The 72,089-nt window shown below is 47.7% G+C and overlaps 1 protein-coding gene across 3 annotated transcripts; it reads right to left on the reverse strand.

The window, feature by feature from the left end:
* Positions 1-11,763: 11,763 nt before the first annotated feature.
* LOC8050408 (AP-1 complex subunit gamma-1) lies at positions 11,764-57,086 on the reverse strand. Of its 3 annotated transcripts, none has more exons than XM_029995444.4 (16): positions 56,984-57,086; positions 53,506-54,083; positions 53,177-53,253; positions 44,168-44,176; positions 42,622-42,717; positions 42,079-42,569; positions 41,968-42,022; positions 41,682-41,909; positions 41,499-41,626; positions 31,447-31,657; positions 28,999-29,101; positions 26,397-26,540; positions 24,519-24,667; positions 20,543-20,638; positions 20,372-20,483; positions 11,764-11,934 (listed from the first exon to the last, which is right to left on the reverse strand). In XM_029995444.4, exons 1-15 carry the CDS (start codon positions 57,010-57,012, stop codon positions 20,382-20,384), a joined length of 2,496 nt encoding a protein of 831 aa, XP_029851304.1. In that variant the 5' UTR covers positions 57,013-57,086; the 3' UTR covers positions 11,764-11,934; positions 20,372-20,381. The 3 variants fall into 3 exon arrangements, with proteins under 3 accessions (XP_029851304.1, XP_029851306.1, XP_029851305.1); XM_029995446.4 differs by lacking the exon at positions 56,984-57,086 and adding an exon at positions 56,596-56,713; XM_029995445.4 differs by lacking the exon at positions 44,168-44,176.
* Positions 57,087-72,089: the final 15,003 nt, after the last annotated feature.

Consider the following 72,089-nt stretch of genomic DNA (forward strand, 5'->3'; position numbering starts at 1 on the left):
TGGCATTTGAGACAGGGGCACAACCGGGGGACAAACGTGCTACAATCGCATACCCTTCCAAGGTCATCGCTTGGGCGACCGCGCGCGCGCCCAAGAAACCTTTTTTTTTTTCTTTTTAGGGGTGGTGGTGGGGCGGGGGGGGGGGGGGGGGGGGGGGAGGGTGGGGAGGGGAGTGGTGTAGGCGCTGATTGTCTTCCTCCTTTGTGGCTTTTGACAGACGCACAACGAGACTGGCAGAACAAGCGCATGATTCATTTCTTTCGATGGAGGCGTTCTGTCTGTGTATGCGAACATGATTTTTTTTCCCCTTTTAGTAGTTAGTTGTTCTTGCCTTGACTCGGGTCCCAGTGGGTGCGTTGTCGTTGTATGCCCACTATATTTTTTTTTTTTAGTTTATGGTAGTTTTTGCGTTCATGGGGTATCAAGGTAGACAAAAAGAAAAAAAAAAATAAAATAGCGCCTCGACAAAAAAAAAAAAAAAAGTTGTTGCGATCAGGAACGTTTTCAAAGCGATTTTAGGAGCCTGCAGTGTTACCACAGGTGCAGGATTGAGAGCGTAACCCACGCACTTGAAGAGAAGGGGAAGCTCTCGTCTTATTGGAACTCTCTTTTATGGGTTTCCACGTCGCGATTGTCCTTCAAAATCAACTGCCATTTATTTCTCGCTCGTGGCTTCCAAGTACTGGAAGCCACGACTCGAGCCACAATACCGGGTGAAACAAGGAGACGGTAGGCTCTTTAAATCGACCGGAAAATTCGGTTTCTTAACCTATCGCGCTACGACTTTGTGCAGCGTTGCCCACAGATGGTGCATTTTTTTTGTAAAATTTGCAAAGAGCGAACTTACCTGAGGAAAAAGTAAAGAAAGAAAAAGGCTTAGCTCCTATGGAATTTCAGCGACGCCACCGGTCTTCAAACAACACGGCGCCGTTTTGCACGGTAGACAAGAGATGGCGCAACGAACGCCGCCAACGTACGCCAACGAATGAGCATATACGGCGCCGAGAGCCAGCGTTTTTAGCAGACGATTTTTTCGAATCAAAAGCGGCGCGCGTTCCGCAAACGGCGACAGTTGCAGAAACAAAAACAGGCGCGGTAACAACAAGCAACTGCAGTTCCTTGTCTGCTATAAACGCCGGTTCTCGGCGTCGTCTGCTCGTTCGTTGGCGGCAGTTGGCGTCGCGACCGCTTGCGCCATCTCTTGCCTACCGTGCGAAACGGCGCCGGGTTGATTGCAGACCGGTGGCGTCGCTGCGTTTCCATAGGAGCTAAGCCTTTTTCTTTCTTTACTTTTTCCTCAGGTAAGTTCGCTCTTTGCAAATTTTACGAAAAAAATGCACCATCTGTGGGCAACGCTGCACAAAGTCGTAGCGCGATAGGTTAAGAAACCGAATTTTCCGGTCGATTTAAAGAGCCTACCGTCTCCTTGTTTCACCCGGTAGTTTTGCGAAATCAAGGTTTCGCTGAAATGGATAACTCTCACGTACAGTTCGACGCGCAATACCTTTGCCGTATTGACTCGCGAGAGATGCCCCCAACACGGCTGAGTATGGCGGTGCTCCAGACCTAACATCTAAATTTTGTTGGCTTACCTGTTACTATTTCGCGCCCATTTTGAGCCATATCAAAATGAAAGCGCATGATAAAATAAAAATGACACTCGTTTTCCGCTCGATGGAAATTTCACGCCAGCTCGCTGTCTTTGCTGGTACCTTGAGCGTTTACCAGCAATGCGGAGAGTTAAAAAAACAAAAAAAAAAACACGTACGATGGCATCCTTTGCACACTGATTACTTCTATAACACTGAGCCACCTCGTATCCTTTTGTTTTTCTTTCGTGCTACTAATTTCTTTGTGGGCGGCATTACGGCTGTTACGACGCTAAGTCTGTCTGCCCTTCGAATTTGAACTTAGGCTCAGATCAGGGACGAACCAGTTTAAATCGGGAAAATATAATTAACACTGTAGCAAAGTAAATCTATCATATCGATCGGAAATACGATTTAGCACATTCCATCTGAACACATATTGTGCACAGCGAATGCAATAGCGAGTCAGCGTGCAAAACGCCACCACACTGAGCTACCATAACATGTCAGCGATTTTTGCATAGCACCGAGCACGGAAAAGAGAAAACAGTTATTCATTCACATAAACGAAGCAAATTTATTTAAAGCCCGGACACTTCGTACGTCCAATCTAGCTAAGGTTATCAAAGACACGACCATGTCATTTGTCGAAACGGATAAAAGACGTTGGCAAAAATGATTAGACTGAATAAGTGAATCTAACGCACGTATTTTACCAACCGACGGTCGCGCGCCTTCAATACTCTTTCCAATTGTCATTGCGCACCTTGGACAGACTTTGGGGAGCAATGCATATTTACATCGCCGCCCGAGGTCTCCATTGAACGTGTAGTGCTGACCCAAATAAAATGCTAACCTGACTCTTAATCGCTCACCGCAAAGGACGATTTCGAACAGGCGGTACTGTAGGTCACTTGAGATAAAAAAAGAAAAACAAGCAATAGAAACGAGCGTCGTAAAAAAGGGGACCGGCATTTTTATTCCTACCTCCGAACAGAAACGAGCGCCACCCACTGCATCACACAGCGCAGAGGCCGGACTCGGCCACCGCGCGACGCGCGTACATACCAAGCGCGCGCGGGGGAAGGAGAAACTTCCTCCGCCGGGAGAACACGGCACATTTCGGGATCTATTTCACGCAGCGGATAACGCGGGCCTTTTCACACCTCGATACTGGCGCCATCTAGAAGTTGCGCGTTCAACCACGTTTCGAGCCGCGCGCCATCTGGTGGCTGAAACGGACGAATAAATAGAGGTACCGCGCCCTCTTAACCTATCGCGCAACGACTTTGTGCAGCGTTGCCCACAGATCGTGCTTTTTTTTTGTGTAAAATTTGCAAAGAGCGAACTTACCTGAGGAAAAAGTAAAGAAAGAAAAAGGCTTAGCTCCTATGGAAACGCAGCGACGCCACCGGTCTGCAAACAACACGACGCCGTTTCGCACGGGAGACAAGAGATGGCGCAAGCGGTCGCGACGCCAACTGCCGCCAACGAACGAGCAGACGACACAGAGAGCCTGCCCTTTAGCAGACAAGGAACTGCAGTTCCTTGCTGTTACCGCACCTGTCTTTTTTGTTTCTGCTGCTGTCGCCGCCTGCGGAACGCGCGCCGCTTTTGAGTCGAAAAGATCGTCTGCTAAAAAGGCCTGCTCTCGGCGCCGTATGCTCGTTCGTTGGCGGCGTTTGGTGCGCCATCTCTTGTCTCCCGTGCGAAACGGTGTCGTGTTGTCTGCAGACCGGTGGCGTCGCTGCGTTTTCATAGGAGCTAAGCCTTTTTCTTTCTTTACTTTTTCCTCAGGTCAGTTCGCTCTTTGCAAATTTTACAAAAAAAAAAAAAAAGCACCATCTGTGGGCAACGCTGCACAAAGTCGTAGGGTCGTAGCGCCATAGGTTCCGGTCGATTTAAAGAGCCTACCGTCTCCTTGTTTCACCCGGTATGCAGGCAAGGAAATGATTCGACTCCGTCTCTAGAGCTGCGTATGTCTGTACCTGTGAGGCGCGAGAGCGAGATGAATGTTGCTCGTCACAACTTCAACCCGGCACCGGCGGCGAAGAGAAACGTCGCAGTGTCGTTTCTCTGTTCTCGGCAGCAAGTGTTGTGCACAAAAAACTTTATTTGATGAAAAAGAAACGCTACACAGGGGTGTCCGGCGCAACTTTATTGTTCGGAAATGAACTAACTAAATCGGATATCATTAACCAGAAGGGTACACTACTAGTACGGCACAAGGAGTTTTAGTTGTTTCCCGTGCTCCGATAACAATACCGCAGTGGACACACGTTGAAGATAATCGAATCGAATAGACTCGCTTGTTTGGTGTGTGCCACCACACGAAATGTGCCTGTACATAACAGCACGTACGGTCTAACGTACGGCATCGATCTCTTGTGGTGATGAAAACATGCGCTTGTATTTCCACGTGCACCAAGCATAATTATAATGCAATTAAATGCAAAGGAGCAAGCGAGCTGGACAAGAATGACGAAAATAATCCCTGGAGAAGGGGAACAAGAGGGACAAAGGACAAACACAAATCTCCAAACACAGCTAGGTGGCTGGTGTGCGACCGAAAAAATCCGCCTTGTCCGGATATCGAACCCGGGACCTCTCCATTACTGGTGGAGCGCTCTACCGAGTTAACCAGCGGTTAGACGTCAGTAGAGCAAACGGGTTTTATCAGCTGCCACCAGTCTAACACCAACAAGGGTGAAGCTTGCAATTTAAGGTTATGATTATAATTCTATTGAATGTAAAGGTGCAAGCGAGCTGGACAAGAATGACGAAAATAATCCCTGGAGAAGGGGAACAAGAGGGACAAAGGACAAACACACATCTCCAACACAGCTAGGTGACTGGTGCGCGTCCTTAAATTGCACTAACCACAAGTCGTTTGTGCCAAAACAAAATTATATTGCATTGTAATTAGCGTTATTTCACGGTTTTGATGTACCTATATAATTAACAGAACTGTCATGCTCGACGATAAACATCCAACATTCCTAACTCGTCCCATCTTTCTAAACGTCCGTGTGTCCTAACACTAGAAACCGGCATTTTAAAGGTTAAAAACTAGACGTTGCGAATATGGGACGCACACTTTCATGCAAAGCTGACGTCAAGTGACTCAGATTGAGAAAAAAAAAGCATATTTACAACAATATTGTTCTCTCTTTTGGTGAAGGCTGAGCAGCCCGTTGCATTCATTTTTGCGCACGAAACGGTGACTCTCAGAGAAAGTAAGAACACAGTGTTAGCGTCTTTATTTCAACAACGTATGTACACGCTTGCAGGCTTGCATTGATGAGGCCTCAAAACTGAAACTCGCGTATTGTGACTGGCACAGTCACAATGGTGTGACTGGCACACCACTTCTGCAAAAGGTTACTGTAAAATTGCCAGTAAACACACAAAAATGGTCCCCGTCATTTCGTCGAAACTCGTTTTGTGGAATTGCATTTCGTGGACAACTTTTCATGGACACACATTTCATCGACATTCGCTGCGCGAATTGCAACCTGATGAAAGATTTCATCACGTGTGTATCACTGGGGTGCGCATAAATCGCGTGTGCGTGGAACAACGAGAAGCCATGGACGTCCCCGTGGTTCATAGGTGCATCTATACAATATCCCGTTAAGGAGCGTAAAGAGTCACGCTCCACGCGTCGAGTGGGATGGCGGAGTGTTCCGTTGAGGTAGTGAAGCATTGGCTGTAATAACCGGTCGGACTGCTGGGCACTGGCGATGTCGATCTTGTTAAGGAGGACTATTGTGTGCAAGTTGCGGTAAGGGTGTTGGGCAGGGTCAGCAGAAAGGGGGCAGCGAGACAGTCCATCCACATCTAAATGTCACTTGCCTGATTCGTATGTCACAGTACAATTGTAGTCTTGCAGCTTTAAACACCAACGTCCGAGGCAGCCCGATGGGTCCTCAAGAGTAGCGAGCCAACAGAGGGCGTGATGGTCCGTGACAATGCGAAAGTGGGCACCGTAAAGATAGGGGCGAAATTTTGAGGTCGCCCAGACCGCAAGACATTCGCGTTTTGTGATTGTATAGTTTCTCTTGGATTTAGTGAGAGTACGGCTGGCGTAAGCGATGATGCACTCTGTGCCGTGAACAGTTTGGGCGAGGGCAGCTCCAGGCGAGGGCAGCTCCAAGGCCGTGACCACTGGCGCCTGGGCGTAACTCGGTGCTGGCACCCGGTAGGAAATGACCAAGCACTGGAACAGACGTTGGAGCCAATTTAAGAGGCTGGAAGGCTTTGACTAGTGTGGGGCCCCATTCAAACTTGGTGTTGTTCCTAAGTAATTCGTTAAGAGGTTGCGCAGTGTGTGTGAAAAACCCGGTATGAACCATTGAAAATATGTACAAAGACCAAGAAACACACAAACGTGTTTCTGGACATTAGGTTGGGGAAAGTCGGATACTGCCTGAATTTTCAAAGGGCCAGGATGGATGCCATCTGCACTGACCAGGTGACAAAGAATCTTAAGTCTCGCTGCAAATACACCCTTCTGTGAATTAAGCTGCAGCATAGCGGTGCTGAAGCAATCCAGAACTTGTGGGAGATGGTGGATCGAATGTAGTGGAGAATACCACAACATAATCTACGTAGCACAAGCATACATTCCAGGCAAGACTATGCAGCAGTGTATCCATAATCAGTTCGAACGCGGCAAGGGCATGCAAAGATCAATGGGCATCACGTTAAAATGATAGAGGCCACTGGGAGTTATGAACGCGGTTTTAGGTTTATCAGCTTGGGCTACTGGAATCTCCCAGTACCCACTGCAAAGGCACATGGAAGAAAAGAAGCAGAACCCTTGAAGTGCATCGAGCGTATCATCCATTCCGGGGTAGGGGATAAACATCCTTCGTGATTACATTATTGAGGTATCTGTACTCTACACAAAATCGCCAATATCCGCCTTGTTTCTTGACCAGGACAACAAAAGAAAACCTGAAACTTGACGATGGCTCAATGACTTTCTTTTGAAGCATATCTGCGACGTGTCGCTGTATAAGTGCACGCTCTGGAAGCAAGACTATAATGTCAACTTACTGGAGAGGCGTCACCGGTGTTGATGGTGTGTTGCACTAGGGTTCGTACGAGGGAAGTCGTGTGGAAGTCAAATTGTTGTACGTCATCAGAAGATGAGTCGAAGCTTGTTTTTGATCAGCATTTAGTGACAGATCGATCATATCTGCGATGCAACTTGTGTGGTCTTTAATGGGAGGCAGGCATGTTGTAATACGGGATGCGTCGTTATACAGCGAGGCCATGTTGTGTACTTCGAACGTCCGTAAAATAGCAGCACAACTTTCACAAGGAAGAATTTGCTGCTGTTGGGAAGCGTTTGCGACGTACATATAAACTTTGTGTTCTCGTACTGTAAAAACGAGCGAGGATGGTTGTATTCAGCGGCGTACTTTCCATTTTCCCGGGGAAGGGGGGGGGGGGGGGTGCTTTTCTGCGCTATTTTTTTTACACCGGAAATTATCAGTAGTTTATTTTAGGGGGTACATTTTACAGCGTATGTATATCGCCATGTGTCCGTCGCTGTGTGCCTTGGGTTAAATAAACATGGTTGCTTTATTTTGTTTACATGCCACATTGCCACTACTAGAAGCTCATTACATGGCACGTAAACAGCGTCTCGGTAAGGATCATGACTCGGGGGGGGGGGGGGGGGGGGGTGTAGGAAGAAACCGAGCCCCAATGGCCGCCCCCCCCCCCCCCCCCCCCCCCCCCCCCCCCCGTACTCTACACCTATGGTTGTATTAGGCCGGAGGTTCCAGAAAAACGCTGATTCGGTTTGCAAAGCCGACTGATAAGGGCCCCAAGGATGTCATCTATTGTGTGCAAAGGAACGGCAGCTGGTTGGTCAGGTAATTCGCCAGGAGCGTCAGAAGTACTTAGGTGCAACTCACGGCTGGCACAGTCAATGAGGGCGTCTGCTGAGGTCAGGAAATCTAATCCTAAAACGGCAAATAAAAAAACATGGCGAGTTCCAGCGACGAACACTGATAAGGTTGAGCATCCCAGTGGCCCACAGATAGCATCACTTCCAAGACGCAAGAAAAGTTTATGCGCAGGGGTCAGACCTGCGTGTAAGCGGCTGCGGACGTCATCAGAGATGCAAGATATTGCAGTGCCCACATTGACTAGGGCAGAAAATTTGTGTCCAGCAATTTTAACATTATGGTCGTAGGTCTGATGGGTGGAGGACTTGCTGCAATGTGAGAGTTTGCAGCCTGACCTCCGGTGTCCTGCAGGCTGCCGCGCTTAGTTTGGCGTACGAGGGAGCAGCAGCATTGTTAAACGGAGAAATTGAGCGACGACGGGCAGGATATGGGAAAGGTGACAGACTACGGCCGTTCCCGGGTAACTGAAAAGGGCAGGTGTCGTCAGAGTTGCAGTATCGAGATTGGGTTGCTGTCCTGCAGCAAGACGTCTCTTGATTGATTTGGCAGCGACAATAGCGAGCGATGTGCCCAGGTGTGCGGCAGTAAAAACATAGCAGCCTGTTGTCTTCCATTCTCCACAGGTCGGATCAGCGTTGTGGTTCATAGAAACGTGGTGTTTGGGGCTCGTGCACATTAAAAGGTGTGTTGTAGCGCTGTTGCGCTGGCTGTATACAGCAGGGAGGCAAACACGTCTGGGACATGGGCGGTGTAGGCGTGTACGAGCACGGAGGACTGGAAAGCGGCACGCAGTTCGTTTTGTACTACTTTCTGGATGGTCCCCATCTTGATGGCTTGACCGGAGGTGTCGTCAGTAATGTAGTGGGCTGAAGTATCATCGTAGCTCTTAGTGGATGATGGTGCGGATCAGTTCCGAGAGGTTCGTTGTGCTGACCGTTTTAGGAGAAACCTCAGGGAGGCGTTTAAAAGGCACCTTTGTGATACGGGACCTCTGCATTTCTTCGTATGTTTGGCATTCTGATATTAGTTGCTGTATGGTGGCGGGGGTTTTCGGGGCTATAATTGAAAAAAGTTCCCGAGACAATCCTTCAAAAAGGTGTCAGATCTTGTCGCTCTCGGTCATCTATTCATCAACGCATCGACAGAGACGAAAGACATCTTTGGTATAGCTTGTGGACAACTCGGATGGTGTTTGGTAGTGGCGGGACAGCTTGTCTTTGGCCTGTTGCTTGCAGCTCTCAGGTTTGTTGAATGCTTTAAAAAAAATGGTCGTGAAACCATCCCAGGAGTTTATGCCGTCCTCATGGTTGTCAAACCACTGGAGCACTGCGTCTTTTGGAAAAAAACACCGCGTTCGCCAGCATGCACAACCCAGTGGTTGTGCATGCTGACGCGGTCGTACTGCTTCAGTCAATCGTTGACATAGGAAAAGCTGCTGAAAATTGAACGGTCCCACTGGCGGTGCTTGACAGGGTTGTGAGGTGGGGGCTGCCGAGATGTGCTGGCTTCCGAGTCCGCAATGGCAATGGTGGGAAACTCCAGAGCTCCAGAGCAGAACTGTGGATAGGAAGGAGCGCAGAGGTAGGGGAAATTACTGACCTCCACCACTCGTAAGATAGTTTAACGTCATTTTACAATGCACAATGAATGACTGTGTTGAGGGTGTTGCACGGGCTGTCCATTCAAATCTGCTGCCTCGGGCGCCGACTCGTCGTCCTTTTCTGCTCCTCGTCCTTTCCTCTCTCAAAATATGTACGGCAATCAATCCAATGATTAGCTCGACAGGCGGCATGCATGAGGCAGATACAGTAGCTCGTCTCGACATAATGTAATAAAATGTTCTCAAACGCAGCTACATGAATTTAGGTGTGCTAGCAGAGAAACGTGCCCAGCGTGCGAGTGCTCCTAAACACTTGTAACTGGAGAGAAGAACTATAGCAGGATGCACCACGCATGAATTCTTGCGGAACGGTCCGACCCTGTCCTTTCCGGGGACTGTGCATTAAAAGGTCACTTTTAAACATTTGATTTTACTTTTTATAATTTACAATGGTCTATCATTATAAAGCGCACCATATTTCTGCATTAATAGACCCAATTCACAAAGCCTACAAGGCTGTTCTTCGTTGGTAACTCCATGTAAAAGGGGGATCGGTGGCCGAGTGATCTAGTGCACACCAGCTCTGAGCACGTGGAGCGAAAGCTCGCGCTGCAGAACGATCCTGGGTTCAATCCCCGCCCCTGCCCGTCTCGATCCGGATGAGCATTGTACCGGCGTGCGGTCGTGTATCACTACTGCGTGGCGCACGTTAAAGACCCCAGGTTAGCGGTTGTACCGCACTGGCTAAATTGCTTGTCTACAGCCGAGACACCAGACGCCCACTGAGGCAGACTAACTTCCAACTGTACAAACATGCACACAACAATTTGCTTTTGCATGTAAAAAAATTCTAATAAAAACCTTACGGCCTGGCAAACTCTGCGTTCCATTTGGCCGATGCATCAACACTCGTTTCATACTTGATGCATGCTTCGTCAAGACGACATGATGAGCCGTCCATATGCGGCGGTGACTACAGTAATGTGTATCGCACGGAAAACGGAATTGCTTGTGAGAGTTTGTTCACAGCTTCTAAGAATCGCAAAGTGCATCAATAAGCACAATACCGGGTGGCAGAGCTTTGCACAACGCCAAAAACCACATAAAGTAAAATCCCACACTCTTTCCAAAACCGGGAAGTGTTTGGCAATGAGGGTAAGAGAAAACCTAATTTGATTCATATTGAATGCCAGCCAAGAAGTTGAAATACCAAAAAGTTTATATCCCAAGTCTGAAAAAGAAAACAGCATAGATAAAAGCCTAACAGGCATGTTCTCTTGCAGGGCACGTGGAACGAAGAGAGAATCGCAGGAATAGAAACAATGTTAACAGTAAAATTTTAGAGAAAACCGAGTGAAGTAGGAAAAAGCAAACCATATGCACTCCATTAAACTCTTTTTTAGATAATTTCCACCAATCTTTGAATGCTTCAAACCTCCTCTTCCTCAATTTTCCCATCATCACCAGCAAAACCCAGCGGTTTTGAAGTGCACAGGGCGAAGCCCCGTGCACTTCAAAACCAAATGTTCTAAGTCTATACGGCGCATAACGTCTCTCTTGAAATTGAGCCCTATACGTCTTGGTCCTCAACACTCCTGCTCTCGCCTTGAAAAGAACTCGCACGTAAATCATCAAACACATTTTCCTTTGGTAGGTCCTTTTTGTGAACTGTACAATGTTAGTCACTTTCTCTCGCATTCTTCCCTTCCACATTTTCCTTTCTGCCTCTTTCACTGAAATAGCCTGCTCAGCCCCCTCACTAGTGTGCAGGTATTGAAATGTCAGCTTTCGGATTCGGCTTGTCCATTTGGTGTTTATATTTTTCATGTATACTTAAACAATTTCCGTGCCCACCGGGTATTATCCATTTCGGTTAACCTTACTTAAAATTTTACCAATAGCCTCTCGGCTCTCAAAGGAGCCCCTGTCCCCCTGCTCGCTTGGCGTGCTCCCAGTGCTAACCTGCCCACATTCCTTTGTCAAATTTTCAATCTGACTGAGCCACTGATCTCATGCACAGTAATTACTACCTAGCTCAGATGTGCCTACTATTGTGCCAAACCAATTTTGAGACCAACCAGAGAAAAATTTAGACTATTACACACAAAAATACTAAAATATTTCGGCTATTTTGTTATACAAATTCAAGAACAAATAATAAAAGAATCGACATAATTGCATAATTGTGGATCATTAGTTCCTGAAACAGAATATTTCCGTAAGAAATCTGCTGCTCACAAAGTCCTTCTTTAGAGCAGAAGGTCCAACACTCACAGGCTCCCCTGCCAATTTGCAAGAACGCCCAAAGCTCCTCGTCAGGCTTACCGTGTCACAGTGGAAGAGAAGAAGGAGTTGCCACCTGCTACAACCGATTCTGTAGCCAGACGGCGCTGCACGCAACAGGTCTACTGGCAAGAAGTGGTTTGCAAGGGGAAGGTGCCACGTTTCCTGCCAACTACAGTGTGTACCATCGGCCGTCCAGGAGCACAAGAGCACGACCCGACACTCGAGTCGGGCTGTCCTAGACAGCAAGGCTGCACAGCCAGCTCTGCCCCAACAGCACTCCAGTGTACGTGAGGCACTCGCTTGCGTATTCCAAGACGGCCCTTCAACTTGCACACAGGGCAGGTGCAATGACCCGAGCACAAAGTGAAGGCTGACCACGTGTGGCTCCACTTTATTCTCTCCAAAGTGTCCCGCAGAGCGTGCCGAAGACAGGGGATCGCCCAGCGAGCCCGCTGGTGTGCCCTCCGCTCTTCCACCTGCCCGCAGGGGCACTCCTGGGGCACTTCTGGGGCACTCCTGGGGCAATCCTCGGGCACTGGGCGGGGGAACACAAGTCAACATCCAAAGAAGCACCCTCGACAGCAGACGCCACTGCTAGTGCCCTCAGCCTGCTGACGACATCCCGACTATTAGCAAAATGCACCCCTTTGACGGTCTTTGCCGTAAAAGGATACACAGTTCAAAGTGCCCGCCGAAACACGACAATGGGTGCACCCCGGGAGGTGCTGCTGTCATGGCAAATTATAAATGTTATATTTGCGATCTAAACGCTTGTCGTAATACACACAAAAAAAAAGCTCAACCAGTATTTATATTATGTCCTTTCTGAAACTTAAGGGTAATCAATACAGGAAAGTACAAAAAAAACACTAAAATAGGCTGTGTTCAAGACAATTGACCTCGTATACCGCAAAATACTTTCACTCAAAATTGCAAAATTGGGTTGATCTAGACATGGGCGCTTGTCCGGTTAAATTGGTAAAAACCAAGATGGTGGCCAGTAAAGGAAGGCAGAGTGAACGAAATCGAAGAAAGTCCCTTCATTTTCTCACAATATCCCCGCCAGTGGTCGCCGCAACGGAGTGAATATTTTCAGCTGATGCCGGCACTTTGGGGGGGGGGGGGGGGGGGGGGGGGGGTGGGCGCTTGACATACATATGGCAGAATTCCAAAGTCTGGGAAATGTTAATAGTGGGCGCTTGTTTGAAGTCGGAGCTTCCGCGGTATTTTACGGTAGGTTCTTAATTAGCTTAAGGAAGATATAAATATTTCGTAAATATTACCAGCATCAACAATATACCACCAGATGACTTAGATTCATATCTACACACTGATCATTTTTTCATGTCCACAGTCCTCATTTTTAGCTCGGACCTAAAAAGCACCCTCCTCTCACCCCAAATAGAATATGGTCCCGCCTAAAAGAGTCTCGTCCACTAAAATGAATCACCGGTAAAACTAATGCATTTAACGAAACATACTACCTTCCTCATGCCACCCCACCTCATGCCATCATCCTCCATCGTTAGCGTCACTGATGCAGCAAAGTTTCATAACCTCCTACAGTAGAACATCGGTGATATGTTTTTCGGGGAACCGCGAGAAAGAAACATATAACGCGGGAAAACAGAGAATGACAAGGCCCATGGAGAGCTAGAGATGAGAGCAAATGTCATAACACAATTTAATTTCACACAAACTTTTGTGGGTGCGGAAACTTAAATACTAGGTTTAAAAAAAAGCTTGTAATCTCTGCCCGGCACTTCGAGTGACTGCTTGACAGTAAGAGTTCCCTTTCAAGCTGCAGCAACCCCTTCTCACTGTCCACGCAGCCGTGAACACTCGCATACCTGTGCAAGGTATCTAATGCCACAATTGCGTCCACAAATGTGGGTGTTGCGTTACCGGTGACTGTGTCCTCAATGTCCATATCCCTTTCAGCACTGATATGCTCAGCGGTGATGACATCCTCGTCAACTGACAGGTATTCCGAGTAGGTGAGGAGGGCTCCTACTTTCTTTGTCTCCATTTCTTGCGCATCATCGGAACCTTCGTTGGCGTTGCCCTCAGCTAGCGCTCATCCTCGCCCCGCACGTTCGAACCCACACTGGCAGGAGCAAGGCTGGACAGTGGCCATCGAGACAGTGTCCCACGCTGTTGCGAAGAAATGCATCGCTCCCAGGATGGTGAGCTTGGTCGGAGTCTAACCTCGTTCTACCATAGTGGGCAATCGCCGAACAATCCACTTCCTATAGAAGTGTTTGACATTCTTTATTATTCCCGCGTTGAGCGGCTGCACGTGGCTCGTCGTATTCGGAAGAAGGTACTGCACCCTTCCTGAGGGATGACCTTTGGGTGGGCAGGGCAGTTGTCGACGAGGATCAGGACTTTCCTGTTCTCCATTTGCGAGTCCAAGTACTGCAGGAAGCCTTTGAAAAAAGCGCAGGTCATCCACACCCGAGCGTCGAGTCGGTAGTGACCTAAGGATATTTTTTAAGTGCCAAACTTCCCCATGACCCACGGCTTCCTCTTCTCCGTCTTGGTGGCAGCACAGGAGTATGGTAAGGTGCTCCTTGCCAATTTTTCCTCCATGACAAGCTTTACTCTTCAAGGTTCAGTGACTTTGAAGGCTGTATATTAAAAAAAAAAGAGGCCCTCATCGGCATTAAAAACGCCCCGGGGGGAGCAGTCGGCGATGACCGGAGGCAGCAAAGATTTAAAATCTTCAACACAAACTGGGTCAATGCTGGCCACTTCGCCGCTTACTGTGCGATACAATATTCTGTGGCACTTCTTAAAGGGCCCATGAAATGAATTTTGGGCCTGGAATAAATCAATTTATATTGGGATTTTATAATAGCACATCGTTCAGTGGGCCAAAAGAAAAAGGTAGAAAGTCAAAAGCCTGACTTTCGGTACGAAAATTTGAAAACACTGCGGACTATTTCGTACCTCCTTCCCTTCGTAAGCTCTCTGCCTTTTCACTGGGATGCATCCGCGGACCCCGCAGCGCGTCACCGGCTCCAAACGCACGTTACACGATGCCAGACCTCACTTATTCCCTTCACCCCTAAGCCGACATTGTGGTGAAAGCTACGCGCTTGCCGGACCTATCAGCTGCCCCCCTTCATCACCTGACTTCATTCTCTGCGCGTGGGTATGCGCGAGAGAGCGAGACCACGTGGCAAAAGTGTGGCTGGCCCAAGGAGCACGTAGCTTCCACAGCACTGTCAGCTTCGGGGTGAACGGAATGGGTAAAGTAACTTTTGTCTGAATTTTGAGCGACGGGCTAATCTTCTAGGGGGAGAATGGATGTGTCCGGATTATACAAACGAAAGTCCGAGCAAGAGGGGACTCCCCCTTTCTGTTTTCTTGAACTGTTTGGTAGAATGCGCGATTTATGAGTTGAGGAGGAAAGCTAAACACAGTGATGTGATTGGCCTAAGCCATTTTGGAGCACCTCTTGGAGCAGCCAAAGCAGTGTTTTGGAGCAACAAAAGTGAGCTTTGGAGCAGCCAGAACAGTGCTTTGGAGCAGCAAACGTGGCTTTTGGAGCAACCAAAACAGTGTTTCGGAGCAGCAAAAATAGCTTTTAAAGCAAAAATTCTTTAAAAAAAATTTTGTTTTCAGTGCTGGACAAACGAAGGGCACTTTGTGCTGAGTTGTGACGGAACTCGCTTTTTAAGTTTTTACTGCTGAGACATCCCACAAGTGTACAGTGTTGCAGGCGTTGCCGAGCGATTCCGAAAAGAACGCTTGCCACCGTTTTACTGGGTCCCGACGTGCCAGATTTTCGTCAAAAGTAAGCAAACGTAAAACAATGAATTGCAAAAGTCCCGACTGGTGCCTCTGTCGTGCATTAATGTTCACATGCACAACGTGAGGGCAACATCAGCAGGCTTGCAGTGGTACGTGCTTCGTCGGGCAAGCGGAGACAACGGCTGCTCAATCGAAATCGGAACAATGCCACTCCACTCTGTCGACAACTGGTTCCCAAAATAGTATGCAAAATGTAACTGTCCAGCACACGACAAAACAACACTCCAGCGGCGCGTGCTTGCCAGACCGGCAGGTGAGGTACAAGCTAAACACACAGGAGGAAAGAACCTGAGCGCATCGATGCAAGACATCGCGAGCCATGGTCAAACATTTCTTGGAGCGCTATGTGGAACGACTGAACTCGAGACAAACAAGCGCGCTTTGCGGGTTCAGCGTGCAGACACTGCCTTCTTTCCTTTAGCTCACTTCTCTTCACCGACTTCCTTTCGTGGCAGATTTTTTACGTACCGGGGTCCCTCTCGAAAGAAAGCCCACCGAGAGAAACCTAGGTAATTATTATTTAGACAAGCGGTTTTTGAATGAAAAGGACACTTCAAGGAAATTTGAAAAACGCCCGTCGTGTTCAGAAATAGGTTAAATATGATCCACAATATCCGTAAATGATAATTGCACGTTAGTATTTTGAGCCTGGTGGCTGTATTTTTCGTTACAAACGGCCCACTCTGACAAGCGCTCGGAGAACAGCCAGCAAAGAGCATGTGACACCCAACACAATCGTGACGTAGTTCGTCTCGGAACGAGCAAAGCTTCGGCGACGCTGATGTCGAGAAGATGTCTTAACGGTTCCAGCCATCAAAGCGGCTGCTTTTGTACGAATTTTGAGTGACGGGTTAATTTTTTATAGTCTTGTAGAGGGACAATAGCGACTTCTGGGAGACACAAAGAATATTCTCGGGAGGAGGGGAGCTCCTCTTTCCCTTTTTTCTCGTGGTGGCCGGAGGCGAGACAGTTATCGTCACTACCTGGCAAGGTTCCTAGACGGGCATTACAAACGAGGCGTTAGCGACAACCACCAGGTGCTCTTTGCTAATCGTTTACTGCATTTTGAAATTCCTTTTCGTGTCTTTTTCAACAAGAGCTTGATGTGTCTGATGTGATAGTGCTCCCTCGCACACGAATAGACCAAGAGATAAGCGATATTTCGTTGTAGTATCCCTTTATAGAGGGGTTTTTGTAGTAGAGTATGATTTAAACAAGGACAGGAATGTCGATGAACAAGTTTAGAAAGCACCTTATCGGCAGAGACGTGGGTACACAACACCCGACGTCGCGCGACCAGCGTTTCAGCTCACAAAGAAACTCTCGTCGCGCAAAAACGTGGTTTTGTTTCACAGCATGACGGCATGTCTGGCGCCCGGCACACTAGCGTCGGAGCGTTCGCACACGCCCACGTCTATCGTTGAAAAGGTTTAAAAAAGACGGGAGACGAGGTTCCCGAGACGTCGAGGCGCGAGACGGCGGCAGAAACCATGCAAGACCGGATGGATGCAGTGTACTTTTTGTCGGGCGCCGTTTGCGCCACCTAGCTCACGCATGCTCAATTACGTTCTTAGTTTAGTTTCGGTTTTGAAAGGCGACCGAAATTGGTCCTTTGGCGCAGGCTTGGCGCAGATTACCCATATTTTGTCAAAATGTAGCAGGATGTAGCAGGGTTAGCCCCTTGGCGCAGTTTGGCGCAATTGGCGCAGCAATCACATCACTGTAAACAGAAAAAAGTTGGAAAAGCGTTTCATGACTCCTTTAAAGCAGTTGATCCACCCGTTGGAACACGCCCGTGATATCCAAAAATTCTGCGATATCTTGCGCGTTTCCTTGCAGGATGCTTCCGTTGATGTTCATGCGAGATGCCCGGGCTTGTTTAGCAGAGTCTGTTCCAACTCGGCGTACTTCGCCGTCCGAGCTTGCTTGAAGCCGGGTGAAATGCAGAAGCTTGCATCTCTATGTTCTTTCATTTGACAACAATGCTGTTCAAACTTCCCTCCCAAGGTCCCTTGCATGTCCATTTTTTTTTTTTTTCGACTGCGATTGCGTTCAACCACCCAGAGAATGTTTAACTTCTCCTGGAAACTCGGTACCTTTTTTTTTCTGCGATGCCATGGCCACAACCGGAAGCCAACTCATGCAAAATGAAACCGGGAGTCGAGAACACGGGTGGAACTCATGAAATGTACCTGGGAGCAGCCACGGGAGCAGCTGAAACAGCTGTTTTGGAGCAGGTTGGGAGCAGCTCAAACTACATCCTGGAGCAGGCTAGGAGCTGCTCAGATCAGTTTTCATTGCACTTCAGCTTGTGTCTTAGCTGAGCACGGGAGCAATTTCAATTGTGCTTAGCAGCAAAGTTGGACATGAGTGGTTAGGAACCTAGGTAGATGGGATAACACTGTAACATATGCGAAAACTTGAAACGTTGCGAGCTTTAATGAAAACCAAAAAGCAAGTACCATACGTTTCTGAAGATAGTGTCCTTGACATTTTCCGAGTGGCTTTCAGCTGTTTAAAATGCAAACCAGCACTGCTTATCGCACAACCCACACATGATCAACATAGTAATTATATCTGCGAACCACGCAACGTGCGCAAGCAACGGACGTGCAGTTGCGTGGAGGAACAGGGCAACAAATTTCGAGTTTATCCTATTGTGCAACTCAATATCAAAGCAGCAGACTGAATAACAGATTTATCGTATTCGAAGCGATAAGCAGGTGCCAGGTTAAAGTACGCCGAGCAGATCTACCACTCGCGTGAGTGCTGCTGGCCGGCAAGGTTTCGGATTGGACCGCGTTTCAGTTCTATCAAATTATGATTTGTCTTGCGGGAATGCAGTTCCAATTTATAAAGATGAAGTACTAAAAGGAATCTTTTGCTCATTTGTTTTCGACTGACTGATGTCCGGATCCCGGGTTGCAGAGCCTCAGGCAATCTGGCACTTAACGACTCAACCTCCCCTCGGCCGACTTGCTTAACCGCGTATGGTTGAAGGATAAAAATCCAGTCGCAGGTGGTGTAGCGCTCAGAATACAACCCCCAAAATTTTTCACGCGCTTCCGACTCGGCATACAGAGGGACAAAAAACGGAACAAAGGATTGCAAGGCCGACCACGCTAAACGCGCTCATTGTAGCCAAATTCCAATCTAGTCGGTAGAAACCGAAACCGAGACAAAATACCATATTTTGCTGCACGTTGTGCAATTTGGTGCATAATGGCTCGAGATATTGGCTGTGGCGCAGTGCCTGCAAAATTGCGCAGGATGGTGCAGACAAATGTATCTGGCGCAAAATGGCAGAAAATGGCGCAGCCGTTCCACCCTGCGAGAACCAAGACCATGGACCCCAACCTAAACCATTGACTGATACAACTGCGGCGCGCAGCATGCAAATGCGCGAGCACGGCACGCAGTGAAAGAGATGGAGATGAACGGCAATTCTAGAAATGCCCCAGGCCCCAAGGTCACGTTTAGTGCAGGGCGGCGGGTCCCGGGCAAGCAAGGGTGCAAAGCAAAAGGAGAAGAGTTACTTCAACAAACTTGTCAATCCCACGGGAAAGAAGAAGAAAAAACAACACCAAACAGCTTCGGTCAGCGCATAGCAGTGGATAAGGCGGTACCAGCGCTGCGCGGGCAGGTGCGCGCGGAGTCAGCAAAAAGAAAGAGAACCATTTTTTTTTCTCGTGCTCACTGCTGGCATGTATCTTTCAAAGTTGTCCTGCCCAAGGAACATTTTCTTTTTCCACGAGGCACGCACACTTATCTGGGATATGGCAATCCAAAAATGAGGAAGACTAACATCTTGGATTCCCATTTGACAAGTGAGTCCTCCCTGTACTCACTGTGTTGCAAGACTTGAAATAGACTCGAAAATTATGTCTGAAAACGCTGATGGATTGGAATGAATTAAAATATTGACGACAAAATATGTTCGCTGAATTTGAACTAGTTTTGTTTTTGCCCTACCATGGATGCCACGGCTGTACACGGCTGGCGGTATGTTGAAATATGTATGTTGACGCTGCTCTGCTCCTCTCAACGGTGCCAATAGCACCAAGACACGGCACGTGCGGCAGACGTGGCGCCACTTTTGCAGCATGCGTTGGTGGTTTTTGGTTGCAAGAACCGGGAAGACAAACGTAATAAGCAGGAAATCAATACACGCATTCCTATGGGAGCTCGGCAGGGCCGGCGGCTTTGAACGTAAAAGCCGGGAAAATGTAAAAACCGGGAATGTATCACCGAGGTTCTACTGTACTAGCCCATTTAAACTGAACATAATACCTTCCGCCGTTTTTATATATTGTTACTCTTCTGTGTCATTATTGTATTGTTTGATGCATTGCCCCCCGCTTATGCAATGTCCTAACTGGGACTTAAATGAAATGATCAACACCAATTGGAATGTAAGGAAAGATTGCTCTGAACAGCGAAATGTCCTAAGAGAATAACCAGAAGCATAAATAATTCCTTTTAGAAATAATTTATAATATTAGTTGCCATGTAAATATCCACACTTTCAGCTAAGCCAGAGCGAAAAACAGACTTTTTTTATGTATTCCACCAGGTGGCACTGCAGATTTGTTATCAAAAAGGGCAGCTAATAAACCGGAGCTGAGAAATGACATACATAAATTTTCAGAAAAATCTATGGCCCCAAGTTTGATGAATTTAAATGAAAGCACCTTCAATCTATCTGCACATCCTAGGCCCATTCTTCCAAAACTGAGTGCAGACATATAATAGAGTGACCTGCATTTCGTGGCATCTCTTTTTGCTTAGGCGTCTTCGCCTCACTTTAGAAAGAATTTGTCACGTCACTCGTAGCCACTGAAACTCGGAGCAACACACGAAAAGCACCGCAACTGACCCTCTTTGGGCTTGCTATGTGCACTTTATACACTGGGGCTACAGTCCATATGGAATACCAAGGTCAAAAGTACAAAAACCAGGCTCCGAGGAAAGCATGGTAGCACTTTGCTCTCGCGCATTCGCTCCCTCAAGATCCAGGCACGTCGTGAACTGACGCATTTAAGGAGAGTTACTTCCAATTAAATGTACACATTTCACACGCAGTCTTCTCCGAAAATTAAGGTCCACAAAAGTAGTCGGCGTAGTTGGGGCGATGCCCTCCCAAAGGGTCTTACCGACAAGGCCTCAGTGCCACAGGGAGTCCGGGAAGTCCTTGAGCTCCGCCTGGTGGTGGACAGGTGCCCCGTGGACGGAATACGACAGCCGGATGCGCATGCGCAGGGGGCTCTGCACAGCGGAGGCGGCTCAGGGCTACGGCCCCCCTCGGTCCCCCCCTTCCATCTCACCTGGCCGTCCGGGCTCGTCACTCGCAGACTTTGGCGCACGCACTGCTGTGCCTCGATCACCGACCCGTCCGGGGGCAGCATTTGCAGCTCAAACGTCTGCAAGAGGGTTCCCCGTCAGCCTGGAGGTCCCCTTAATCTGGGGCGTGGCCTGAGGCACCCCAGCATGCTCGCCGATTGCCGTGGAAACCGCCAATCGTGGGCCGGATGAACAAAAGCCCGCCTACTCCCCCGACTTAAAAAAATTGTAGAGCCCTTCCACCTCACGTGAAGATGGAGGACCAGCGAAGCTGTTATTTTACGGAGTCTAGGACGATGCCTAGAGGACGACGTCTAGGAAGACATCAAGGACGACTTCTAAAACGACCTCGAGGACGCCGCCTAGAGGATGACTTCTAGAACGACCTCTAGGACGACGGCTAGGATGACCTCTAAGACGACTTATAGGAACAAATCGAGGACGTCTAGGACGACCTCAAGGACGACTTCTAGGATGACCTTGAGGACGACACCTGGAGGACAACGGTAAGACGACCTCTCAGGCTACTTCAAGGACGACTTCTAGGACTTTTTTTTTATTTATACTTGCCACAACCAATGGGAAGTTTTCTGTCGAAATCCGCGGACAAATTTTTTCCAAGATCCTTGCGCATAACAGCTTCGCTGTAATAGGTCTTGGCCATCCGTGCCCTTCCGGGATTTGGCACCCATCCTTACTGCACAAAAGTTTGGCCCTTCCCTAAAGGCCCCACGACACTTGGGCGAAGAGGGGCAAGGCATCGAGAGAGAGAGAGAAGGCTTGTGAAAGAGGAAATACTAATGTGCATGTCACAGCCAGAGGCGTCTTCTTAGGGATATATACTGTAAACCACTACATATTTGCGAGCTCAGTATTTCGCGAATTCGGCCAAGCGTGCTTTTCTCAAATATTTTGCAGGCACGAAATTTTGTTGAATGAGGGTGGTACACTCTGTTACCATAGGGCAAAATATTCCAAAATGAAGTCCCTTACAATAAATAGCCCAGCATGTTGCAACTGAATTGTCGCACAGCATTCTATGCATCCCCGTCGTCCAACAGCTATAGAGGGCTCCAATTTCCCCGAGCTGTCCGATTCGCTAAACAAACGGGAGACTGGCACTCTTGATGCGTTTTTGTGGAGTGCTCCACGACGTCACTTCGCCGCACAAGATGCCGACAGAAAACTTGTCCAGACAAAGGGTCCAACCGCTGCCAGCTGAACAATGCTTAGTTGTAAATGTGACTCAATCCCAAAGCCCAAACATCAATAGCATTCCCGGTTTCTTTGTGTATCTTGCTTGAAAACTAATTAGCGAGCTATGTACTATTCAATAGTGGTGTGCCAATGGCTCGGCCATGGGTGTTGCTCTTGCACTGCAACCAAAAACTTGCAACCAAAAACCACTAAGTTTAGCGGGAAAACCGCTAAATTGGCAACACTGGTACTAGAAGTGTAGAATGCGTTCTCAATGAGGCAAACTATTTTCTTTTGCAATAAATGTATTTTTCCTAAGTTTGAACAAGTGATTGTGTCTCACACCAGGTGGCAGTAATTTCCGTGCGAAACGAATAGGGTCTGACATACGAGTAGCTTTACGTTAGTAGGTAAAATGCAACTCTTACAAAAGACGAGTTTAACGACCCTGGACAATCTAGTGAGTAAATAGTTTACGTGATTGTCCAAGAATATCTATAATACTTGAGTTTAAGACGAGGCTGATTTGGAGTAAAATTATTTTTTATTTTTGCGCCAAAAGAGGATTGCTTTGTTTTACTAAGATTGATTTGGAGACCCTTGTCTCGAGTCCAATTCTTTAGCACTGTTAATCTCTCATTTGCACAATTAGATTGTCACCTGTTTTAGCTGAAAATAAAAGACTTGTGTCATTCGCATATATTATGAATTTAGCTCATGAATATGTTAACATTATCATTAATATAAAAGTTAAAAAGCAAAGACCCCAAAATGTTCCCCTGTGACACACCAGAGACAATTGGCTTGGTTGCAGATGAACACCCATTTAAATCAGCATAGTGTTTACGATTAGCCAGATATGACTGAAGCAGCAGAAGTGATATACCCCGAATACTGTAAATATTGAGTTTTCGTACAAATAAGTTACGGTTTACATATTCAAATGTTTTAGTCAAATCAATGAATACGCACAGCGCCACATTTTTTTCATCCAAACTCCGTAAAATAAATTGTTTTTGTACAAGCAATGCAAGTTCTGTGGAAAAATTCTTCCTGAATCGAAACTGAGCACTATTGAGTACATATTTTATGTTTATTTAAAAAATGAAAAAGTCAGATATGAAGAAGTTTTTCTAAACCTCCAAAGAGAAGCCACTTTTGGGGCCAACAAGCGTAATCGCTTCCAACTGAAAATGTATGTGGCAGATTAAATATCCAATTATTACACTTCTCAAGGGCATCTCGTAATGTATGTGGCCCATCCAGGCAGTTTAAAAAAATGACCGCATCTCCACGTGGTAAATGATGTTGATTGGGGCGAAGCTCTGGTGGGTGCTGATGATACTGATTTTGTTCATAGGTAGTGCTGATGGTGCTTTTGAGCTCTCAACTCTGGGTTCGCTAGGCGTTTTTGACGCTCTGCAGCAGCTTCTCGCATTCTGGTCTCCGGAGCAGCTTCCTGTCTGCGTAGACGCTGAGCCGCAGCCGTGCCGAGCTTTTCGTTTGTTTTCATCCACGTCAGAAGGAGAATGTTTGGTATGGAACGTGGTTATATACACATTTGAGCATTTGACCGCAGTGCCCTCTCGCCTATAAACGTTGACCCAATGCTTGCAAAGTTTAACGAGACTATATACGTATTTGACTGCAGCGCCCTCTCCTGTATACACGTTGAGCGGCTACATGCAACGCTTCACCCATGACATCCCCAGCTCTTGAGTTACTACCACATCTCAGAGCCCCCTACTCGTCCCGCAGTCGTGGCCGAGTGGTTAAAGGACACATGCAAAGGAAAAAAAAACATTTTTTTCAGACAGCTTAGATGGAAAAAGGATGTCATAAAACGATTTTACAACGAAGAAAAAAATTTTTAGAGCTATATTTACGGCGCTATACGAATTTGTAGTTGGCGCTCGAGGGAGCCGCCACTGGTCACGTGGTAGGCCCGCGCGCCGACGCACGCTGAGCGTTGTGCGAACGCCGCTTCAACGCGTTTCTCCACGCCGCCGTCGCCGCCGCCGCACAAGTTCGTCTGCTTCGGGGCGCCGCCGCCGTCGTCTGATCGGCGCACAAGTGTATCACGTCTGCTTGCGCTTTTTCTGGAGTTTCCTTTGGGCTCTAAAAGTTACTTATTCATCTTAGTTTTTTGTTATACTTCAAACAAAGGTGAATAAGTTACTTTTAGAGGCCATAGGAAGCTTCCGAAAGAATGCAAGCACCACGTGATAAATAAGGACCAGTCACGTGATAAATACGGACCACTTTTCCGCGGTGCCCGCGGGCGCCAACTACAAATTCGTTTTGCGCCGTAAATATAGCTCTAAAAATTTTTTTTCTTCGTTGCAAAATTGTTTTATGGCGTCCTTTTTCCATCTAAGCCGTTTAAAAAAAAATGTTTTTTTCCTTTGCATGTGTCCTTTAAGGCGATGGACTATAAATCCATTGGGTCTCCACGCACAGGTTTGAATCCTGTCGACTGCGCAAACATTTTTTTCTTTTTTTAAGAAGACAGATGGGACGGCAATCGATGTGAGCATGGACGCCGGACAAGGCTAGACCTTAAGGAGCTTCGCCCCTAAAAATCTTTGTGGATGTGCCCTACCAAAGCAAAGTGAATTTGTATCGCAATATTTGCGACAACCCAATGGAAATATTTGCGACAACCCAATGGAAATCTAGTCCAGCTTACAGCTGGCCAGATGATACGAAACAGTTAAGAGGTTGGCACGTCTGGCCCCAAAGCCCATTTAGTTGCAGACGCACCTTGGGCACGGCCGCCTGGAACAGGAAGTCCGTCATGGGCTCGGCCAGCGAGTTGAGGGCTGTCAGGTGGATGAGCAGCTCGTGGGCCGGCCGCCGCTCAAAGGCAAAGTCCACTCGCAGCCCGTCCCGGTCCAGCACCGTCAGGGGGCCTGCACAGTGTCCGCCACCTGCTCCACTTCTACGTCCTTAAAGATTACTACTCGGTATTCGAATAAACATTCGTCACAGTTTCTGAATTTTTATGCTCTGGATATTCAGTCAAAAAAAAAACTGGAGGGATGATTTCTCGGGGGCAGGCGTTCATACGAGACTTTACGGCATACGCGATTTAATGCATGCAGTATTTCAAATTCATGCGGCCATGCTCAGCGCCTCTGTGCCTAAAAAAATGTAAACGACGAATTCATGTTTCAGCGGTGGCAATCAGTTCATGAACGACAATTCATTGACAGATTGTTTTATTGACACGCTATGTTTCATCGACAGCTCAGATTAGCTTTTTTTCTGTAATAAGCTGCATGAGAGTGTCGCTGCGGAGCGGCGTGTACGGGTCCGTCAGTTGGGTTAACATTTTTGTAATAAGCCGCCGCAGAATGTCGCTGGCGAAGCGGCGTGAACGCAAATGGGAGGATGGCTTAATACAGACCCCAGTGATATACGCATGAGGAAATGTCCCTACAGCATGCAATTTGCGCAACGAGTGTCTATAAAACATTCATGTCAACAAAACGTGTGTCCATAAAACATGCGCCATCAGAAGCTGTCCATGAAGCATAATTCCACGAAATGATAGGGACCCATGTCTCAGTACTTCTGACAAAGCCAGCTATGCATGTCCCACTTTGGAGATCAGACACCCACACGCCGTTGTTGGCTGAGCTGTGGCACTGACGGCACAAAGCAACGCGCCCAAACAAGTGCTTCAGAGGCACTATTACGGGGAACGGAAATAAACACCCAACCTTTATTGCGTGTGGTCCATATTCGTCCAAACCCTGCATATTTCTAAACAACAATAAAAGCATTTACTTTTCCTCGGATCCAAAATGGATGACTTAAAGGAGTTGTGCAAACAATTTTAACATTATAAGAATTTGCATCTTGAACTTTTGACATTGGTTATCTTGTCACAAAGGACAAAAAAAACAGCTTCCTTCAAAATGTTGCGATTCCGCTACATAATCGCGAGGAAGCAAAAAGGCCAAGCCCTATACTTCGCTTCACCTTATGTTGTACCGCAGCGAAGGCTAGAAGCGCGAGCTCATAGCGTTGGCAGCCGCTCTTAAGTCACGAGAGCTTGTGCCGCAGAGATGTGCCCCAGAGCAAGGAGCTCGCGCTTGTAGCTTTTCCTGCGGTACATCATAAGGTGAAACAGAGTATTGTTATATCCTCGTTTCTTACACGCGTGCTTCAAAATGTTTTGTCCGTTTCTTCCAGAAATACGAGTAAAGCAGCATTTGGACCGCTGCTCGAGCGGCGTCGGGTGTTCTTTGTCCCGTGCTCATGACTGGCCCAGAAGGAAGACAACGACCCATGAGGGGCCTCCCACGACACCCAGCGTAGTCCATCTACACCCAAATCTTCACCCATCGCCTCCTTATTCGTGAGAACACAGCTACTCTCTCGCATTTCCAAAAGGAAAACCCACCCGTAAATAGATCCCACCCCCCATTAAAATGTTACCTTCGTACACGCACCGAGTTTGGCGGGTAATTTTACAGTGTGTCCGAGGACCGATGCCACAATATTGGCCAAAAAGACCCGGAGGAGCAAAGAACTGTGTCCGACAGCCAGCCACACAAGGCCTTCCCCGAGAGAGCAAGCTGTCTCCTCTCCAGGGCCGCACCAATCCGAGAGGGTCCCCGTGGAAGCACTCACCGCCGGCCGCAGAGAGAGCGCTTCCGTTAACAGGGCCATCCGAGAGGTCGGCAAGGGAGGCCGGAACAGAGGCTGGAACAGAGGCCGGAACAGAGGCCGGAACAGAGGCCGGCACAGAGGCCGGCACAGAGGCTGGAATAGAGGCTGGAACAGAGCGGGCATCCCAGGTCCATCATACATTACCCTATAAATGAAAATAAACTTGCAAAGCTGCATTACAAATTTTAAAATAATACCCATAGTTTGTTTCTAAACCTGTTTGGGATCCTTCCCATGCTCCAGCAATGTTACGGAGGGCCAGCTATCGCTCACGAGAGGAGACCACGCCACTCCGAAGGGAGACGTGCGGCAAGCATACGCCTTCAATGTTGCAAGGCGCGATGCAGCATCGACACTCTTCCGGTGCCTTTGGCAAGAGGGCGCACCCTCCAATGCCAGTTTCTTACAACTTGCAGTCTCAGCTCACTCGAATCTTGGCAACAATCTTGCACGGAAAACCCACTCGAATGGAAAAGGATAAACTTCATTTCAAATATGTCAACTACATTTTTTTATTTTGTGTGCATTCTAATTAAGTTGCCACTTGTATCCTGGAGCAACGTTCATGAAAAATTTCCCAAGATTTGGCAACAAAAAAGGGAACACTGAAATTAAAGCTTTTTCTATCCTGAATAGTGCAATTAACCAACCAGTGAAACTCATTTACTCTACAACTGACTCTCGGTAATTCAGTCGCTTCATATGAATTTTCGGTCAGTTCGAACCAGGGATGCGGTTCTGGCAATTACACTATGGGAATATATGTGCGTTAATTCCAAGCTTCACATCTAGGACCGGTTATTTCGAAGGATTTTTTTTTCAAGCTCGAGCAGTCCGGCAACACTGGGAGCATGAAAACGCTATCATGCTGACCAAGCTTAAATTGCAACCATGCACACATGATCGCTTTTATCTACAATGCGCACAGTTGGGAAAAAGAGGGAATGAATGTGGCGTGCAATTAAGTGGTCAGGCGGACAAGCCACACCCAAAGCCGTATATTGGGAGAGTCTGGCCAGTGGGTGTGGCAACGAAGGCGCTGGAGAGAAGAAAAGTGAAGGAAAGGGAGGAGAGCGCCGAAGGAGCGAGAGAGGAACAAGGGAGCAATGAGGAGACGACCACCTTTTAACGCAACACGCTGTCGGTGCAGATCACTGTTGAGGCTACGCGTCGTCTGCTGCGAGCTTATTTCTTTTTCGCGTGAACAAAAGCTTGCATTCAAAAGTGAAGAAACTTCATTTATTAACTTTTTAAGCCACCGAGGAATAACACTATAACTTTCTTGCCAGAGCCTGCCAAATGAAAGAAAAGAACCGAAATTCGGATGTCGATCCCATGCATACCACCAGGCCAATGAATGAAAATGGCGTCCCTCCCCCGTCAGCTGGAAGCAGCCGGGAGTTTACGTGCATGCGCTCACGCCTCTCGCTCTGCACTGCAGACCGATTGGCTCACCCGGAAGGGGGGCACTACGTATGGCGAAAGATAGCCGATTGGGTCTGGGGTAGGGGACCAGACGCCAGCCGTTCCTTTGCTTTGGTGCTGTGCAAAAAAGCAGCTCTCTTCAAAACAAGCCGGATTCTGTCCGATCGTCGTAAAGTGGCTGTCATCGACACTGTAGATGCTCCATTATTTGAGATCTTCTTCAAATAAGCCCTGTTTGGACAATGTGGCACCGTGGGGGTATGCACAATACATTGTCCTTTCGGCTATCCTGTGCAGTGAAATATTTTCTAAAGTTAAGACCTTTCTAGATTGACACGGCCGAGTGTATGGCGTTGCACAAAATAAGCATAGAATGAAACAAACATTCCAGTTGCATTTCTTCTGCCGTGCCTGGACTCACCAAAAATTGCTTTCATTTGTTTGTTTTTGTTCCCAAAGATGGTACAATGTTTTTTTTTTTTCAAAAGCCTCAAGAAATTCTATTCATCATAAACCACAGAAAAAAACAAAGTGCAGCAATTGAGCTGCCACGAGGGTTCAGAATTGCGCCTACGCGGGCTGCCACAGCCCATCGACGAGAAAACCCACAGCTCGGCAAAGTCGGGCAACACCGACACTCTCAAAACCAGGGACGCGCGCAATAATTCACTTTGTTCGAGACTGCCACTGGAAAGGTCTATAGGACCGGCAGCTCTCGCCACAGCAATAAACTTTTTGGGAAAACTAGATTCCAATAAAACCGCAGAACATTAATTATGCAACTCAAAAATAAGTGTACAGTTTCAGCTCCCGGAGGCACGTCTCAGGGTAGGATACGTAAAGTAATATTGAAATACGGCGCATGATTTGATCTTAGGAGAAACTAGCAAAAAGGCTTTAAACTTTCTGGAGGTTGCTTTGGAAACAGGGTACATAACTGGTTGACATTGCCTGACCCGAGGGAAGGAATGGGACGAGATTTGCTCGCGGGCTCACTTTACTTTCTGAAAGCAGGTGCAAATGTCCTAGGCCTAGCTGCGTAGCAAAGCCAGCCTCAATGCCACGGGCGGCATGGACCCTTTCAACGGCTCATCAAGACCACGCTCGGCAGGAAATGCCTCCTCCCAAGAGCACTCACCGTCGGGCAGGTCCAGGCCTCCCAGCAGGTCCAGCAGGTCGCCGCCCCCCCCTGGCTCCCGAGTAGGGCCCCCGCCGGCCCCCAGCAGGTCCAGCAAGGCGCTCTGCAGGGTGCCTCCGTGTCAATCCCCGCAAGCAAACGCTTCCATATAGTTAATCTTTTTCCCTTTGTCCACAGCTAGAAGTGCCCATTTCCCTAAGCAATTTTTCCTTTCCACGCAAAACAAAGAAGACACTTAAGACTGCTTACGTGAAGGAATGCAAAAGCATTTCTACGAGCAGCGCGCCGCGTCTACACACAATGCACACGGCGCTCCAACGGTGACATCACGCTCCCCCACTGCGCAGGTGCAGCGCCCCCACCGTCGTCACAGCTTCTGTGACGAAGCGTCTACATTGCTGTGCTTTTCTTTGCATTTTGTTTCTGAGGTACGTCCGCTTTGACCTTGAGCAGCGCGTGCTTGACGCATTTTTATGGCCATCTTTCGGGCACAACGCCGATGCTGCCTTTTCGCGTAATGGGACATATAAGGCTTTCGCCTTAAAACCTGTCGTGCATCCCACCCTCTGTCTCGTGCTTTTCCCTAGCACTAGAAACCTCCGACAAATGGCACCCGTTCCCGATGTCCGTGTCCGTGGGCATCGTCGGCTGCTATTTTCTCCTCGCAAATTTTCAAAAATCACTCATTTTATTTTAGAAATGGTCGGCTCCAGCCTTGAGCACCTGGTCCGGAGCAATCGGATCACTAGTGCGGTCAAGAGCACCGCACGAGACGCGCGAGAGTGTTGGCGCAAAGCAGGAAAGGGAAATAATACAATGTGGAAATGATTGCCAATCATTTCTCGCGAACACCGATACACCAAAAGCTTTGCAACATAATTTGCTCGATACACACGCAGATGCTTGTTGCTGAAAGGACCTGAAGGGGTCATTAACCTTCAACTCGTTTATTTACATCATTTAGACCAAGCCAACACGAAGGTACTTGCGCCCGGTGTTGGAATCCTCGTCCTGCTCGTCTCTCGCTGAGCGTGCCTGTCGCACAAGCCTTTCACCTTCGTTTCTCCTCCAGGAGCCGCCCTATGGTTCCCCCCTTGAAGAGGAACTGGTAGAGACAAGCGTTTCTCTCGGACCCATGGTAAAACTATTCTCGGTTCTTTTAAGTCGCTGTAGGAAGATGGGCGGGTTTGATGCGGTCGAGGGATATAACTTCCTTCCGGCCATTGACTGAAAGGGCAAGTTTTGTAATTATGTTGCAAGACTTCGTATGGTCTGTCGTAGGGGCACTGCAGCGGACGTCTTCTGGTGTAGTTTCGTACAAAAACGTGCGTACAACGGTGGAGATCCGGGCTTACGGAGATATTCTCTCGGTGCAGGTGGTAGTAGGTTCTGGAGGAAGGATTTTAACTGGCTTACATAGTTTTCGCAGTCCACGCAGCAAAGTTCTTCAGCCGTCTAAAAAACAAATGCGTTGGCATTTGTTTTCCACAGCTGCAGCAACTACTTTATGTTGTAGCTGAACGATCAGAGGGTTTTTCACCATCTCAAGGGATCAAAGCACTTGGGAAATCAGTGTAGACTACAGAGCATGGATGCCTATTTTTGATGATGTGGTCTGTGGCCAATATTAAACCATACAGCTGGGCAGTCAAGATAGCTGCACTGGAATTAATCCTCGGCACATATTTAAGTGATGATCCAATCACGGCCCACAGGAGAGTCGGTTTTAATGTGAATGCAGTCCCACGAAGCGAACCGACGCCATCAGCTTTGAAACCACGCCAAACGTCGGCTAAAAGGCACCTAAAATCCCCTTTCCCAATGGAGTGATGTGAAGCTGATTTCTGATGGATTATGCACCCATTGGCTGGCGCACATCATCAAGGAACGAGGCTCCCATTGGCTCTTGTGCGGCATAGTTCCAAAAAAAGCCACAAGGAGCGTCGGCAGCAGAGCCAGAGCCTGTCCGGGCAGACTCCAGAGTGGCCGCAAATATTTTGATAAAATTGCGGGAACCACACGTTCCGACCTTTGGGTCCCAATAACTGTTGCCCGCTCAACGAGCTCATATGTATTGAGACAGCACAAAACAAAGATTTTCACTTTTTTCCGCACACGCACACACTTCCTTCGCATTGGATCGCTCCATGGACTAAAGCAAGTTTGAAATTCCCCGATCCCAGTTTGTGACATTAAGAATTTAGAGCGACCACGTTTTCAGATTGACCTTTACGGTGGGTAAAGGACGGCCCAATCAACTCGTCGGACCTCAATTCCAAATTTGGGCTAAAGGAAGACAAGGCGCAGGATGGACACGCGGCAAGCGACAAAAGCCAAGCTAGCGCCCGCCACTGCGAGGCCATCGGGAAAGGCTGCCAAGCGTCCGACAAGGAGCAACTCCACGTCAACGTCTTACAGTGCCCGACGAGAATGGAGTTTGGCACACACCGGATGGGGGGCGGGGGGCGGGGCGGGAGGCCCCTCGTCGTCCTGGCGGCCCGCCGAACCCGGGGCCCGGGCCTCCATGGGCGGCATGCGTTCCAGCAGGCTGCCCCGCAGCCGGTCGTGGCGGCAGAAGAGCGACGAGAACTCCACCGCCCGCTGCTGCAGCTCCACGTTCAGGCTGCCCCCGAAGGCGTCCACCAGCTTCTTCACCCGCCTGCGGGGAGGGCGCCCTCAGGACCTTGGCCCAACGCCCCTTTTTCGGGCCCTCACGCGGGGCAACAAATTCCAACCCTTCGCCCACCCCATCTAACCGACGCTCCTGGCAGAAAAAAAAAGACGGGGGTTCTGTCTAGGCACATCAAGAGGCATCAAATGAGACTGAGTGTACCTCATCTTTCCACAATCCAAACATAGTTCTAAATGCAAAAACAATAAGTGTAACAAACAACTACTACGGGCAAGCTCCCAACATTACTTGTGTTTGTCCCCCTTGTTCCCCTTCTCTAGGGATTATTATCGTCATTCTTGACCAGCTCGCTTGCACCTTTACATTAATTGCATTATCATCATAACCTTAAAATGCAGGCCGTTCACCAATGTCGGCATTTGTTCTACTGGCGTCTAACTCCTGTTTAGCTCAGTTGGTAGAGTGCTCTACTGGAAATGGAGAGGTCCCTGGTTCGATACCAGAACCAGGCGGATCTTTTCTGTCAGTCGCGCGCCAGCCACCTACTGTAGAATACCGCGCATCCACCCATTCCACATAAAGTGCCTATATCCAAATTTCTAAAATCTGAGAAATTATGCACAGTACATTTATATGTAAAAATGATTATCTCTAAATTTTGATTGGGCGCTTGCCCGGTATTTCACGGTAGCAGTGTTTGCAAACTTTTTTTTTTTTTTTATTTACATAGAGGCCTGCACCACCCTTCGGCATTATAGGACAAGTGAGTACATAAAACATTGAAACACAAACAAACTTGTATAAACGTCAAACACATCCTTCAGCAGCCCATCTATTTCATTCTATTCTACGCAAAAACATCAGTACGGCAGAAGTAGGGTCAGATTTTCTTCTGTTGGCCTGCCCTCCCTGATATGCATAAAGGTCCCTGTACAAACATTTCCCGACCGATTAGAAGGCGATTTAAATATATCATGTAAAAATTTTAACCTGAACATTTTTCAGCATTCAACTAGTGATTCCCGCTTTAAATTATCCTTCATGATATACGGAGGATAATTTCCTTTGTCCCCCTTGTTTCCCTTCTCCAGGGATTATTATCGTAATTCTTGACCAGCTCGCTTGCAACTTTGCATTAATTGCATTATCATCAAAAGGTGGAGCTTTCTAAATGCAGTCGAACCCGGTTATAACGAAGTCGACGCAATTTTGAAATATGTTCGCTACAGCCGTATATTTCAAGCGGATTTTGCCCAAAAAGTCTCGATTTCTTATGTACACTAAACGTCATAGTCCCAAGCAGCATAAAACATAGGCTTTTGTAATAGGTGCTGTTCTGTTTTTGCATATTTGAAGTGCAAAGGAGCCACAATAAAGCCACATTTCGCTTCATTGCAATAGAGTTATGAATGCCTGTTGCAACACGCCTGAAAGCGCGCTTCTCCTTCTGAAAGCTCATGCACTGTGGGAGAGTGAACACTCAATGAGGAACCTCAGATGTGCACAATGTGTGCGCACACCTTGGCGCGACTGGACAGCATGTCGTGAATACGGTAGGTAGGTATGATATAGGCTTTCAACAATCCGCAAAAAATAAGAGAAAAGGAAAAAGAAAGTATGATCGGAGGAAGCTCAACATCCTTTAATGCTTCAGGCGGTAAAATATGAAATGGGAAGCGACTTGGCACAAGCTCTTTCTGCGTGCATGTCCGGCGGTAGTAAGCCATGAGCCGATCACTGGAAATGCGTTTTTGCGTACCTTAATTCTTCAGAAAGACAGAGAATGTGATTCCTCCATTCTCAGGTGCGTTTGAAAAATCTTTTTTTTTTCCCCCCCTTTAGGATGGCGCTGTAACGCAACAGAAACGTGTGTAGAATCTCGATATCCGGAGCACGCTTGCAAGAGATTCAAAGAGGCACAAGATCGAAGCGCACACTGTCTTGGCAATGAGAGTCTTGCTTCAACAATAGAGCTAAGCAACAACAACTTCTGCACGTCCTCTGCCTGGCGCCATCTGCCTCACGACGTCTGCTCACGCTCGGCGTCTTGCCCAGCCATATCAAGTGAGACTCAATCATTGAGGCAAAAACAAACAAAATTCTTTAGAGCGAGTTCTTGCGAAAGAAATTAGCTTTCAAGGTTCAACTGTGCACGGCGTGTCGAAGCTGCCTTTACAATTTGCTCTTCAATTGCGTCCAATTGCAGAAAGAGGCCGCATCCAACAGAGGTGCCAACGAAGTGTGCTCAGAGCGCATCAACTGCTGCCAACTTCGTAGCAGTAACGTGGCTTAAAGGGGTAGTGTAGCGGCCGCGTAGCCTCCACCGTGCATTGGGAGCAACTGGCGCTTGGAGGGCGGTGACGTCACCATGTAGGGGGCGCTCCACTTCTTAGCACCGCGACGTCCCCGGCTCTGTGCGCAGCCGAGCAGTGCCAGGAGCTCGCTGTCGGGTGCTTTGCGACGCGACAACGGCGCTTCACATTTTTTTATAAATACCTTAATAAATTTTACAATTTAGGTCCAATAAATGGACGATGACGGGGCTTGTATTGGTGCGGAATAAATATCCGAGCACCACCGCAAAAAACTAAATTCCAAACGCGTGCCCTGTGGTAAAAATAAACACGTGTTTATTTCTATCATTTTCGCTCGACAGCAGTTGCTACAGAGCAAAGTTGGAAATGCCTGGATGATAGCTGCTCCTTTCGCTATGCCCGCGCTCGCGCGATCAGATTCTTTCGTAATTGCGGACTATTCAAAATGGGTTTGGTTCAGATGGCACGTGCGACGGAACACAAGGTTTTATATTTTGATCACCTACACAAATAAAAATATCTCTACTCTATGTCTTCATCACTTGATACAGTGATTGAGAAGTTGTTTGAAGGTGGCCAAGAGATATGAATTCTACAGTCCCAAAATGAGATATGTGAAATTCTTTATCCCCGTCTGTCCTGCTTTGCGTCGTTGTGCCTTTGGGCTTGCTCGCTCCATTATTGGGTCACAATATTCAACAGAAACTAGCACAAAAAAAAAAAATTGCTTTTTGAGGCCCATGGGAAAGTTTCCTTTAAAAAATTGTGGAAGGTTTCTCACTGACTCCATAGGCAACGTAGATAATTATTTTAAAATACGTGATAAGAAAATTTATTTCTCTTTGCTATTTTCTAGCGTTGTTATTGGTTTTTCGTGCAAAAAGGATAACTGTTTTTTTACAGCTACCATACGAAAGTTCTTTATGTTCCTTTGCTTTCATCTCTGTTAGTGAGGGGTCTGACACCTAGTACTCTAGACCATTCCATTTAGCGCTCTCTGGGCGGCACCATTTTGTTCGACAGCAGCGCCACCTCCATACATCCGGGATATTCAGCGGGTTCGGCGGGGTAAAACGAGAGAGAGGGCACGCGCCCGACTCCGCTAGCAGACGACAAACCGGGAGGTTGCCATTTTCCATCTTTGGGCTGTATCGGCGGGCTGTACGGAACATTGAACTCTCGCTCGTGGCTGCCGTTATGAAGTGGTTCGCGTTCTTAGAATAATTATGGCTACTCCAAAATCAGCCTAGAGCTCTCTGTTGTTCTACTTCGGTAAATGATCAACTGACATATCTTTTTTTCGTTACTTAAATAGCAGTTGAGTCAGCCGGCAACACTACTCTCAACTACTGCGTGTATTGCGGCCGGAGAGCACATTTTTATTCATTATTTAAGACATCCACTCATGGTCGCTAAAGGCCTACACCAGTACAAACTTTGTATAGTAAAAAAGGTACAGCCACCGGATTCACTTTTCGCCGGAGAGGCCGGCCAGTCTGACACAGTTTTCCCAATTTTTTTTATATTTGCACGCAGATAACAGCGCAATTGGTCTCTGTTAGTCTTTTTTATCTAGCATAGTAACACACGATAACTGGCCTACCAAAATCTGCGCATCTGCGCTTGAAATTTCCAAAAATGACGTGATTTTAAACAGAGTTTGTACGCCAGCCGGATGCTAGGTACAGCCCACTCGGCGGAGCAGACGACATTCGGGCGAGAGCATTTTTTTCTCTTTTTACCCTCTCTGCTATGACCCTTATGGAACGGTCTATAGGTAATGTATTTTTTGCTTGTCTAGAGCCTCTCAGATAGTAGTACCGATAGGACATACACGAAGCCATAAATAACCCCAAAACAGGCGTCAAACAGTCAATCAACCGGGGATTGTTGTATCTATACCAATTTAGTTCCAGAAGACATGCCCGCAGTCACAAACTTTGGCGTTCGTCCACAGGTTATGCATTTTTAAAATAACTCAAGTGTGGCCGAAACTCACGTTGTGGGATTTCTTATCAGAAATGTTTGCCAAAATGTTGTTATTGTCAAACCGCCATGCTCGGTTTCATTTTACGATGTAGTGCGATGGACGCTACATGCTACATGCATTCCTCCGCGCAACCAGAAGGACGCGCGACACCCTCCGAGCCATGAGTTGAGTCCGGTGGTTTGTAGTGTGCTTTGCGGTCCATCCTAAGGTGAAACAAAGTACTGTAAACGACTATATTTTCGAGAGGACCTAATTTTCGCGAATTTAGTGAATCGCCTACAATTCGCAGAAAATGGGTCCCGCGAACAATTGCGGTAAAATGTTAACACATTAAAATCTATACAGAGATCCCACCGCATCGCGAAAATGAGAGCCCGCGAATTCTTCCAAACCATCAGCTTTGACCTAAATCGCAAAATATTGAGCCCGCGAAAAAGAAGTCGTTTACAGTATGCAACAGATCAGCCACCATGTAAGTGTTTTCGGTTTCGATTCGGGTTTCGGTAATCGAAAAATAAAAATAGAAGCTTTGTTTGGGTTACGGGTACTAAACGAAATTCGCTATATGATGGTTTTCGCCCGAGATCTACGAATCTTTGCTGTGTTTCAAGCAACTCGTTTTCTTGCAAGATTATTGGTCGTAGTTTTTTGCAGTCAAAACTAGCAAGCAAGTGTCTCTTACTTTATTGCACCGCTTTATTTTACCTAAATACTTTGTTAATTTGATCTTAGTTGAAGCTAACAGTTAAGCCTCTGTACGTACCCCACAATATATGCATTTTATTATTTTACTTTGTTCATTTTATCTGGTGATGTGCATCTGTGCGTATCTTTAGTTTTTTAATCATCATATTACAGTAATAAGCAACAATTATGCATAAGTTTTTAAGATATTATTACCTTAATAAATACAATTCACATAATAAATAAGTGCAATTTCTGAAATTTCACAATTCCTCCATCACTTTTTTTCTTTTTTTTTTTTGTGGTACGATGCAAGGGGCAACAGAGGCTGCATGCGGAGCCAGTTGACAAACTAATTGCATTAACAAGACTGTAATCACTGTTCAGAAATGTAATGCCAAGGACATATGAAAAAAAAGTAGGTGGTGCATTCATTGTCACACGTCGCCAAAAAGACTTCACAGAGGGAGTAATCAGCACGGAACCAGATTATAGAAGTGGTACACCTACATTTGTCACAAGAACCAATTGGCAATGAAGACCTAACTAGCGCCCGTTGACACGCCAGAAGAATAAACGTGCGAAACCATCCGTCACGCGTCCCACTGAGGGACTCGAGCCGCCGTCTCATCTGGTCCGCACGCGTTAAGGTGCTTAGGTAGCACCGACGTCAAATTGAAACTTGCGTAAGGGTCACCATCACGGCTTCCACTCACGATCACGGGCAATCAACAGAATAGCGACATCTGCAGTTGAAAAGCGCACACACAAAGCGACGACGCTCGCAGCAGCGTCGGCCGCTGCGAATCCGTCGCAGCGACAGGAGCACTGCATGCACAAGCGCCGCCACGCGGCCGTCTTCCAGCGTGCCGTCACTCGAGTTTCGTTCGTTAAGCGCGAGACGCACACCCGTAAAACCTGTTATAACTCCACTGCACCCTACGATGAACAGCAGCGGATGAGCCATTCCAATGCCGTGCGAGTGTCAAGTGACCGTCGGGAGAGACGCAGCCATGCGCAGGGTGCTTAGTCACGTGATTTGTAAGCTGCGCACCTTCCCCGAGACGGCTCCTAAGGTCCGCTGCGGAACATCGTAATTGGTGCCACAATTGGCAGATGGAAATATATTTGAATAAAACTGTATTTATGACCATAAGCAATAAAAGACAACAGCCTCTTGGAACAAGTCTGCGGGTACAAATACCTCGGCTTCAACATAAGTCCAAATTTGCTTTGGGACTCGCACATTGACTCCGCAACTAATAAAGCTTGAAACAAACTGAGTTTCCTTAAACGAGGTTTAAAATATGGATCTCCTGTCACTAAATTACTAGCCTACAGAACCTTAATACATCCTACGCTCAAGTACGCCAACGTCGGCTGGTTCCCCCACACAGTCTCCAACATCAATAAGGTAGAAAGAGTTCCAAGAATGGCAGCGAGGTTTATTTGCAATAAATATAGTAGGCACGTCTCTCCCTCTGAACTTTGCAGGCAACTGGGTGTCTCGTCTCTAGAAAAAAGAGCAAAAATGGCTAGACTTAAACTTCTATACCAATTAGCCAACAATAATTTTAACCTACCAAAAGAAAATTATCTTATCCACAAAAGCAAACGATTAACACGCTACAACTATGGCAAACTTTATGAGGAAGATGTCGCTCATAATAACCGCTTTAGATTCTCTTTTTTTTCCCCGAACCATTAACGAATGGAACCACCTGCCTCAAAATGTTGTTCATTTTTCTTCTATTGAAATCTTTCTCAATTACTTAGATGCCCACATTTCATCATAAACTAATACTTTATGCTGTTCTTAAAAGTGCAATGTACTATCTATTGAAGTTATTTACTAATCTTTAATTTTTGACTTCTATATTTGCGTTGAAAATTGACCCGCAAATTGTGCATTGAATATTGTTTTTGCTTGTAAGATTTCAAACTGTACCACCCTACAACAACCCCGAATAGGGTTAGTAGTATTGGAAAATAAATAAATAAAATTAAGTGATGTTGAGCAAACAAGTAACCTTACGTAAAAATCTTCATACATGCACACTTTAATGGAACGGAATAAAAATATTTTGTTTGTTGTAAGCTCAGAAAAACCACGAAGGGCAAGGGGAGATTTTTGGTTTCTAGGCTAGGGGGCGCAAGCTACTTTATATGCCGCCATTAGCATACATTCATCCATCCATCTGGTAGAGGGATAGCCGGAACTGTGCAGAGCTAAACGGAACCTGTCAGCCACTGTAGTAGCAGGCTCGCCGTCGTCATCGCTCTAGCTGGCAGACCCTACGAGCCAACACGGGATGTTGCAACGAGTGATGTCACAATCCAACACCCTCGTCGCAAGATGGCTATTGCGTGACGTGCAACGCGGCCAAGCTGAACTTCCTGAGCACGGAGTTGCACAATTTTTCCTGGAGAAAGTCGCTCAGCGCTGGAGCGCACCGCGAGAGAAGTCAGCAAACACGTTTTATTTACTCTTGGGATTCTGGAAGGCTATTTTCTAGTAAATTTCGCAAAACATAATCTCGGCACTTCGAGGTTTTCTGTTGTTGTATATGCAGCGCCACCTCCACTTTGTTCGTTAGACAGGGGATAAAATTACACCAAAAGTGTAGCAGCAGGAGCATGCAACTAACATTTGTTCGTTATATCCAATGTTTCACTGTACCCGGGTTCGTTATAAGCGAGCTTGATCGTATTGCCGTCCAATTTCACCCCATTTAGAAAAGCCAGTGGCGTTTTTATATTAATAACACAACTACAATAATGGTTAAGCATATCTTTTTTTTATATTCGAAAAATGCATTCAAAGATGCTCGTTTTGATACGTCTTGGCACCTTTTCATATAAAGTAGTTTGTTGGTAAATAACTTTTGAATGTCTCCCTAAAACGTGTTTATGCGAAGTGCTTCGTAGCTTTATTTTGCATAGAAATCTTTTATTGTAATGTTTTATTATTCTTTGTATATGTTGTAAACTTTATGAAATATGGAGGAAAAATTATTCCTATGTGCATGTTTTAATGTGAAATTGACGGCTGTGCAAAAGTACCAGAGTCTTGGCAATCTCCACGCCTCGAAATTTCATATCTCCGGAAGAACGTTAGCTACAGCGTTCATACATAGCTGAATGCTCCTCCCAAGAACATGGCTTTCACATATATGTTTTCACATAAATACAAAAAATATGACCCAGACCATAATTGTACAATCTGACGAGGAAACACTCAGTTGCACTATACAGGGTTGTGTTTTTTAGGCTTTACATGTTCAAACAAATTGTGAAAGCTACACTAATGCAGTCTCTTAAGGAGTTATATGGCCAGGGGGGCATAATATAGGGGGCTAATCGTCGCATTAAGTCTGATAATTAACAAAGACACTACCCGAAAAAAAAAAAAAATTCTGCAAAAAAAAGTTGATCTTGAAGAATGACATATTTACATCCACCAACATCTAGAGAGTATTCCCAGAAAGATTACTCTGCATACTTAATTTTTTATAAATTATTTTCTCTCCACCGAAGCTAAAGAAAAGGCATGGTTGGGAGCACTTTGAACACATTTTTCTCCGTTCCACTTTTGGTATAAATTCCATTTTAGTCAATCTATCATTTGATAATGGCAATATAGGGAAGGCTCGTTCTTCACTTTTCCTGACTGAAATTTAATAAGGAATGCGACTATGGAATTTCCTTGCTACTTTACGGATGTCGCTTATAAAAAATGCTGACATTTTGTCGAAGACAGAGAACACCAAAACATTGACCAATTTTGCAGAAAAAAAAAATTTATAGAAATAAATTACTTTTACATAAACATTTTCATAGCCGCACCCCCTAGGCATTCTGCTACATATCCAGCAAAAACCTTTTTTTGAATATAGTGATAGTTTTCCGATAGACTAACTGAACAATGTAGGCGTGTTGCTGATAGAAGCTACTCTAATTTCCTTCCCATGTAACCAACAGACTCGAAATTTTGTTATACACCCTCTAGCATGACCAGCAGCCTACCCTGTAAATTTCATTAATTTTAAGCCAAGGGCTCAAAAGTTGACCCTCCCAGGGGGTGTGTCCCTTTAACTAAATTTGTTAATTAGCCATTTAGTCAAAATAAAGATATGGTTTCAATTAGACACTGGATGAGCATCAGATAAGACCACCCAATGAGCAACTTTTAGAAAGACTCAAAGCACGTGGGCATGCTAAAGTTACCACCTGTGCAAAAGGTGCAAAGCTGACGGTGCAAATGGCAAGATTATCACGCCCGTTTGTACACCCTTGCCACTAATAGAAATCCCACAGGCTCGACCACACCGAAAAAGACCAGGGAATGACACCAAGTGTGCTTTGTGCAGCACAATTTAACGGCTCGTTTCTTTTTGTTATTCATTTATTTTATTATTTACCTTCAAAACCTGCCGCTCTCGGCAGCAGACCTTGATATATAAATGTGCGGAACCATCCCAGCGTGCCAGTTTTTGTAATGCTCGTTCGTGACCGTTTTCTAAAAAAAAGACCCATAAAACACAGGGCATGCCTCACACTGCTGCCGCCACTGCCAACAGGGTGGTGCAAGCTGCCGCCCTATGCAGTGATGCTCGTTCGCACACAATAGTTATTCCAGCTCGGAAGCTGAGGTTTGCTGTGACGGGTGGTCAATTCTAACACAAGGTGTTTATTGCATCAACAAGTTTCTTTGCCCGGAATGTGCAGGATCAGCTCCCGTGCATTCATTTCTTCTTTCTCGAATATCGGCATTTTCCGGTAGTTTGCAACCTTTCTGGTTCCAACTTTGGAGCAATTCTGGCTCTTGGGCGAGCGCAGAGACCCGGGCAGAAAGGCCGCAAAAGCGAGAGTGACTCACGGGGCCGACGAGGCGAGGCGCACGCTGAGCTTCATGAGCGAGGTCAGGGCGTACTCCTTGGTGACCAGCTGCACCTGGTTGTTACTCAGCATCTTCTGGTACAGGTCCAGCACCTCGTCCTCCGTCACCTGCGACAGGGCAAGCGTCCGACAGAACGGCCCCGCACATCGAGAGGAGGCTCACCGTGCAGGGCTCCCAGTCCTCCTGGCCGGGGGGCGGGCTCTGGCTCAGGAGGTCGGCGTACTCGCCCAAGCACCAGGCCGCCACCTGGGCCAGGGGCTGGGTGGCGGCCCAGTCCGCCAGGGCCAGCTGGCGCCACAGCTGCTGGGCCGTGTAAGCGTGCAGGGCCTCCGTGTCCGAGATGAGCTGGATCAGGCTGCCCACCACGTCGTCCCGCACGTAGTTGCCTGCCTGCACCGCCCCACTGCCCTGAGCAGGCCGCCCCAAGAGGGCCCTGGTGGGCACTCACCGTCCTCAGCACCCGGATCATTGTGTCGATGTGCCACCGCTTGGTTGGAGCATACCTGCACACAAAGCGTGTTTTGGGGAGTTCCTCGGGCGGGGGGGGTTAGGGACGCACATTTCGGCCGCAATGAACAGGTTGGAGGAGCAGAGAGCCTTGAACTCTGGGTCTGCCTTCTCCAGGAACACCAGCAGCTCCTTGGTCATGGCCCGGATGTTGTGCGTGTTGATGAGTGCAAAGCACAGCTCCAGGGCCCTCCTGCGGATGGACACGTCGGGGTCCTTGAGGCAGTCCACGATGGTGTTGCGGTGGCGCTGCACCGCCGTGTAGTCGGCGTGCACCGTGCGCAGCAGCGTGTTGAGCGCCACGTAGCGGATGTTCTTGTCCGTGTTGAGCAGGAAGCGGCCCAGAATGTTGACTCCCAGCACTCGGAGCCCGCTCTCTGACCGTATGTCCATGATGGAGAGCACCGACTCGTACAGGATGGCGTTGCCCACGTTCTTGCTCGTCTCCGTGTTGGTCGCCACTTGGGCCAGGATGTCGTTCATTGCTTCGCTCGCGTCCGGGTCGTTACGCCCTAGCAGCCGCAGCAGCCTCAGGATCTTCACCTGTGAGGGGCCAGGCGTGAGGGCCGTCCCTCCGGGAGGCCGCCCCACCCACCTGCAGGAAGGGGTCGCTCACGCCGCACACGTCGTGCTCCGGGGAGTAGCCCGCCATGATCAGGTTCTTGAGGATGCGCACCAGGTTGGGCACCAGCTGCGCACACAAGCCACCCGTGGGGAAACTCCATCACCCTCCTCCCGCCCCCCCCACTCCCCGGGCCGTCCTCTCGGCTCCCAAGCGCTGCACCAGCTAGCTCCGACCAGGTTCGGTTGGCAGGCTTCCGGTCGTTATTGCTTACTGCTCTAAAAGTATCCATTAGTGTCGAAAGAATGACCACCCGAGTGTAAATAATAGGCCATTTCAGACCAGAGAGGAAAACCGAGCAGCTAACAATTCCTCCCTTCGAGCTCCAAGAGGTCTCATACGAGCAAAAGACTTTCCACATGTATTCCTCGTGCCACGAGCAGAATATCTGGGGACAAAAGGAAGACCTCCCTCCTACGGATAAGGTTGGCATAGACTGAATGCCTTTCCACTTGCATTATGTAGAGGGAGGCTGAGCTCTGATCAGAATGAATGGGTACCTATTCACTGTGGGAATGCAAACACAGGCTCGCGCGTTCATACGAGTCTTGTTTTCCACTTCTTGAGTCTCCCATCCAGCGCAGTGGCAATAGGTTCGATACTGTCAGACTGCATTTAGGATTGGGTTCTTTCTGATCAAATATCAGTGCTTTTGTGCCCTCCAAAGTAAGTGCTACACTCTTCACACTTTCCACCCCAGCCCTAGCATACACATAGCATACATAACACACATATTAAGATCAGAGTGATCAACAAGTATGGCAAGTATCATCTGGGGAGACACTTCTAAGAACACCACCATCTAATAAACAAGTTGTGTGGCAGGATAAACCCACCGCGAGTGTGGCAAAAAGTCTCGGACGGCTCGTGAAACCTTCATTTTCGCCCAGGCCGTTTCACTGAGAAGAAACAATTTGCCTAAAAGGAGTGGCTAAAAGCCTGTGGTAAGCAATCGCAAGTGTATCAACTAGCATTATTTCATTTTTCGAGTAGCCGTTTCATTTTCTAAGATAATCCGGCCCCATTAACCAAGCGCCAGATTAGCGAAAGCCAGCGCGGGGCAGATTAACGTTTTGGCATTGGGCAGGGACCCAATCCGACCAGAGAGCCAGCCGAACGCCGGTCAGGCGTCCAATCTCCGTCTAGGCAAGCTAGGAAACCCCCCTGGATGCACACCCACCGACAGGAGAGCACCGTCCGAACCCAGCACGCAGCCCTCTCTCCAAGCGACGAGCGCTCCCGAGCAGCGGCCACCCACCACGGGAAAACCTTGCGGGTCGGCTGCCACTGCTCTGGAGTGCTCCCTCGACAAGCTTCCCGCGCAACACGGACCATCGAGCGACCGGCACCCCAAAGGCCCGGGGAGTGGGCCCGGAGACGCCCGCGGGCGCTCGTCCCCCTGCCGGGGCCTCCCCAAACCGGGATCCCTTGGACGAGGGACGGGCGGGCACCGCGTGGCGCCTCCCGCGAGGGCAAGGGGCAGGCAGGCGGCATGCCGAGCAGTGGAAGCAGGCAGTACCTCGTCGGACTGGCGCCGTCCAACGACAGCCGGGGGGGAGAGAGAGAGAGAGAGACAGCATCAAGACCCAGGCTGCCTCCTCCGGTTGGCCCCTGGCAGCGGTGGTCCCCGCTTCCAAAGAGCCCTTGGCCACATTGGCCGCAACGTAACCCCCGGTGTTTGCGTCCATTCTCTCCACTCCGCGAGTGCAACTACATCATCTTTTAGAACCCTAATCTCCTCCGTCAAAAGAGCAGTTTATATATTTTGACATCCCCTGTCAAAATACGAGCTTCGCCAACTTTGCTTCGAGCGTCTTCTGCGCACCATCCAACGATTCTTACAAAATGGCCTTCGGCGTGGCACCAACGACGAGAGTCGACACCGGAGCAGAGTCACTGCCAAATACTCTCGATTGGCGAGTGAAAAGTGGTCACCCCTCCAGCTCGGCCGCTTTGGGACGCTTCTTGCCCGGGCGTCCTCGGACGGAGTCTCCAAGCGTGCTCGGGACGTAGCCGCCGCGCTCCTTCTCAGTGCCCGGCCTCCCAAACACAAGAGAGCCAAGGCACCGTCGGTTTGTGTCCTCGCTCACAATGGACGCACACGCCACTACATATGTTTCACAAGCTTTTCTGGCTAGCGGAAAGTGTGCTTTGAGAGCCCTCAACGAGCTACCAAAGCTGCACCAAACCATCCGGGGATGGAGCACACTGCAGCTCAATGCCACCCAGACACGAGCGGGCTTTGTGGAACACAACTCGACGGGTCCCTGGGAGGCCTCGCCACCTCGCTCTTAGAGATGCAGCCCCACCCACCTTGCTTCACTTCATCAAATAAATACATTTGACAACAAAATTTCAGTTTATTACGGACATGGGCTTGTTATATAGAGATCTTTGAAGCCAGTCGAAATACCCACACCCTGAGACAAGTGTTCAATTTCAAATGAAACCACCCTAGAGCTATTCGTCCTTTGCAAATAAACTATCAAACGCGATAGTTTCATATTTAGCATTTGTTTCGGTGCGACCTTGTTTGAAGGAAAAGAAACTAGGGTTAATGCGAGCTGGAGCACAATCGTGCTGAAAAAACCCAGAAAGGGGAAAAAGACGACACCCTTTTTCTAAGTATGACTGACATATTGATTAACTGGATTTTATTGGCACAAAAGCATCCAAGGTTATAGAGCGTCAAAATTTTCAACTATTTCAAGAAACGGCTTTTAGAGAAGAAAGAGGGCTCTAGTGGCTAGTGATAGGATAAAAGGATAATCTTTATATAAATAATGTAGATGAAAAAGTTAATGTTGCAATGGAAGTTTAAAGTCGGCGTAAATGTCCGGTGCTTTCTAGGAATTTAAGAACATGTATGAAAGGTTCATCTCCAAGCAGAAGAGCAAGGTGTAAAGGCATGTGTGCCGAGTAAAACTGGGCGAAGTGGAATTGGCAGCATCTGTGATATGCGGGACACTCAAGAAGTATATGCACCACAGATAATGGTTCTGAACAGTGATCACACGTGGGTGGATGCTCTCGGCGAAGCAGATCTGGAAAAAACGGTCCACAACGGGCATTCGCCCACTCCTCATTGGCTTCGCAGCATGGAGTTTGTCGTTGGCTCGGAAGGCCCATTCCTCTTGACACTCACACCCAATGCTTTCTTTATGGTTGCTTTGTAGTCTTGATAGGGTATGTCGTGAATCTACATTCTTTAAAGGAGACGCGGCACGATCAGCACCTTCATTGCCAGGTACACCCATGTGGCACCCAGCAAAAGATGCAATTTATTTTTCACAGCTGCAGCAACCACTTTATATTGCAGCTGAGTGATTAGAGGGTTTTACGCTATATCGAGTGATCAGAGCACTTAGTGAATCAGTGTAGACTACAGAGCATGGATACCTCTTTTTGAAGATGTGGTCTGATAGCTGCACTGGAATTAATCCTTGGCGCACATTTAAGTGATGATCCGACCCCGGAAGAGCCGACGGAAGATTCAGTTTTTGTGCCACCAGCATAAAGGCTGGATCTTGAAGCTGAAAAAATTCCCGTTTTAAGACTTCCAGTGTTTTCCTTAGTGTACTCAGTGAGTGTCTATGATGAGCAAACTATGCTCTCAAGGTGTTCCCAAAAGCTGAGCAACAGGTGGGTTGGTCTGAAGGCTAGCCGAGACAGCGGCGGTGTCTTGTTCCGCAATACTTTGGAAGGTTTGTTTGTTCCCTTGACTAGTAGTACTCAACACAGACGTTGCGATACTTATCTCAAGGGAATACATAGGACAGCTCGCCTCCAGGGATATTTCCTTAGCTTCAGCATAGACACAGGGGATGTACGAAACGCACCGGTGGCAAGTCATGCGTGACAGAATTTTCAGTGTTGATGCCCTCATTGATCCGTAATACAGGCGTAACCGTACAATCCACCTATAGATTCTTAGCAGGCACAAACCATCCGAACCCCCAATCATGTGGGAGACAGCTATCAGAATATGAAGGGATTTATGGCATTTTAGTTTTCAGAAAGAGCTTAGATTTAAATTTAAGCCCTAGAAACTTATACTCTTTTTTTTATCTCAACTGGTACATTGTATATGGTTAACAAAGTCATTGGCAACACATCACATTTTCGTGAGAAACAAAGAAGCAGTTTGCTCGGTGGAGAACTTAACCCCTTAAGTGCCTTGGACGAGCCGAGCTCGTCGGCCACTTTCTGGCTAAAAATGCCGTGGACGAGCTTAGCTCGTCCAGTGGTTTTTTCAATAGCCCTATTTGCCAACTAAAACGAGTGCTGCCATCTATGATCAGCGCCGCAATACTACTCGGACGAGTAGTATTGCGGCGCTGATCATAGATGGCAGGCAGCACTCGTTTTAGTTGGCAAATATTTTTTTCGCCTCAGCTGATTTTTGCGAAATAAACTTTTCAAATTTAATGTGTAATACTAGAGGAATAACAACTTGAAATAAAAGAAATCTGGCACTTTTAGGTTACTTTTAGAAAAAAAAAATGTTGGCACTTAAAGGGCAACTCCGCTTCTTTTCCAGTAGTGCAAAACTATACAGTTCTCTTTGATATCATCTACAAAACCCCCATGGCAAATATTACGACGGAATTCCGCCTAGAAGTTCATTAAAATCGCTGTCAAAGTTTGACAAGCACGAATCCGCTGGTTTTGGATGAGACGTGCGGGCCAGACAACACTGCCCGGCTGCATTTCCGCTTCCTCCAAATTCCTTCTCCCGGCACGTCCGCGACGTCATCAAGCATGTACAGCTTCTTTTTTTTTTTTTCAATTTTGTTTTCTTTCCCGGGGAGAGCACGGGTGGCGCCAGCGCCGTGAACGACGTGAGTGACGCGCTCGGCCGGCCCGGCGCTCGACTATTGATACTACTGATAAGCCGATCGCCTCGTTGAGCGTGGCTTCTGTTACATCGCATACTTTTGAACACCAAGTAAAAGGAGGAGAGGGAAGCTGCTTTTGTAAGAATTTTGAGTGACAGGTTAATCTTCTATAATCTTCTGGGAGGAGAATAGCGACGCCTGTGCTAATCCAGGAGGCACAAAGGAGGATCCTGATAAGAGGGGAGCTCCTTCTTCCCCTTGTATAACACGTGGGTGTACATGCTTAGTGATGCCGAATATACAATGTTGTCCGGCTTTGCCACCGTTTCGGTTTGTGATCATGGCTAGAGTAAAATTACGCGAAAAATATTTCATTTTTCGCGTAACAAAGGATTGGGGATTGTTTTTGAGTGCTTCAAAAAGCAAAATCGGCCACTATCTCAAAATTTTTGAAATTAAGCGGAGTTGCCCTTTAAAGGGGTACTTCGGCGATTTTTGAGCTACCTCAACTAACTATATTTTCTGACTCCCCGGCCTTTACCCTTTCCGGTATGCTATTTAGTATCGCGAAATCCGTAATAGTTATTGCAAAATCGGCAAATGAAAATGATTCAAAAACCAACATTCAAATATACCCACACTTTTCAGTGAAGTGACATCAGTGGAAGGCAAGCTTGCCAGTCGAGCGAGCAGTCTAAAAAATAGAATATGCCAATCATTTGTTCCGTGCTGGAGCGCGAAAAAAGTCAAATTTGGGGGTTTTACGTGCCAAACCAATGACGGGCATCTGGCACGCCCCAGCGGAGGACTGAGGATTAATTTGGACCACCTGGGGATCTTTGACGTGCAACCGAAAGCTCGGTTACACGGCGCCTTCTCCGCTATAAGCCTCCGTCATATTGCGGGCACCTCGGTCGGGATTCGAACCCGCCACCTGGGGATCCGTAGGCCGGCGCTCTCGCCTCGGAGCCACCGAGGCGGCTGTGCTGGAGCGCGGGAAGCTTTCATTTGACACCATGAAACTGCTTCGAATCAGTTGGGAACAAATTCTACAGTCCAAAGTGAACCCCTGCACTTCCACTGGCGTCACTTTTCCGTTGTTGCCAGTACAGAATTTCAGTTTGAAAAACACGGTGAGGACCAAAATTGTAAATTCAATAACTTCGTGAAAAAAAAAAAAAAAAAATTATTTTGACCTAATATATGGGATACTATTTTGGCGATGTTGCTTGGCGAGTTTAGCAAAATTTCAAGCAAATCGGGGACCATGAAGAAATCGCCGGAGTACCCCTTTAAGGGGTTAAAATGGATATTGTTGGCCTACCTTGTCACATTAATAGTTGGTTGGAACACGGCGCTCGCAGATTGAATCGTTACATGAGAAAACAGATCTGAAAGCATCTACATACAGCAAATAGTGGACTGATGGTGGTATAGCACGCACGAGAGAATTGGTTTTTATAATATAGGGTAACATTTGGGCCCTGCGGAACACCATTTTCCAGCACAAACCACCGCGAGTGTGGAGACCCCAGCCTTACCCGGAAAGTGTCTACCTAAATGGCTTTCAATGGCATGGAACATGTAGCCCTAAATACCAATGTCAATCAAGTCACTCAAACGTCCATGCTGCCAAGCATTACCATATGCTTTCCCGATTGAAAAACACCAAGAGGCAGTATTGTCTAATCAAACCAATGGATCCTGTGTCAAGTGGAATGAGCGGAAACCGCACTGGTATTTATCCAGGATGCAATGATTTTCCAGGTGCCCATCAACCGCCTATTAATCATTTTTTCGAGGGTTCTACAAAAACAGCTTGGCAACGCTATTTGCCTGTAACTACCGTAGTAGCACAATCTAGGTTCCTTCCTGGTTTAAGCATAGGGATGATTGTAGCCATTATCCATACTGATGGGAAATGTCCCTCGTCCCATATTCTGCTGAAGAGGGATATAACCAGATTGAGTGCAGATGGGCGCAGATTATTCAGCATGTAGTAGCGGACAATCAGGCCCAGCTGGAATTCTCCCATAGTCACGGGTATTCTCCCATAGACAAGGAGATTTAGAAACCCTCTTGCTAGAATTCTTTCTTAAAGGGATACATGAACGAAATTTGAAATATACCCGTCGTGTTTACAAATGGGCTGAATATGATCCACAATATCCGTAAATGACAACCACAAGTTTGTATATTGAGCCTGATGCCTGTATTTTTCGTTACAAACAGCACACTCTGGGAAACGCTCGGAGAGCAGCCAGTGGAGAGCACGTAACATTCGCCGCAATCGCGACGTAGTTTGTCTCGGGACCTTACGTACAGACGCAGCAGACGCCCTGCGATCTATCCCAGCCAATCCCGCTCTGTGGACGTAGCCCGTGATATGAATTCCGCGCGTTGCTGTGCCCCCTCTTCCAAGGTGACGTGACATTCACACGGCCTTGGATAGGCTCCGATGGCTCGTAGCATCCGCTGAGAGCAGCCGAAGCACACTAGCGATCGGGCCACGGCAAGTAATCCAAAAGCTGCCTTTGTACGAATTTTATGTGACGGGTTAATCTTCTATAATCTTGTAGGGGGACAATAGCGACATCTGGGACACACAAAAGAGAGTCTCGGGGAGAAAGGGGCTCCTCCTTCAGCTTTTCTCAAGTCGTGGTTGGAGGCGAGACAGTTATTGTCACCACCCGTCAAGGCTCCTAGACGGGCATTACAAACGAGGCGTTAGCGACATCCACCAGGTGCTCTTTGCTAATCGTTTAATTAGTTTTAAAATTCCTTTTCGCGTCTTTTCAACGAGCGATTAGTGATAATAATGATGATGATAATGGTGATAATAATGATAATGCTCCCTTGAACCCGAATACACAAAGAAAAAGTGTTGAAATTTCGTTGCAGTATCCCTTTAAATGTAAGGCATAAAATAGGCATCTAAACTAATTATGCACGCAGGTCACCGGGACATTGCAGCATAAAAAGCCTTCTCGTGCCTGCTGTTATAGAGAAATTTTGCCGGGTGTTACTCAACGTGTGCACCATCCCGTTGGGAAGGACACAACCGGCCATGCATGCAGTGCCACAACAATGTCGGGGGCATTGTTCTGGCACTGCATGGACGGGTCTTGCTGGCTCTGCTGCAGAGCGCTCACGTCCAGACTGCCTATGTGCCACACACGCTCCCGGTCAGGTAGCCAGATCTACAAGACGTCTGAGCACACATGCGGAAGGCACGGCGCCGTCCCCTCACTGCTGCGGGACCTTCCACATCTCCCAGATGTCCCCACTGGCTTCGATCCATTTCGGGTACAGCCCAAAGTATTCCAGGTTCATAATGGCGATACCCCAGACTCGGGTAGAAAAGCAAAGTTTGCCCTCTTTTATGCGGCTCTACACATTGATACCTCACTTCGTGTTCACCGACACAACTTATTGTCTAAGGAAGCCAACACTTGGACTGGCACTGTGAATGACAACCCCTCCCACCCGACACGCAGGCTGCCTTCAGAATCCCACCGTACAATTTGGTCGTCTTGAGCGAGTCAGATCGCGCAAAGTTTGGCCTCCCTCGCACACTTCTTTCTGCCAGGATTTTTCGTCAGTGCCACACTTGACAAATAAACTGGGAAAAAAAAAAAAATGTGCGACCGAAGTTGCCAATGTCTGGCACGAGCTCCCTCCTCAAAAGAACACCTCCGGTGCAAGATTGCGCATTCCCACCGGGGCCGTCCCCTTGAGCTTCGCGCCGAGCGTAGCCCACTTTCGCCCGCGTGAAATTTTTTGCGAGCCACGTGTGCCAACTGTACTGTAAAATACTGCAGAAGCGCCCACTTGGTTCGAGGGCCAACTAATAACATGTTTCAAACTTGGAAATTCTGCAAATTATACGTTAAGCGCCCGATTTGACCGAACAAGCGCCCATGTCTAGATTAACCCAGTTTTCAGTGAAAGTGGGACGGGCACTACCCTGGTATTTTAGGGTAATTACTAATCACCAAACCAAGCTGCAATAATCAGCCATATCCGAGAGCTTGGTTCACACATTTGGATTCGAGTCTGCGTCACAGCTGCCACCACTGACACTGGCGTCATCCATCGGCTAGCCTGCTTCTGTTATTACACTGGTGCATTTCCTCCAAACAATTCTTTGATATGTACAGGCAGGCTGGTGCATCTTCGACATCTTGGCAATCCGGGACGACAAAAGACCGTTGTGTCCCTCTTTTCGTCCATGGGTTTCCAACATCTTCAGTGCCCTTCAAACCATTCTTACAATGTTATAAACAGCAATTTGGATCACAACCCAAACAGCACAAAAGCTTCATACTGCAGTGCCATTTCCAAAACGGCATCCGCACCACATCGCAGTGGAATGCAAGAGGTCATCTCACTCCAAGGCAAAGATGCAAACCAGCCATTCCTTCTTCCACGTAATGTCCAGTTCCTTCAGGGGCAAACTTGGTAATACGCGGATCTGCTGAGGGTCCCAGGGTTTGGGCTCTAAGCAGACTAATTGAGACGAAGGAATCGCAGACAGAACCCCGGAGAGAAGCAGAGAACAAAGGAGGCACCCATCGACGACAACAAAGATAACCGCCAGACTCCTCCAAGTGCTGTTTGCATTGTTAGGAAATGGGGATATAGGAGAGAGTCAACTGTGTATGCGCTCTCGGCGCTGAAGACGCCACCCTGACTGACGTGTTAATGCTGGACTCCATGGAGCGAAGAGGCCATAAATGAGCCACCAAAATTGTCTGGCGCCATTTGCTCTATGCACAGAGTTAGGACAGAGGCTGGTGCTGTGCACAAAGCAAACATGCTGTCGGGCAAAGTCTGTGAGTTGTCTGCTGCATGTTCGCTCACACATGCAGCCGGTTTATCGAGAGCTCTCAACTCGAAGGGCTCCCAGAAAGGACAAAGCTCGCAGGAGGTGGGGCAAACACATGGGGCAAACTCGCGACATATCAAGAACCCCAAGGTCACACTCCGAGCAGAGTTCTCCTGCCTTTCGGCTGACAACCAACATGCCACAGACCTCCAAGGAAGGTTTGCAGGTGGCACACAATCCTGCTTCAAAGTTTCCTGCACTCCCTTGCACTGGTCAAGTCTCTTTGGACGGGTCTTGCACCTGTCGCACCGTTTACACTCCAAACTCAAACTCAGCTACTTGGTACTTCTCTGCACGGGTGCAGGCTGATACAGGTCCATCCAACCAATCCAGTCACGGACACGCGAGGGGAACCTGCTCTCGGTGGTTCTGAGCATGCATTATGAAAGTGGCTTTGAATGTGCTCCAAAATCCCCCTGGGAACCCCAGTGCTCAGATGTGCATGCACGTTTCCAACCACCAAAGGGAAGGGGGTGGCACTTTCAAAGCGGAGCTAATGAAAACCAAACATTTTTTCGGCATTGCGTATAAGTTTGATCAAAACAAACAGGAGCCCAGAAAGAGAATTTTTATAACCACCGAAACACCAAAAATGTGTCGATTAAGAGGGAAAATTTAGATTAATTTTCAAAATCGTGAATGCAAAACATTTGTACAAGTGCGGCAAATCACAAAAAAAAAAAAAAAAAAAAAAGAGGAAAGAGAAATGTGGCTTTTTGAGAGCAACGTGCGGGTTTGTTTTGGGTGCACGAGTGGATGTGGAGCCAAAGTGGCATTAATCTGGCTCGAAGGGGAAACCCACCTTTTTGAAGTGCTGCAGCGTGTCAGGGCTCCGCTCGCACATCTCCGTGATGAGGATCACCCCCGTGATGAGCACCCCTGCGAGGGAGAGTCACTGCTCACTCGCCAAGCACCAGGGACCAACTCGTGTCGGCCACGGGTGAGCAGTGCGCCACAAGCGGGCTGCAACAGCCAAGCTTTTGCCGACCCGTGACTAGAGGAAGCGCAGGAACGCAGTCAAAAGAAAACATAATACTCCAACCGACCGCACCCCGACAGAACAAAACTGGAAGTACGTCAAGGACGCACTTTAGTCCGGCAGTTAGGGTCTCCCACATTGGGTGGCCTCACCGTGGTTCTTCTCCGTGAGCAGGGACCGGGTGGCCGGGATGAACATCTCCATGAGCTCGGGCACCTTGCGGATGATGCGGAAGGCGCCCAGGGCCGCCTTCTTGCGCACGTAGGCATTGGAGGTTTTGAGGAGGCGTTCCACCTCGCCCGCCAGGTCCCGGCTCATCTCGGGCGAGCAGATCGAGCCCAGGGCGCACAGGGCCAGGCCTACCACAAACTGGGTAGGCGAGCCCAGGTCGTTCTTGAGCGAGTTGGTGATGAGCAGGTGCACATCCTGGCGCTCGTCCAGCAGCAGCATGGCCCCCAGGTAGCCGATGCGCTTGTCCGTAAACCGTCCCGAGGCAATCAGCTTGAGGCACTCGAGCTGCCCGAAGTGGGCCGGGTAGCCCAGCATGTGAATGTAGAGCAGCTTGGCCACATTGCGGCAGCGCCACGTGTTGTCCTCCTCCCGGAAGGTCGACCGGATGTAGGCGCACTCCTTCTGCACCACCGCCCGCTCGTCCGCCGCCGTGCGCGCCGCCCGGATCTGCCGGATCAGGTCCCGCAGGCGCATGGGCGTCGGCATGCCCGTCGTCAGCCTGCACATGCTCCCCCTTTGACGCCTCCTTTGTACACCGCATTTAAGCACCACAGCAGTCTCCTATTAAGTCCGTTCGCAACGGTCGGCACAGCAACCCACAGTCTACTGTATCGACGCACGCACAAACGCCGCAATAGTCCTTCCATTCACCAGCCTGCACCGGTGCAGACAACTGCAGGGTTAATCTCAGATAGGCTGCACTCGTCAATGGAATACCTCGGTGTGCACCGAGTGCAGCTTAAGAGCCCAGTGAAGTTCCAAATGGCGTCTGCTAAAGTCAACGAAGCAACGCTAGCTTTAAACTCTAAGAAAATGGATTTTAATCTCTGCCCCGAGCTAGTACTAGGCCTCGTTGGAAACGTCACGGGTTTTCCGGGAGGTTGCTTCCCACTCTCGGAGTTGTCCCCCCAGCCGGCTTTGGCTAGCCTTCACTTCAGCAAACGCCATTTGGAATATGGCATCTGCCGCTGCAACTTGAGACACTGCATTTGTGCGTGCATCTATTCAATGGATGCTTCATTGCCACGATGGCACCAACCAGAGCAGAAAAAATTCATTGTGTGGAAAGGGAGACAGCGGTGTGGTAAAATCAGCTGCATGCTTGGGCCGTTTCTCTGTGCTTTTCCATGGGCAGAATGTGGCCAAAATGAGTTTGAAATGAGGACCTAATGCAGATGGCAGATTTTCTCCAGTGCCTAAACTGACTGAGCCTTACATGCAATTTGGCCAAAGTTTTTGCCCAATTTGGTGTGGCAACCAGAGTGTGCGCACAAACGCTGACCAAAAATACAACAGAAACAAAAGCACAAGTAAAGAAAAACGGCTTATTGAGACGGAGAAACAGATTGCAATGGCAAAGGGGGAACGCCGCTCCCAGGAGCCTCAGAAGGTGCACTTGAGAAATTACTGTCAGCTAGAACTATTTTGCCAATTTCACCTTCCGTAAAACACCTTTCTTCTGCAGTACACCTAACAGCAAGGTAACTACGCTCAAGTTTAAGTCGAAACAAAAACTAATATTGCTTAGGGAACATGATAGGATGATATCCAGCATATGCATCGAAATGACAAGGCAATTTCTAGGAAAGTTCGAACTGGAATGTGACTGTCAACTGGTGCTAAAGATATACTGGCTTTACATTTCTAGTTTTTGTGTAGCCTGTGCCCGAGCTGACGACTCGAGCTGTTTGTCGGATGCGCACGACCGCTCAATTTTGTGGGAAATCGTGCAGTAGAGATCCGTACAACTTAGCTCATGTCCAGTGGCCGAATAGTGTCATTGTCGCCAAAGTCACAAGCCAATAAGGGCCGATTACTGCCGCTCCCGAGTTTCAGTTTCGACTGCCCAACCAACTGTTTTAACTGCCCAAAGAAAACTTTGAATACACAATACTAGGAAAAGAAAAGCATGCTGTGCAGTTTCTAGAAAATAGGGCATTAAAGCCAGAACATGCGCTAAATTGAATGCATCTCCCATTCAGCCGGCCCGACTCAACTAAACTGCTCCCCTTGTCCGGAAGTGATGCCCCAAATGGGCCGCTGGAATGGCAAATCATTCCAACGACCAATTGCAAAGCTCTAACCTAGCCAAGGCTGCAGATCCTGGTCCCTTGGAGGGCGTTTCCGTCCAGTAAGACGACCTGGCTGCAGAGGGAGGGCAAACACCCGGAGTCTACCCAGTCCCCGCAACCATAACATTACAAGTACCCAAGGCAGTCCTAGGCGAGGGACTCCTACCGACACCAGCTCGGGGATTCCTCGCAGCTCGAAGGATAAGCCACACCAGTAGGAGCTCAGTTTGGTTCACCTTGAAGCTGACAGCAAAGACTGTGCTGCCAGAGTATATTGCAAAGCCATCTCATACTGTTTCCTTTGCTGTCCTGCCAGCTTAAGGTTGAAACGGGTACAGGTAGTATTCACTGGTGGCCATAGATATGTGCATTGCTGTTGAGTGCGTGCCGGTAGCAAGCCCTCGCCGGGTTCGCTTTGCATCATCGACACTGTGTGCCTTGTGGATTGCGTCGAGGTCGCGTCAGCCGCCAATGTGGCGACTGCTGAGCGGTGGCGATCGGTTCATCGAACGACGCTACAACGACAGTTTTTTTTTTTTTTTTTTTTTTTTTCCCTAGAGCTACGGGTGGGTCAGGTGGTTTAACATTTTTGTAACGCGTCACCCCAGACTCGCCGCAAAGCGGCGTGAACGGGTGGGCCGGCTAGGTTAACACGCGCCCCAGTGATACACGCGCGATGAAATGTCCGTGTACAATTTGTGTAAGTGTCGCTGAAACGTTGGTGTCGACGAAACGATAGGCACCCGCTGCTAAACGCCTCCCCCATGCATTTTGCGGCAACGATTTTGTTTTCCCTGGCCAGAACAGGTGGGAAGGCATGTTGTGATGCCGTCACCTCCAAGCCACGTATAACTTGAGCCCCAGCTTGTGCCCAGACATGAACAGCTCCCGTAGGAGCCCAAAGAGCCAAGAGGAGCCTTCGCTCGCTTGAGCACTCACGTCTTTCCACGCCTAAAACCCTGTCGAAGCGCCCCCAAAACGGTGTCCCAGATTATTCGGAAGAGCGGCCCCCTGCTGCCCAAGCGACGGACAGCAGACGACGGGAGGACGGGAGATCCTCCTCAGCAGCCGGTAGCATTGGCCGCCAAGTTTCGGAACCGCTGCCAGCGTACGGCTACGCCTAACCAGGGTCCAAGCAGCCGAAGATGGCGCCGGCCTGTGTGACGGCCTATCGACCGGCGACTGTTTGCCACCCGTTCAGAACAGCCTGCTCACGCCGGAGAAAAAACAAAGCCCGCCTTTACGCGCACCTCCTCTTATTCGGACAACCATCCGTGAAACACGAAAATTCGTCTGAAAAGTGACTTTGCAGAGCTGCGGACGTTACCTGGAAAAAAGGGCCGCCTGGAGGTCCATTGTGCTGCCATCTGGTGAAACAAAACACTTTTCGGCTGTGTTCCAAAATTTACTCGATCCGACTCCGAGTAAAGGTTTTGTACTGTGGCGTTTCAAAACTTACTCGCGCTTACTCGATGACGTCAGAACTAGCGCCCCCAGCGCCCCAGAAGCGGGTTGTCTACTCCGGAGTAAACACTCGCGCTACCCTCCTCGATCGGTGGGTAACGTCGGATCAAATCGAGTAAATGTGTCACGTGATCTGTTCGCCGTCTGCTCGTCGTCTGCTTTCTGCGCCCACAGCCGTCAAAGCTCGTTTGCTCCGTTGAGTTTGGTGGCAGACGTTCGAAATGACAGAGAATGAGGTGCAGCCATTTCCGTGAGGTTATCGCGAATTGCTGATTTTAATGCACGCACCACGTCAATATAGTGCACCTTCCGTTGGAAGGTATACCTGTTGTAACGCAGTAGATGATGTGGAAGTATTTTTTTTTTCTCAAAGAGTGTGCGTAATAAAAAGATAACATTTGTAAAACAGTGAAGGCTTCGAATATTTCATGTAAATGACCAGTCAACAATCCCACCCCATCCCCTTCCCCAAGAAATATAGTGGTTTGGAAGTTATCTTTGTGATTGTGTAATCATATTCGGGTGAGTGAACGCAACTATATCACTGTTTCGAAAGACCCCTGCGTTGTACCGCAACACCGTGTGAAGCAAAATCGGTGTTAATTATGATGCGCGGAACGCACCTTTAGGGAACCTGGACTAGACTTACAGCGATTCTGCCGATTGATAAAAACAGATTTTGGATGTCTAACTGAAAGGAGTAAGTAATTTTGATCTCAATATACCAAAAGGAGGAAGGTGAGCAAAAGGAGCTGGTGGAGCCACCTCAGAAAACACAGCATCGTCACTGACAAAAAAAAAAAAAAAAAAAAAAACTTCGAGTGCTTTCTAAATAACGGTTGAGATCATGGATGAAGAAAGAATAAAACAATTAAAACAGGGACATGTTTTAATTGTGTTTGCGTTGTCATCCCCTTTTTGATGACACAAAAATCCTGGGGGGACATGACAGCAGATTCGGCAGGGAAATCATAGAATCATTCGCGATGACCACAGCAAAAAACAACGTGTCTAACCCTTCCCTCCTGCTGACGAAAACTGAGGTTGAATTTTTAAAATCCGAGATAACCCTACCACCCTGACTTGCACTTCGCGTTTCTTTTCTTTCCTTTCCTTCTCTCCCCCTTTCTGCTCGCTGTTTGAAAGTTTACTCGTCTGTTGTTAGTTGAAAGATGTGGTTGTGTTGTCCCTGTTTTAATTGTTTTATTCTTTCTTCATCCATGGCCAAAACCAACACGCTCTTCTCCCAAGCAACGGTTGAGAGTCAGCGTTTTAGTACATGCTTGTAAATATATCAGCTTGAACTTTATAATAATACTTGAATACGAAGAAAGAAAGGACAGGAGAGGACAAACAGCTGACTACCATAGATGCTTTAGTGCAAACTTCTTACTTGCGCGTTTCCTTCTTCATTCAGAGGCCAAAGTAAAGCACTATCAACTTAATTATTAAATAAATAAACCTAATGTACTAATAAAGATTACTACTGATAGTTTTTACAAAATTATACAAAAAAAATTAACACTTTTTCTTTTTTTTTTTTAACTAAACCGTCACAAGCTTCTGCTGTTGTTGTTCGGGGCGTGACATTTTGTAGGTATTGTCTTTCTTTTTTGTGAACGGTGATAGATGGGGTGCTGACGCAACCTTCCGCGTGTTCCTCGATAGCGAGCGCCTCGAGCATCTCACGTGCATGAGGATTGTTGTTACTGGCCAGAATGGTTGCCGTGTTATCAACGACAGAGCCCGCGAGCGTGCAGCTCTCTGAAGGGAACAGCGGCAGGACATGCCAGTGCAGTGCAGCTTTTAAAGGTACATTGACGGGGTATTTATGCTCGCCGAGGTTTTTAGTTATACGTGACATATGAGAGCCCAACTAACCAGAACACAATTTGCGGCTTGAAATTCGGTTTCTTTTCGCAACAATCCTCATGCACGCGAGATGCTCGAGGCGCTCGCTATCGAGCAAAAGAGATCGTCTGCTATTTTCCGCCATCGCTGCTTTCTTTTTGCCGTAGCCCAAGACGAAGTCAATCCGCGTAGTATCCAGGTGATTGTCCCGGCCGTTCCATCGTTCCATCGAGTCATGCATCGAGCGCATCGAGTAGCGGATCGTTTACTCGCGGTGTCACGTGGTATTACCCGCTGACGTAGGAGACAGGTTACTCGGGTGAGATTTGGAACATAACCCAGGTGATAATTAGGGATGTCGCAAATCGGTCGAGGTCACTATCGAGGTCGACCAGGCTCGACTTTTTCGAACTTCTCGTGAAACGTTCGACACAGGTTCGACTCAGAGATTCGACTGCTATGCGCATGCGCGACAGGCTGGCCAGTTGGCTTCGGATTGGATGGTGATGGCTCAGCGATAAATTAAGGGCCGCACTGATTGTTTATTTTAGTTATTAGAGTACAAAAAAAAAAAGTTATTAACTTCTTCCGTGATTAGAATTAGTTTCTGTTAATTGCAACTGTTCATAAAATTTAAATAACTCTTTGTGTAACCTAGACATGCTTGTTGCAAGGTCTGGTCACACTGTCCACAAAGTCCAACACAAAGTCGAACCAGTCGAATCTGGTTAAAAGTAGGGGTGTCGCGAACTTTTGTCGAACCAGATTTTTGGTCGAACTTTCGGGGTTCGACTGGGTCGAACCGGTTCGACGAACCTTCGAACTTTTCACCGGATTCGACCGGTTCGACAGTGTGGCCAGACCTTGATACAAGCATGTCTAGGTTTGGAGAATTTCTTTTTTTTATGCAAAGAGTTATTTTATTGTGTGAACAGCTGCAATTAAAAGAAACTAATTCTATTCACTGAAGAAGTTAATAACTTAAATTTAAGTACTGTATTGACTGAAATAGCCGATCAGCACTGCACTTAATTCATCTCTTAGCCATTACCATCCAATCCGAAGCCAACTGGCCAGCCTGTCGCGCATGCGCACACGAGTCGAACCTCAATACAAGGTTCGACGAACTTTCCACTAAAAGTTCGAAAAAGTCGAACCTGGTCGAACTCGAACCGCGGCCGGTTCGCGACACCCCTAGTTAAAAGGTCGAAGGTTCGTCGAACCCAAGGATCGAACCCATAGAGTTATATGTTATTATAATGTACGCTAGAAGTTCAACTGGCGCTAGTGTCTATGCGACTTCCAGGAGGCAAATTGAAGCAGACGGCAACCAGTCTACTTTTGTGGTGCTCGTGTGCATTCCTATGTATGGAAAACGCGCGTGAAATTTGTCTCTTCGCCGGAAAATAATATGAATAACTTTTATTATTTCGGTTATTTGTACCGGACAGTATGTACATTTATTAATATTGTAAAAGTGTAATTGCTTTAATTACAGCATTTTACTTTACCACTGAACGATGTTCAGCTTCGCTATATTTCAGGCCCAAACCTATATGTTCCATGGCAGGGGGGCTATGTTGCACGTTTTGGACTCCCAGGAGACTAGGGAGAAGGAAGTGACGTCAACAACGCTCTTTGGATGTTGATTGGTGGAGTCGCTGATGATGCGTTGCGTGGTGCTGCTAGATACGTTCATTCACACCTACGTCACTTACTTCTCCCTAGTCGCCTGGGAGTCCAAAACGTGCAACGTAGCCCCCAGGTATGTAAAAACGAGCGACGATTCTAAGCAAACTAACGATCGAAAAGAATGTAGAAAAGAACCGTAAAAATAGACGCCTGCACCGTAGCAATATAAACTTTTCCTCAAAAGTGTAATTCACAGGTCGGTTTTTTTCTTGTAAAATTGCAAAGCGTAGCTCTCTTTCTGTAAAAAATAAGGCCAAGAAACTTGCCAGGGTCTACGATGGGCAGGAACGCAGACGACAGGGGTTCACTAGCGGGGTGTGTTTGGCGTTCGTATTGATAGATGGCGCTACCTTCTTATCGCGACATCTCGCGACCACCGTGGTTTATTAAAATGAATATGATCTTTTTGAAATGCACCTTCTGTTAAAAAATAAATGCGAACATTAAAAGCAAAACTTACAGTAAAAAACGCGTCTGCATAACGGCGGCGCTTTTGCTGCCAACGGATGTCGTCTGCGTGTCGTCTGCTATTTTTCGCTGGTCGCCGGCACCTTCAGACGATGCTCCCGACGCCATCTATCAATATGATCGCCAAACACACCCCGCTACTGGACTTGGTCGTCTGGGTAGCCGCCCGCCGTAGACCCTGGCAAGTTTCTTGGCCCTATTTTTTACTAAAAGAGATCTACGCTTTGTAATTTTACAAGAAAAAAACGACCTGTGAAATACACCTTTGACAAAAAGTTTAGATGGCTACGTGCAGGCGTCGATTTTTACGGTCCATTTTAGATCGAGCCTGGTGACTTGAACCACCCTATATATTGCTAATATGCCCGTCCTGTCACTCTATGAAAATGACTCCGTCGTGCAATACGATCAGTTAAAAAACATTTGCATGTAAGAAATAAAGTATGTGGACTACGAAAGGTGTGCCTTTTTATTATTTCCTATGTTGGGCAGTTTTTATTGGGCACCTGTTATCTGACTTCTCCCTATGCAGTTGATGATTTGAACCCAGAACATGCATCTTTGCACATATTCGTGAGCAGAAGGAATAAAGCAGTACTCATTTATTGCAAATCGGACTATATTACGTGGCTTTCCATTTATTTTGATCGCCTGCATGCACAAGGAGTTACTTATTCAGTGTTACTGCATAGTTCTTGCCGTTTCTTTTGGTTTTCCACACGTCCTTCGTTCATTTGACACGTATATCCCCCATGCTGAAAAGCGCCAACATCGTGTTCGCGTTAACAGTGTCCGACAGTGCACATAAATACATGTACAAAGCGGAGCACCGTCTTTCATGACTCGAATTTCAAATAAAAACGCCGTAACCGACCAATTATTTCGTCTGTGTGACTGAGAAATGTTCCAATGTGCCTAGTACGTACGAAATATTCGTGATATTTGCTCTTATAATCGAGTGCAGCGAGAAAATGTACTCGCTTTTTCCCGTAGAAATTCATTACCGGAAGTCAATTTCCAACTGGTTACTATCTGCTTTAATTTGCAGCAGCACACTAGCGCCACCTGAACCTCTGGCGTACGTGGTCGCACCCCGAAAGTTCGACCTAAAAATCTGGTCGACAAAAGTTTGTGACACCCCTAGTGATAATCCCCGCCATTCCAAAATCGAGTCGCGGGATTTGAAACACAGCCTTCGATGCACCGGTCTTCCTGGCTAGTAGAAACTTCACCACAGGCCCAACAACCCCCCCCCCCCCCCATTTTTTTTGTTTTTTTTCAATTTTTGCTAGACGATATATTATGGTGCCAGAAGTCTACCCAATAACTATTTTGCTGCAGTGTCACATATATATTTAATAAAGTAAGAAAACGTTACTGCTTGAAACTGGACTGGGCAGGAAGAAGGAATATAAAGGAGAGTTGCTGGAAGTCACGTGGCTATACACCCAACTGCATCTTTTTTTTTTTTTCCGGTCTTGCGAAGCAGACGAAAAATGCACACATCAAACGATGCACGGAAAATGCAAAAGCCAAACTCTTCGAGCTTGACATTTGCGCAGTTTTCAACCTCTTACCAAATTGTGTTCGTAAGGCGAGCAATCTCTTCAGCCAGGAGAAAAGGTTGCCAGCTCGAAGGTGTCTACGTGCGAATCTTGGCGGTCGGGCGCGTCGTACAGGATAAATCTCAGTTGTTTTGATCGGTAAAAGATTTCTCTTTCGAAGCTTGACAGATTCACCAGTACCGCGAACAGTTCTGAAGTAGATGTCTCACGCCCGTCGTCCGCCACCATCACTTAATCCACTTCGTCAGATCCATATATACAGAAAGTTTGGCCATTCATCGGGAAGTATAGGAGGTGAATGAGGTGATGCCATTGTCCGAAAGTGAACTGGGCGTGTTCCAGGGAGTTTTCACAAATTCAAATGTGGCCAACCAGAAGACGGTGAGCACGACTTAGACCGGCCAGTTCTCGATGAGCGGTTTTCGGGCGGAAAGAAAGGCAATTTCGAGCCGCAAATTACGTTTTGGGTAGTTGGGCTCTCATATGTCACGTACAAATAAAATTACACCATCTTCCCGAGGGGAACCATGGGGTAATGCGGAGCATCGCAGATCGTTATTAATGGTGTTATTAACGGTGTTAGTAACGTTGTTAGTAACGTTGTTAACTTGCGTGTTATTACGTTTGTTTGTGGGGTGGTGCTGACGCTTGCTTGCGCCAACCCACTAACTGACGGGACTGTTGCTTCCATCACACTTCATCAGAAGAATGGAGTGAAGTAGAGTCAACAGCGGTGAACTGAATGCGCGCAGCGCGCTACCGCTGCTTATATTCACACTTGAAGGAGAGGAGACTAGAGGAGGAGAGTTGCGCATGTGCGCGCGGTGTGAGTAGAAGCGAACGCACGCGAAGTGCACGCAGCTGGTAGAGAGAGAGAGCGGAGAGAGTAACGCGCAGCTGTTGGAGAGAGGGAAGGAGGAGAGTTGCGCTTGCGTAGTGTGAGTGCGGACTACGACGCCGCGGGACATAGACCCGAACAAGAGATGCTCCGCATCTAAAAACCTTGGTGAGCATAAATGCCGTCAGTGTCCCAGGTAGCATCGACATTTCACTGCATGACACAATCCCTAGACAAGCGTTGGCGGAAAGGACGCCTGCGTTTGTTGTTATTCAGAATCCACGTGCTCCGAACTATGCAGCGCTCTCCGATTGGTTATTCGTTTTGCTGAAGCTGCTGTCGCCATAGCAACGACCAGCTCTAGCGTGCGAGAACTGCGCTTTCCTCCTCTCTTAAGAACGCGCTCGTGAATAGCGATTTCTCCACTTCTTGCGATGTGCATAACTTAGGACCTTCTTAGCCAAGTTGTCATAGCCTAAAAAGCTGTTGGTGAATCTGGCCTCTGGAATGCCTGGTCAAAGGCGACAGAATGGCCTCTGCTCTTTCCCCTTCCTTCTCGCTTTCTTGCCATATTTCTCCGCGAAGCCAGTAAAGCGTCACCACCAGCCCGGACATGGCGCCTGGGGCGCGTCTCGGACCAGTGTGCTTAGCGTCCTATCCCGCCCATATATCAAAAGTGGTCCCCAAGTGGCAACAACCGACATTGCAGAAGCCGGAGTGTCGTCGGATGTGGTAGAAATGCAGGTGAAAAGCAGGAGAAAATGCGAGTGTCGCTGTCGTCCCAACTTGTGGCTACTGGAGCTCCCATGGACTGCCACACTGGAGAGCGACCTGCTGCAGAACAAGAGTCTGCCAGCACTGCTGCTGGGACGCAACCAGGATCACAGTCAGCGACAACAGGCGGAAATTGAGGGACCACTTTTTGGGATGCAGTAAACACGCCAGTCAGAGATGCAGGCACCATAGCCCGGGAAACCGGGCGACAGTCAACTAGAGGAGGGGTAGCGAGATCAGGCGCCGACACGCACCATTGCTGTGAAGTGTCAAGCGTGGAAAGGTCCCGGATGTACGCGGCGGCGCTGCGGTAACATGGACTGGATGATCCAAACATTCTGAGGGCATTCGGCGAGCACGTTTGACTTTGTGGTTTGGCAGCGCTAGCAGCGCCAACTGGCTCCCGTTCCGATCTTTCCCGTGTATTTTGTCATTTATGTCCAATGAAGTACAATGCTCGAACGACGAAGACACCTGTAGCGCAGCAAATGCACTGCAAAGCATGCGCTACTACAGCCTATGCTTCAGTGGTGCCCTCTCGTGCCGTCGACATCAAGTGTGGCAGCCATGAGCGCTTGCCGAGCTCACTAGCCAACATTCAGTAGGGAAACCCAACGTTAAAATCTGGGTCGCTGGCGTGCACCGAGACCAAGCTAAATTAAAGCCCCTTGATAAAGGCGCTTTTTACAAGTACCGCCAACCATTGTTGTGGAACCGCGCGAGACACGTGCCACGAGCGGGTGCTCCGCCGCCATTCGCTTCCTAGGGCCGCTCATTTCAGTGCTGCGCCGCCATTCGCTTCCAAGGGCCGCTCGAGACGCGGGTCTCGTGCACTCGCGCATTTGACGCTACTTGCACGACAAACGCAAACATATCGAGGGGCTTTAAGCTAAATACGATAACAGCGCCACCCTTTAGCGACGAGTTGAAACATGAAAGTTGCCTTATTCGCGACTCCAGCGACCTGTAGGGGACGCCACTATCGGGCAACTATGGCGGTCAAACCCAGGTCGTGCCGTGCCATGTGCTAGCTTAACGCACAACGCTGGGGCACCAGCAAGTAAGCATTGGACTCAAAATTGGGTCCCCAGAGTTTTATCTTCCACGCTTCGAACCTGCGGCAATGTGTTGGGGTGAGCGAACTTCCAGAGGCTTGACTTTCTTCGAGGAAAGGACTGCCCACTGTCCTTCCACGGTGCTGATGAACGTTGATAAACGCAGAATGTCTGGCTCACGTGGTTACATAGGTCGCGTGCAGAGCAACCTGGGTCACAAGGCGATACTACGGTTACGACAGTCGCCGGTAGAACTGTTCTGTCGCGCAAACCACCGACAACTTGCAATCACGAAAACCAGAAGAGTCTAGCAGAAATCGCGAAGGGACCTGTTCTGGCCAGCTCGGTGTTTTCCCGCTAGGCATCGCTCGTTTTGCTGGGGTCGCAAATATGGCTACTGCTAGAGTCACTGAATGTTCCCAAAGTATTGAAACTCCCAGGCTCGAGGTGCCAAGATGGTGGCTCAATCTTTTTTCTTTAGTGTGGTCACCTTGAACTTTCAGAAAGCATGTTTTTGCATAAAAACAAACAGAATGAACTCCTTGAAGGAACTTCAAAGAGTTTATTCTGAACAGGCGTGTGACGTTTTCTAAAATCTCTAGTTTACAAGGTTTTGTGGCACAATTAATATCGTTTTTATACAACCATGTCTCACCGGTGATTTCAGGTAGCACGTCGCGACCTGGGCGCATCCTAACCTCAGTAGTAATTCGCGGCACGTCCACTTAGGAGACGCAAAGCCCCTTCATGTTTTAAAAATAGCTCAAGGTGCGCCGATGCACGAGGCACATGCAGCCCTTAGGAAGATCATGGCGGCACAGCGCAGCACCGAGCTAGATTTCAGACGCCGCGTCCTTCCCAGAAGTGGCGTGCAGCACGTGTCTCGAGCATTTCGACAACTATGAATGCCGCCACTTTTCCCAGGATAGAAGGGGCTTTTGGGAGATGGGGGTTGGCATCCCTGGAAACCCCTTCCACTGTATATGTTTGAGTGCCAAAATGGCCGAGTAAAGCCAAAATAGAACAGTCACAGCAGACGCTATCAGAATTAATTGGGGGGCTAGTTGGTTGAACATCTAGACGGTGGATTTGAGAGCGCAAAAGACTGAGAAGAGAAGGAGGGGACAGGACAGGGCGCTCTGTCCTGTCCCCTCCTTCTCTTCTCAGTCTTTTGCGCTTTCAAATCCACCGTCCAGACGCTATCGCATGCGTTTCTCCCGAACCAATACAAGCAGCCGTGCTATTCCTTAAGTGGCCGCTGCGGGAGAAATGGCGGCATTGCGATCGCCATTAGCTCGGTTCTCGAGCACAGATCAATGCCACTTTTCCAGAGCAGGCTCTACGGCAGTTTTCCAACTGAATTGTTCTAGTAACGCTTTCACTATACTCCGTTTCACCTTAAGTTGTACCGCAGCGAAGGTTGAAGCGCAAGCTCATAGCTTTGGCAGCTGCCCTGAATGCTAGAGTGCGTGTGCCGCCGAGATGTGCCCTAGAGCAAGGATCTCGAGTTAGTAGCCTTTCCTGCGGTACATAATAAGGTGAAGTAGAGTGTAGCCTTCCTCTAGTTCACTTTACCCCAGCCCCTGGGAGCTTTGGCTGGCTTGACCTGGCTTGGCTGGGATGACAAGGCAGGCCAAGTATTCGTGAACTCAACCCAAATTTCTCCCGACTAGGGATGTCGCGAACCACCCTAGGTTCGATTTCGAAAGGTTTCGATATTTGCGAAGCGAACTAAGGTTCGATTCCGAAAAATTTCGATATTTTCGTACCGACCGAGGTTCGATTTCGAAAAATTCGCAACTTTTGACCACAGCGGAGTTTCGAATTCGAAAATTTCGAAGCTTTCACGGTTTCTAAAATTTCGAATTCGATTATTCGAATATTTTTTTACTTCAAGTTCGATAAATTCGAAGATTTCGAAATTCTTTGTTAAAAAAATTCGAAAACTTCGAACGCTTCGAATTTTTATAGACATGAAGTTCGAACAATTCGAAGATTTCGAATTTCTTTTTGCATAAAGTTCGAAAAGTTCGAAGGTTTCGATTCTCTTTTAAAGCTAAATTAAAAAAAAAAAAAAAAAAACTTTGAAGATTTTGAATTCCTTTCTAGTCCAAGTTTTCAAAGTTCGAAGTCCGATTTTCAAGTTTTTCCTCAGTTTCAGTTTCAAATAACGTTTTCACGACTCACTTGTTTTCACAAAATCAAGTTTAGAAAAGTTAAAGTGTGATATCTAGATTCTGCGAAGTTGGTCAGGCAATTAAATGAGACGACGAGTGTCCCGGATGCGCAGGAATATTTGCCAGTGCAGAATTGTGACCGCCACCTCCGGGGGGGGGGGGGGGGGGGGGGGGTCTTTAACCTGCATCACGCAGTAGTGATTGCACGAACACACTGTTTTACGAGACTCATCCAGTTCGAAACGGCCAGGGGCGAGCAGGAGGTTGAGGCTCAGAAGAACCTTGAAGCGACCTGGCAAACTAGCTCGCCACCCCTTGCACGCTGGTAGTAATCCGATCCGGTGAAGTTTATAATTGTCCTGGAGGTTTATTTTCTGGGACGGAGGAATCGCCTCGCAAAAAGCACAAAAGCCGACACAACTCGAGGTCGAGGAGCGTTCTACCATACAAGTGGCGTCGGAAGAGGAAAAACGGGGGGAAAGAGGGTAGCGAGGGGGGGGGGGCTTCATTCTCCTTCTTCCCCTTGCAGGTATTTTGGACTGTTAAAGAAAACAATACGGGGAAAGAGGGCGTGGTCGAGCTTATTTTAATCTGAAATTATTTATGCATATGTATAGCTACTGTCGCTCTTCACTGCATAAAATGTTGCGTAGATGGTCATTGTTAGAAACTCGTTGTCAGAAGGCACTGCTCGTCACATGCTTAGTGGTTCGGAAGTTCAAAGCTGTCTTTTCGACCTAAACACATGTGCCGATAGTAACAAAAAAAAAAAAAAAAAAAAGAATAAATGCGGGATTAAAAAGCAGGAGAAAAAAAAAAACTATCAAGAATTCGTCGGAAGTGTTCTATTCTTGCATATTCAGAGGTTCAGAACTTCGAAACAAGTTTCTTTTACCTAAGTGTGTACAGGCTAAAAGAAACACGTCCCAGAAACGTGAAGCGAAAAAAAAAAAAAAGTTTTCTTTTAATGACGTGCTGAACTTGAACACTATAAGAAATCTTCTCCCATGAGTTAATTTATTCCTTAACCTGAAAAAACAATAAATATATTATTTTGTATTCTGCAGATGGCAATGATGTGTATGTCTGTGGTGTTGATTTAAATGCGATACCTCAAACAACTTAGACGAAAATAAATATCAAGTTTAGGTCATAATTGCATGCAGATACATGTTTGGACATTTCTTCGAAACTCACGTTGAATAACAATAATCACATCTTAAGACGGCACTTACCTAGGCTATACATAGATCATTCTTAAAAAAAAAAGTATAATATATCTACCATAAATAGCTCCGGCTGCAGCGTGCTTCAAATTTGGCACGAACGATAATCGTCAAAAACCCGTCGTCCTTCCTCGCCCCTTCGGAGATTTATTTCTTTAAACCTAAGTATGCCAGAACATTGAAATAAACGACATTGTCTTTCGTAAGGAACGCAGCACCGCGTGTAAAAGTTCGAGAAAAAAAAATTACGAATGTACCCCACTACTTGAAATCAAATGAAACCGTCCGCCGGTAATTCGAAGTTCGACGAACGTCGAACTTTTACCCTAAAAGTTCGAAGTTCGTCAAACTTCTGACTTTTCAGAATTCGAACGTTCGAAACTTTTCGAATTCTCTTGATAAATAAGTTCGAAAGTTCGAAATTCATCGAATTTTTTTGTCAGTCAAGTTCGAAAGTTCGACAAGCATCGAACCTTCCAGCGCAATAAGTTCGAAAGTTCGAAAAAGATCGAATTTGTTAGCGTAATAAGTTCGACGGTTCGAAAAGCGTCGAACTTCTTAGCTTAACAAGTTCGAAAATTCGACCTCCGTCGAATTTTACGATATAGACAATTCGAAAAATCGAAATCTTTCGAACCTTTCGAACCGCTTGATTCGATCATCGAAACTTCGATTCGAAAAAAGTTCGCGGCATCCCTACTCCCGACACAAGCAATCGTGGCCCGACGATGTCTGGTTTTACCTTTTGATGGCAGCTTCCACGTCCTCGGACGAACTGAACAGCAGAAAACACATGAAAACTCTTCTTCACTCCTTTGCCGGCTCTTTTGGTGCAGCCTCAGTCACGGCATTTTGACGAGAAGGCAGAGTCCAATTTCTTCCAAAACAATACAAAAACGTCCGTCCCACATGGGGACTTCCGCCCACACCCCGACCGGAAGTGCGCCCGAAGTGCCACCACCGTGGCACGCCGTAACAGAGTTGAGTTGGTGTATATCATGGAGGTAGAACAAGAGGAGGCAACATAGCGGCATAAACCAGCCAAATGAGAAAATCCCAAGTGAGCTGGAAGTAGGTGTCGCAGTCGGTGAGAACGCCCCCAAGGGTGCCCAAATCCGTCCAATAGCGTCTTGATTTTGGTCATCGTTGGGAGGGTGTCCTTCCAAACCGGAGGTCTCCCCTGGCTTCATCTCTGGTGGCGTCGTGTCGCCTCCAGAAGCTTCCTACCTCCATAGTGTATATACAGGTGCCCAGCAGATGCCCAATGCAGCCAATAGAGCACCATGTTTTCTTTTTGGAATACGGTATCCATATAATCATTGTAATGACATTAAAATGTTTGGTGTGGCACGGCTTAAGATTTATGCAATTCATCATTGGAATGACATTCATTCATGATGTTAAAGCAATTAATGCAAAAGTGCAGCAAGCTAGACAAGAATAACAATAATAATCCTTGTTGTGTTTGTCCCTTGCCCACTTGTTCTCCCTCTCCAGGAATTATTGTTACTCTTGTCCAGATTGCTGCACCTTTGGATTAATTGCTTCAACATCATAACTTCGAAATGCGGGCCGTTCAGCCTTGTTGGTGTTAGACTGGTGGTAGCTGTTAAAACCCGTTTGCTCTACCGACGTACACCTCCTGGTTAGTTCAGTTGGTAGAGCGTTCCACTGGAAATGGCGAGGTCCCCGATTCAATACCAGGACCAGGCAGATTTTTTCGGTCACGCACCAGTCACTTAGCTGTGTCTGGAGACTTGGATTTGTCCCCAGGGATTAGTATTGTTATTCATTCATAATGAAATTTTAAAATGAAAAGAATGACATTACCGCATGACATCAATATTAGCCCGACACACAACTCTAAAAGCCCCCAAAATCTACGACAGCAATGCAGGATGCGGACTAAATTGGCTCGAAAGTCGGAGACCAACAGATATCTCGGTTCCAAGAAAGTCCCATAGGCTCACAGCAAAATGCACTCAGTCTCATCATGTTCACTGATTACCAGCTGAACGTTAGGAAAAGCGACGAAGAGAGAAAGAAACACTGCTGGACTATCAACCCTTTTAGTAAACTTCCTTTCCCTTAACCCAATCTTAAAAGGGTAGCTTCTTCTTCTGCCTGGATTCTGGGTACTCAAGTACCCTCCTCGTATCGGTATGTGAAAAGCTTTGTAGGCAAGTACGTCAAAATCCCGAGAAGAAAAAAACAACGCAAAAGAAGCCCCCAACGCCTTTCGCAGTGGTCCCGTATGTTCACGGCATTACTCATCGGTTAAAAAAGATCGCCGGCCAACAAGGCATCCACGTTGTGTGCTCCGCCCCCAACAAGGCTTACGCCATGTGCCGTACGGTGAACCGGAAAACCGCCCAGAACGGGACGACGACCTACAGCACTGCGCACTGAACACCCTACGCCCCATGCGAAAAAGGAGTTGTTTACAAGATCCCTATGTCATGTGGCAAAAGCTACATAGGACAAACAGGGAGGTGCATCAACGACCGCACCAGAGAACATGCAGCCTCTGTGACCGCACTAACGTCGGCGGGCCACCTTTCGGCACATTGTCGGGCCTGCAAATGTGCTCCTGATTTCACAAGCGTTACCGTCTTAGCAAAACACCGAAAGCAGCTTGGAAGGGAGCTCCTTGAGGCGTTGGCCATTGAGGAGGGGGAGGGAGAATGTGTGAGTGTTGCATCCATTGCGCTCTTGCCCAAAGAAAAAATGTATCTGAGGAGAGCGGCACCTCGGATGAACCAAGTTGGGACCTTGTGACTCCAAGATCCGACCGAGTAAAACGAGGGTGATACCACCGGAAGTATAAAAGACAAAAAGAAGGAAATTTTTCAAGATCCGAAAGTCGAAGAAGAGAAAAACTCCAAGGATCGTGAGGAGAAAAAGGAAGTTTCTGTCAAAGCTCTGACTGAAGAAGCTACCCTTTTAGGATGGGGAAAGTCGAAGAGGAGGAGAACTCCACGGTTCATGAGGAGAAAAAGGAAGTTTATGTCTAAGCTCTGACTGAAGAAGAAGAAGCTACCCTTTTAAGATTGGGTTGAGGAAAAGGAAGTTTATTAAAAGGGTTGATAGTCCAGCAGTGTGTTTCTTTCTCTCTTCGTCGCTTTTCCTAACGTTCAACTGGTAATCGGTAAGCATGGATAACCAACTGGCTCAGCTACAGGCCATCACTACTCATCATGTTCATTGAACTGAAGCTGGGAGAGAAGGCCCAGCCGTTTCTCCCCCAAAACCAAAGGTGCGGAGGAGAGCCACCTGGGCGTTTGGCGCCCCCTGCCCCTCGGCCGTGCCCAGATGGGCACGGC

Source organism: Ixodes scapularis, unplaced genomic scaffold, assembly GCF_016920785.2.
Source record: "Ixodes scapularis isolate PalLabHiFi unplaced genomic scaffold, ASM1692078v2 PGA_scaffold9__187_contigs__length_104089568, whole genome shotgun sequence".
NCBI lineage: Eukaryota > Metazoa > Arthropoda > Arachnida > Ixodida > Ixodidae > Ixodes > Ixodes scapularis.

Bases quoted from the DNA above. Each gene is read 5' to 3' on its own strand.
- LOC8050408 (XM_029995444.4), bottom strand. From the start codon at position 57,012: ATGGACCTCCAGGCGGCCCTTTTTTCCAG. The intron at 41,910-41,967 runs GTGAGTGCCCAC...GGGGCGGTGCAG, and splicing joins TGATCCGGGTGCTGAGGACG to GCAGGCAACTACGTGCGGGA. The intron at 41,627-41,681 runs GTGAGCCTCCTC...GCCCTGTCGCAG, and splicing joins AGGACTGGGAGCCCTGCACG to GTGACGGAGGACGAGGTGCT.